General features: G+C 35.6%; 2 protein-coding genes and 1 long non-coding RNA gene across 4 annotated transcripts; 1 reads left to right on the top strand and 2 right to left on the bottom strand.

Annotated features, from left to right (window-relative positions):
* Window positions 1-22,914: 22,914 nt before the first annotated feature.
* Window positions 22,915-24,069, bottom strand: LOC141590285 (uncharacterized). Its single transcript, XM_074410886.1, has one exon. The coding sequence runs from the start codon at window positions 24,067-24,069 to the stop codon at window positions 22,915-22,917; it is 1,155 nt and encodes a 384-aa protein (XP_074266987.1).
* Window positions 24,070-37,758: 13,689 nt separating this feature from the next.
* Window positions 37,759-40,544, bottom strand: LOC141591156 (uncharacterized). Of its 2 annotated transcripts, XR_012520696.1 has the most exons (4): window positions 40,106-40,543; window positions 39,427-39,527; window positions 39,140-39,317; window positions 37,759-37,980 (listed from the first exon to the last, which is right to left on the bottom strand). It is a non-coding gene; the product is annotated as an uncharacterized LOC141591156 (long non-coding RNA). The 2 variants fall into 2 exon arrangements; XR_012520695.1 differs by having other exon boundaries at window positions 39,140-39,527; window positions 40,106-40,544.
* A 939-nt stretch (window positions 40,545-41,483) lies between these two features.
* LOC141591155 (acetylajmalan esterase-like) lies at window positions 41,484-54,928 on the top strand. The gene is made up of 5 exons (XM_074411558.1): window positions 41,484-41,911; window positions 42,403-42,615; window positions 43,337-43,485; window positions 53,852-54,125; window positions 54,631-54,928. Exons 1-5 carry the CDS (start codon window positions 41,638-41,640, stop codon window positions 54,822-54,824), a joined length of 1,104 nt encoding a protein of 367 aa, XP_074267659.1. The 5' UTR covers window positions 41,484-41,637; the 3' UTR covers window positions 54,825-54,928.
* Window positions 54,929-72,089: the final 17,161 nt, after the last annotated feature.

Below are 72,089 nucleotides of genomic sequence, written 5' to 3'. Positions count from 1 at the left end.
CCTTGATATGCCCGAGGATGACCATATTCCCATCATTTTGGGAAGGCCATTTATCGATGTTGGCCTAGGTACCCTAACTTTCAAAGTGGGAAAGCACTCTATTGTTTTTGCCCAGTAGGCTAAGAAAAAGGATCCCGTGGCTGTCTGTCATTTATTTACGAAAAGAAATCGTACTTTGTCTTCCTGAATTGCCTATCCCTATTATTCCGCCCCCCAAGCAAGAAGGAGGAGAAACTTGTTGTTTTAGACATTGCGGAGCTGGTTTGGGAAGGAAGACATGCTCCAAGTGAATAAAGAAATGCCTAAGTTATGGGACCGACGAGGAAGTGGAAGATGAGCGGTCATGGTCGATTTGGATTCCGAAATTCCAAGGAAGTCCTTGATTGGGGAGAAGACGAAGGCGATCAGTGAGTTCTCCGCGAAGCTAAGAAAGGTAACATGAGCACCATTGAGGCTACCTCTAGTAGCCGAAAACCGATGAAGTGGGCCATACCGTGGTCCTTTTTGATCAACTATTAGTTGATCAAGTTCGTTATAAAAAAAAAAAACTTCACTTTATTGCTTTCGAATTATTTATTTTATTGCTTTTGTGTGCGCGAAAACTTCGCTTTTATTTTCGTTTGCTTAGGATTTTTAAGTACTTTAGACATTCTTCTGGGTTTTGCGCAATTTTGGGCGCGTACTATTGTGCGTGTGCAGGTAATTAGAGCTTATTAGCTCAAATCATTGAGCAATTACGAAGAAATAAACATGATCGTTGGTCGATCGATCGAATGCCGGGAGCTCACACGACCACCACAGTCGATCGGTTGGTGATGAGGTTGATCGACCAATCTTATGTTCATTCACGACCTCTCCCCTGCTGTGTTTGGTCGATATGCGGTCCTAAGGGAGTCTTCTACTCCGCTTTATTTCCGTCAAATTGTCTATCTCTTCTATTGCCTCATTTTTGCACAATTTTACGTTTCAAAATTGTTTTCTTCGGTCTTATGCGTGGTTTTTAATTGTCTTTTCGGTCCTTATTGGTAGCATAGATGCTGAAATCTCTGAAACCTCCTAGCTCACGCCGGTTTGGGGAGGTTTCCTTCTTTGCAATTAAAGTCTTGTGAGTTCCCTAGTCTTTACTTTATGTCATTATGTTTTTATTTCCCTTTTCTCGCAAATTCCCATTTCTCTTTGCTTTCACTACATGATTTTGCACAATGGGGACATTGTGCGATTTGGTTTGGGGAAGGGTTTTGCGTCGCACTTCATTCATTTGCTTGCATTCACGTTTAAATTTCCGTCTGCATTGTTTTATTTAATTTCCCATATATATACAAAATTCAAAAAAATTGAAAAATTTCAAAAATTCCATAAAATGCACGTTTATTTTAGCATATAGGTTGAGTCGGAACGGTAGTATTTCTATGATGATTTAGCATTTGCACTGTTTTGCTTTGCTTGATTAACATGTTATTAGTAGAATCGTAAATGCATATCTACGAGTTTTCGTTACATTCTTCTTGAAACTTGAGACTTGACTTTAAAAATTGGCAACCTACATCATATTTTAAGAGCCCATAATTTCATGACCAGTTCATCTAGGAATGTGAGTAGTACTCCTTATGAGACATGTTTCCTTAATTTGCATAATTATGAATTTGATCTACTTAATACTTGTATGCATTCGGTTTGTGGTTAGTTGACACATGTGGCAGAGGTTTCCCTTTCTCATTTTACCCATAAGCTCCACATTGCCAAAAATATCCTTTTTGTCCTATTTACTACATACTACACATAGCCTGCCTTTGTCAAGCTAGTAGCCTAGTTTTTGGGATTGTTACTCGTTTTTGGTAGCATTTGCTCATGTTTGAGATATTGTTGGGAAAATGAAAAGAAGGGAAAGAAAGATTGAAAAAGAAATAGAAAAAAAAAGAAACAAAAGAAAAAGAAAGAAAAATGAAAATGACTCGAAAAAGAAAGAAAAAAAGAGAGAAAAAGTTTAACTCTTTTCAAAGCGATCGATTTCCTTTAGGTCGATCGATATGAAAGAAAAACAAAAGTCAATTCGCATGATTTAATCCTTATCCTTTGGCGATTTTTGCTCCCATGTTTCATTTATATCATATGGGGAGTTTATTGATTTAATAGTTTGGAGATGGTGAGTTTTGTGCTTATTATAGCACTGTTTCGTTTGATTATGAGCAAGAAGTTGGATGTTGTCACTTGGTTCCGTTTTGGTACTAGCTTGATCACCTGTACCTCCACTTTACCATAAAATGTTTTGCCTCTTCTTACCCATACCTCACATTTCCATAATTATACCTCGGCATGTGTCAATGGTCATCTATTTGGTTGGAATGCATATGTATGGTCATAGAGGTCATCTTCATAATTTATTCTTTGGCATGTTTTCATAGGTCGCGATTAGGTGAGAGTCGCTACAAAATTAATTCTTCCTATCTTACATTTTTATCACCTGCGCTTATTGAGTGATTTGAGCGGCCCGTGAGAGTCCGGTTTGATAAAGTCTCTACGATTAATTCGGCCATTTTTGGCGACTTTATAACTCGTTTGCATGATTCGCATTACTAATTGACTGTTGGTTGTGCATTAAACTGGTTTAGGCTTTACATGTTGCAATTCGCTCTGAGTTTGAACTCGTTCCATTAGGTCATTAGATCGAGTCTAGTTCTTGCTTGGGGACAAGCAAGTTTTGGTTTGGGGAGATTTGATGCGTGTCATTTATATGATGTTTTACATCTCTTTTTACACGCATTTCAGAGCTCATTTGTATAATATTTGTTGCTTTTCTCCCTATTTCCGTCTACTTCCGTATTTTGTACTTTATTGCGAAAAGAATTCGACGAAATCGAAAACCCGCCCCGAGTAATCTGCATTGCAAATGACGTAAAGGAATCACTTAAGGAACGAGCTTGGTGCGCGATCCAAGGCCCAAAAGACAAGTCCACGAGAATAAAGATGTCAAGTAGCGATTCATCCGGTCGATCGACTAGTACCATCGGTCGATCGACCACCTATCGGATCCCGAAGCTACTGTTGCGACATTGATCGATCGACCAAAGCATCTTGATCGATCGACCATTTTCGATTTGAGGCGAGATTTAGAAAGCCCGTGAAGTTTAGGTTTTAGAAATAAGTTGTTGCGTTGATTGCTATATAACGTAACACCACATCTAGTTTTGATATCGAATTTTACATCGAAAAATACATTGAGTTTCACATTACAATAGTTTAGTTTATTCTCCGAGTAATTAGGGTTTGGTATATCGACTTGGCATTGGAATTTCTGCACTTTTGTTCTTAATCTTTCCTCTGGAATTTTCGGTATTTTATTACGCCTAATCTTAGTTTATTGCTTCGCTTTCAATATTAGCATAGAATTGATAGTTAACGCCCCAAAGCCAATTATCATATTTTCGTTATTGTTATTTACATTAAGCATGAATACGATGTCGTTGTTAGTTTATTTGTTGTTTTTACATTCATCATGAGTAGCTAAATAGTTAGTGCTAGGATGTAGGCGATTTAAGGCTAGGCGGCATTAGATTGAACACGGACTAAACCCGCGTATCAGTCGATCGACTGACATTGTTGGTCGATCGACTGACCTTGTAAGGTTATCTTTCGTTTTAATTGTTTTTAAACTTGTATTTAACGAATCGAATGCATGCGACCAGTTAGATACCTATTTTGTGACTGACCCATTAGACCGAGAGGTAGGGTAGGTTGCTTGACCGTCAATTAATTCGACTAAACTGTGCTAAGATCGAAAGATAGGTATAGTTTAGACCATTAGTCGCTTTTCAGGACGAAAGTTAGTATTAGTGACATTAGGGATCTTTAGCGAGATCGAGAGATGCTAATTGTTAGGAGTGGACCGAGAGGACCTCTTATTTCCCGCCTTACCTGTGTTTAATTCAGACCAGACTTAGTTTCTTTGCCATATAATGACCCGATCATCCTAGTACCCTTCTTTTATCTTTTAAATTAGTACTTTAGTTTATTTTCCTTTTATTGCCTTTAGCTATAGAACAATTCAAATCAACCCCCATAATTGTTACCTTAGACTTTCATTAGACAATTAAAGTTTACAAGCGCCTCAAATCGACCACTGTTACCACTAGCCTAGGTTAGTCTTAATAGGAATTATAAATTTTATCTTTGGTACTCACAACGACGGGTATCAGTTATCATTCTTATTATATTAATTAATTTATTATTTTTAGTATTATTGTTGGACCATATAGTTATATGGCCTATTGAGTTTTGATAATGACAAAGTATGTTGTGTCTATATATTTGGTACTTGTAATGGTTTGTTGTATGTTACAAGAGCATTGAACAAAGCTTGTTGGTTATATCAAGACAAAGACAAATACAAGTTTTGAAGCTCAAGATGAAGAACTTATATTCAAGATATAAAGATGACCAACTACTGAAGATCTCCATGAAGATTAAATAGTATAGGTCGTCATTTGGTAATGGTATCTTTAATATGTGATTGTGGTGAAGTAAAGTTGTACCTATTTCATCTATAACTTTACTAAACCAAGTCTAAGGTTATAGCTCTTTTCACTATAACTTTGGATGACTTATGAAGAACTTGGTTTTTAAAGCTTAAAATATTTCGAAATGTTTTTATAAACTAAAGTATTTATTTCGATTATATCTTACTAGCTTTTGAACCCGTGCCCGCACGGGCGATCTTCAAAAATTCATTATAAATAATATTTATATTTATATTGTAATTGTAATTGTCATAATTTGTATGTAAAAAAAGTCATTTATGTGCCTTTAATCGAGTATAAACAAATAACTATTTGTATATCCAACATCAGATAATAACTATCCTGCCCTAAAAGCATACACGATGTGCATCACGCTCATTTTGTCTTCTTGTATATCTGCAAAAAAAAAAAACTGTTTGAGGTGACAATTATAGATACGAATCATACGATGTAAAGCCCATTTTGAGCTACCATTCACCACAGGAACAATGTTTAAAACTCTTCTCCAATCGCTCTCCATAAATCTTTCTTAAATGCATTTAACAGATGATTGTCTTCCAATACATCAATGTTCATCTGGCTGCTGCTCAGTTTAAATTTTGTCTCAAATCGTAATGACCCGTCTTTATCCCGACATGTTTATTCCGTGTTACAAATTTAAATATTTTTTATGGATTTACATGCTTTATGTTCTTTTTATGGGTATTTCTACATGATACCCTCGAGTTGTCAAACCCTACGGTACATGTATATGGTTGATTGGTAAGTAGTCGAAGTAGGTTAAGGTAACTTAGACTTGTCAAAATTGACCTGATCTGAACCCGTATTGTGTAAAACAATGGATAAGGAATTCCTTATATGATGCTCCCTTTGTCCCGGTCATTTGTTTGCCTATTCCATGTTGGGGGTGTCTTAGTCAATTGTTTGTCTTTCTATTATAAGAATGTTTTTTGTGGGCAATTTGATACTCCACAGTCCACACTCAATTTGATTCACTTGTCATCTAATAATTGGCCCCCTCTTCTTTTATTGGTCTTTGTGCCCAAACCAAAGGCAAACGAATGACCGGGACAAAGGAGTATGAAACTTCATATTTTACCCAATTGTTATTACGTTAGTTGGAACTATTGTAATGCGAAACATGTTATTTTCCTACCCCGTTGGCATATCAGTGTTTAAATTATAATACGCATTTGAGTAAGGATGTATAAAATGATTTTCCTACCCCGTTGGCATATACCCGTCTTAAACTTAAAAGACTACCCTAAGTTGGTTGCGTAACAAAGAATTATGTCATGTGTTACCAGACATTCATAAATACGGAGCACAACTTAGTTACATATACGGAGTACCAAATAAGGATAATAGGAAGTCAATCTATATGGTAGTGTAGGCACGTTGAGAACTGCGAGTTCTGTGATTGCCTCTTAAACAATCAAATTACGCACTTTTTCATAATAAATTATTTAGCATTAACTAAAATACTCTTCACAAAGAATAAAAAGATAAATAAATAATTGGGATGAAGGGAATATGTCTTTACATATTTAAATCTATAAAACATTATTAAAAGGCTAGCCTAAAAAGGCCACATAGACAATACCACATGGGATGAAAAAAAGCCACGTACGCAATAACAATGTGACTTGGCAAACTAATATGACATGGATTATCAATTTATTATTATATTGCATCAATTTAATTCACTTATTTCCTTTAAAAATCTATCCATATTCCATTAGCTTTAAACTTAATTAACTCAAAAAAAAAACTACAATAAAAAAATACATATTAACTATAAGTTAATAATTTCAAGATATTTCATATGGAGTAGTATTGTATGTATTCGAAATTAAAAAACCGAATACATGAAATTAAGAACGAAGAAGAATAAATGAAGTTGAAAACAAAAAAAATTGTGTATCTATACAATATAGTTAAAAGGCTACTTAAAACATTTAATTTTTAATCCACATGTCGATTTTTATTGGTAAATACTAATTCATCTATATTGATTACTTGATTATTTATTTATACAATATTATAAAAGTCTAGATTATGTATTAAAAAGTTATCTTTAAAACTGTCACATGCTTATAAGTACAAAAATAAAATAAAAAAATATTAATTGCAAACACAAAAAATAAATTAATACAAACTCTTTATTTTCCTCTCATAAATTTGGTTACTAATCTACTTATTTATTTAACCTTTAATTTCTTTTATTTAATAAGATGGTTTTTTCGTTTTCTCTCACCATCATTATAATTTGTAGTTATCATAATTTTTTTTATCTCCCTTTTAATTCACAAAATCATTCTTCTTCCCTCGAATAAATTGTTCAAATTAATTAATAATTAATAACAAAAAGTTTCCTATATAACTATTATAACAATCCTAATTTTCATTTTTATTCAAAAAGTTGGTAGGTAAAGTATAAATACATAAATAATTAAATGAATTCTTTCGCTTTTTATCCTTATTATGTTTTAAATTTGTTAATGGTAAGAATATTATTTAGTTATTGTTTTTGTGTTTGTATTGAAATTGCAAGAAGATGGCATACTCAATTATCAATAACATTGCATGAATTCTATACTATCTAACTAAAAGGGTAACTTAGAACATTCAATTTCATTTCACATGATATTTTCACACCCCATTAATTCTTATTCATTTTTATTGATTATTTAATTATATTGACAATATGACATTCATGGAATAATAATTGAATTTATAAAACTATAATCTATAATTAAAAAGTAAGCCAAACTATCTACCATTATCTGAATGTCATATTTTAAATTTCATAAGATAATTTATAAACCACTCTTATGCAAAGTGGATTTTGTAAAAAAATAAAATAAAAATAATAATAATAAAGCAAATCTTTTACATTCCATTTCTCCTTTGTTCCATATTTATGTCTATATTAAATTTCATAATAATGAGAAAAATCTATAACTCAATAATCTAAATATAAAATATATAAATCTAATTAAAAGACAAGCAAAACTAACTATCAACATTTACATGTCATATTTTAAGTACATAATAAGACAACATCTTAAATCAATCTCCTGTAAAGTGGATCTTTGAAAAAACTATTATAATAATAATAATAATCAAGCAAAACTTAATTCCATTTCTATTTATTCCTTATTTATGTTTATATTAAATTTAATAATAATGAAAAATGATGCTTAAAAGTCGCGAACCTTGATTCATATTTATACCTATATTAATTTTGATAATAATGAAAAAAGGATGCTCAAAAGTCATAAAACGCATCCTCAATTCTTTATATATTTTTGATGGAAGACAAAATTTATAAGCCAAAATGTTTCTTATCTCTATCGTCAGTAGAACTAAATGTATCACTAAACTTTCCTATCATTCTATTAACATCAAGCCAAGTGTATTAATGTTTTAAAATTATTAACTAATTTATTTACTTTTTATGTAAGTTCCATTGGGTTATGAAATGTTCATCACATTTTCAATTTCATCGTTTGTGTTTGTTTTGTTCTCATTTAGGGGCTATCAAGATTTGTGGTGTTGGGCTATTCAAAGGTAATATACTTACATCTCTACGACTTCAGTCTCATTCCCGGCGCTTTTTCTTTCACTATTTAAGAGGAAACTTAAGTTAACAACGATAATATTGCATAAAACAAATTTCACTATTTTGTTGGTTACTTCAGACTAATTATTGAGTTACTTTTTTTTTTATTATAGGGTCGATTCGTTGGAAAAAGAAGACTACATGGAGAAGTAAAATATTAGGATAGCTTAAATAACTATATATGGGAGACTAACTACAAGATTGACGACATCAACGTGAATGACTAATAGTTTTTTTTTTCTTTTTTTTTTTCAAATGTATATTTTATTTTGGTATTTGTTTGTTTTTTTTCATCATTTTATCTTCGAAAAAATAGCAATATTTACCTACTTTGGCTTATTTAATTTATCGACTTTGATCTTTATGTTAACATATATGTGCCCGTAATCTTAGTACGCAATCAATGATGACTTATTCATAAGGCGAGCTTACTATATGTTTTGATATTTTATAAAATTTCAATTACTAAAAACACTAGAAACATCACACTCAAAACAAAACATCCCGTAAATTTCACGGATCACAAAACTAGTTTCAATAACTAAAATAAGATTATGACAAAATTTATGATTGTATCAACTATCGAGTCATCGTGACGCCGTTTGGCGGTGAGACATTGATTTAAAATAAGATATCTCAACATCCAACTTAATCTCGGTCAAAAATACATTTCACCTTAAAAAGTACTTCGTACAATGTTTCTAAAGGCACTATAAAATTTATGCATTCCAAAATTATCACGACATGAAATCAATAAACCATCCACTTTTTGAGTATGGTTGCAACTTCTTACAAATCTCACAATGGACATAACTTTGTAAATTACGCAAATTAACATGATACCCATAATATGTATAGAGGCAACCACCCTAAATTTACATATGTTCTCAATAAATAAAAAAAAGTAAAAAAAAAAAGTACAAATTGATGTCAAGTATACAATACACAAATTAAAATGAATGACTACGAAAAACGACGGATAAGAATAATTCACTCAATTCCCTTGGAAATTAAACGCTTACTGATTTATTTTAAGATAAATATTTTTCATGACGATAATAAAAAGCGTGTATTCGAAAGTGGTGCAATGGATAGTAGTTGTTTGTATATCCTATTGATTGCGGGTTCGAAACAGTGTACATATCTAATCATCAATCTAAAAATGGAAGAGTAATATTACAGTGTACATATCTGATCATCTATCCAAAAAGTCATAAATTATCCCCGTACATCATTCCCTCTTGGTTGGTTTGTCTTTGCATGTTTCAATTGAGATTGTCTTTTGTCCATAGCTTTGATTGTAATCAACGTCTTACTGATGTCCGTAAAAATTATTTATGCTTACAATTTATGAAAACCTAACAGAGAAAAAAATATATTGTGGAAGGTAAAAGTCATATAAATTATAATTATAAAGGTATTAACTGTTTGTACCAAAAATAAAAATATTGGTATTAACTGAGATTAACTGATTTATAAAAAGAAAATTATAATACATACCTTTTCTTATTGATGATTGATGATGTCCATTCACACTACTTTGATACGTCTTGAAATCAATACACCCTGAAATGGGCATGATGTTTAATAACATTAACATATGCTCTCAATCTCCTTTCATATTTCGCTCATATGTTATCTTGATTAATGACTCAATAAATGGCAAATTGATATATTTGAAGGAAGTTAATCAATTACGTGATTATGTTTCCTTATTTTACTCCTTAATTTTTTGATACAATTACTCCGTAACTGGTTATTTCTTATCTTCAATTAGTTGTAGAATCTTTGAATTTGTTATTCTATTTCTCTAATTAATTGCATAAATTTTACTTGATATTTTTTGTTTAATTATTTCGTTAGATTAGTAAACTGACAAGTGGCAAACTTATATAATAGCGACACGTGGCAACGTATAAGGTAACTGGTTTCAACTTTAATATAATATATGATACTTATTATTGGATGAATAATTAGTCATTATTCTATTGATTAGTAATACAACTTATTGGTTGTTATGCTATCTAGAATTTATACTATTGTTCATGATAAACCCTAAAGAGAAACCATCTAGGGTTTCGTGGCGCCTAGGGTTTCGTGTAAGAGGACGGCTACTTTGGTCGTGATCCTCTTCTCGTTTTCCTTTTTGTGCAAGTTAGGGTTTAGCATATCTTATTTGATAATAATTTGTTAAAGATTTCATATCTCTTTTATTATCTAAATATATAAGATATCATTTCCATAAACTTGAAAATATATCTTGTTACAAATAAATATTAAAGGAATATTTCATATCTTCTTTATTATTTACCAAGATATTATTTCTTTAACAACAACAATAACAACAACATCAGAGCCTTAATCCCAAAATGATTTGGGGTCGGCTGACATGAATCATCCTTTCGAACCGTCCATGGGTGAACGCACACCTCAAAATGCGAATAAAAAAAGGAAAAATGAAAAACAAAAAGGAAGAACGAAAATGTAATGGAAAGTCAAGGTAAACTTAGGGGTTTTAAAATCGAATTCCGGATTTCTTTTATAAAAACTTAAAATTTAAATCGAGAGAAAAGATTAAAACGATTTTTAAAAACCGAAATAGAATTAAGGATCCGGAATGAACCAAGTAAAATCTATAAGAAAGTGGTTGGTAAAAAAATGTAATAAAGGAGAGAAGAATAAATAATTTAATTTCTTTAAATTAAATATAAAAAAACACTAAATATGTAAAAAAAAAACATTAAATACTAAAAATCCACATGTATCCTTTCCCTCCATTGTGCCCTCTCCGTCACCATACTCTCCTCAAGTCCCAGAAATCTCATATCGTGCTCTATCACTCTCAACCATGTCTGTCTCGGTCTTCCTCTACCTCTAGGGACCTTTTCTGTTCTCCAAGTCTCCAGCCTCCTAACTGGTGCGTCCATAGCTCTCCTTCTCACATGGCCAAACCATCTTAGTCGGTTTTCCATCATCTTGTCCTCTATTGGCGCCACTTTTACCTTTTCCATAATCATCTCATTCCTTAACCGATCTTTCCTTGTATGTCCGCACATCCACCTTAACATGCGCATCTCTGTCACACTCATCATTTGAATGTGACAATGTTTCATGGCCCAACACTCGGAACCGTAAAGTAAGGCAGGCCAAATTGCCGTGCGATAAAATTTTCCCTTTAATCTTTAGGGCATATCTTTATCGCATAGAAACCTTGAATCACTCTTCCATTTCAACCATCCCGCTTTAATTCTGTGAGCCACATCTCCGTCTAACTCCCCATCTTTTTGAATAATAGATCCTAGATATCTGAAGAAATCAGACCCCTCAACAACATTCCCATCGAAAATAATACTCCCCATCTCTGTCGATCTCAACCCCGCCACCTTAGTGAACTGACACCTCAAATACTCTGTCTTACTCCTGCTCAGCCTAAACCCACGAGTCTCTAAAGTCTACCTCCACAATTCCAACTTTCTCTCCACCCCCTCTTTTGTCTCATCAATCAACACAATATCATCAGCAAAAATCATACACCAAGGGATGTCGTCCTGAATATCCCTTGTCAACTCATCCATAACTATAGCAAAGAGAAAAGGACTAAGTACAGAACCTTGATGCACCGCGATGGTAATGGGAAATTCTTCCGTTCTCCCAACATTAGTGCGAACACTTGCACTAGCCCCATCATACATGTCCTTTATGAGGTCAATATATTTTCGCGACACACCCTTTCTCGCCAAAGCCCACAAAAGTACTTCTCTTGGTACCCTATCATATGCCTTTTACAAGTCAATAAAAACCATATGAAAGTCCTTCTTCTTGTCCCGATGGTGTTCCATCAACTGTCTCATGATAAAAATCGCATCCATAGTCGATCTCCCGGGCATAAATCCAAATTGGTTATCCGAGATGTCTACACATCTCCTAAGCCTTTGCTTGATTACCCGCCCCCATAACTTCATCGTATGACTCATAAGTTTAATTCCCCGATAATTGGAACACTCTTGAACATCACCTTTGTTCTTGTACAAAGGGACAAGAGTGCTTCTCCTCCAAACCGATGGCATCTTGTTGCTCCTCCAAATCTTGTTGAAGATCATGGTTACCCATTCGATCCCTTTCTCTCCGAATCATCTCCAAACTTCTATGGGTATACCATCCGGTCCCTCTGCTTTCTTTGACCCCATCTTCCTTAATGCCTTTCTAACTTCACTCTTTTGTATTCTACGCACAAATTCTCGATTAACCATGCTTGGTGTTACCTCTACATCCCCAAAACCTTGTTCCTGATGTCCATTGAATAAAGTATCAAAGTAAGAACTCCATCTAGCCTTTATTTCGTTATCCTGAACCAGAACCTTGTCGTCCATATCTTTCACACACCTAACTCTCCCAATATCTCTCGTCTTTCGGTCTCTTATGCGAGCCAGTTTATAGATATCCTTCTCTCATTCTCTCGTGTCCAACCTGGCATACACTTCTTGGTTAACCTTTGCCCTCGCATCCCGTACGGCCATTTTAGCGGCTCGTCTAGCCTCCTTGTACTTTTCAAAGTTCTCATCACTCATGCATTTCCCCAAAACCTTATAGCATTCACGTTTAGTCTTTATCGCTTGTCTCACCACATCGTTCCACCAAGATGTGTCCTTACTTGATGGTCAAATCCCTTTAGATTCCCCTAACACCTCCCTTGCCAAATCCTTTACAACATGCTCCAATTTATCCCACGTTGCATCAATATCTTTCTCCTCGCAATCCGAGCAAATATCGCTACTTCCAACCTTATCCAAAAACGCTTATTGGTTTCCCCCTTGTAGCTTCCACCACTTGATCCATGCCTCACCGATTATCTTTCTCTTCCTCAAGTCTCTCTTACCCCGAAAATCAAGCACCACTAGTCTATGTTGTGTTGCGGCACTTTCCCCGGGTATGACCTTGCAATCGGTGTACTCTTTGCTCCACACATTCCTTACCAAAAGGAAGTCAATTTGACTAGCATTTCCTCCACTTCTATAAGTCACCAAATGAGAATGTCTTTTCTCGAACCAAGTGTTCATTACACCTAAGTCATATGCCAAAGCAAAATCTAATATGTCACTTCCTGCTTCATTTCTCTCCCCGAACCCAAAACCCCCATGAATGTTCTTGAAGCCAACTCGACTAGTACCCACATGCTCATTGAGGTCACCACCAATGATTAATTTCTCTCCAATAGGGACTCGTTCTACAACCTCTTCCAAATCTTCCCAGAAGGCTCGTCGAAAAGAAGCATCCAAACCTACTTGAGGTGCGTAAGCACTTATAACACTCACCACCTCATCCCCGACTACAAGCTTAATGCTCATAATCCTATCACTCTTTCTCGATACTTCTACCACATCATCGATGTAATCTTTATCAATGACAATACCCACTCCATTACGACTTTTGTCTTTATCCGTGTACCAAAGCTTATAACCCCAAGGCGCTATCACCCTTGCTTTATCTCCGACCCACTTTGTCTCTTGTAGACACATTATATGCACTCTCCTCCTTTTCATAACCTCCCCTACCTCAGCTAATCTCCATGTCAAAGAGCCAACATTCCAAGTACCAAAACGTAACCTACTACCCTTCCTAAAGTCATGTCCTGATTTCTTTACCCGCTCTTGACCATGCTTCCTAGATCCAAACCTATTTGACACCACACCCATACTTTGAGGTGGCGCGCCGCTTTTAGGCGACGACCTAACAACCCTTGCATATTTTCACTATACCCGGGTCTAGAAGATGTAGCGCACCCTTGCCTATTTGACACCACTCCCAGATGTAAAGATGGCGCGTCACTTCCGGGCGACGACCTAGCAACCCTCATATACTTTTCACTACACCCGGGTCTAAGAAGTGCAGCGCGTCGCTTCTGAGGAGACGCCCCAACGATGTTCAAATTCCGATTCATGTCCATAAAATGTGACTAAGTTTTTATGCTGGCTGCAACAGACCTACCGCAACCCTCCTCCTTTTTCCGGGCTTCGGACCGGCAGTGAATGCCCGAAAACACTCACAGGCGGAGTTTTGATAAGATAAAATCTTAGAGAAGAATCCTTTTCTTGTTATACACGAAAATACACGGCCCTAGGGTTTTGATTTTTCAAACCCTAGTTTTCGTCTTCTATAAATACTACCTTCACTCTTTTGTTTAGGGTTAAGACTTTTCACGCATAAAACATTCTCAAGCATATCACGTAAATAGGGTAAAATTATTTTTGATTGCAAACGCTTTTAAAAACGTGTCTTACTTTATATTTACGATATAAGTTTAAATAGGGCGATTTGGCACATAATTTGGCATATTAATTACATATTATAATGCTGCATATTTTATTGATGAATGTCATATTTCTTTTATATAATTTTGAATTATATAATTTTATCTTAGTATGGCCTTAGTTTTAATCGATATTACCCGTAATGTAAGGGAATATTGATTCCGTTGTAATTTGATGTGATCTCATATCACTTTTATTTTATTTTATTAGATTTTATTTTACAAATGTATAATAGGAAGTACAATGTACATTTTTATTATTTAACTAGTTTTGGGACCCGTGGGAATCACGGTTTTTTTTAAAGTCTTTTGTGTTTGTATTTTTATTTTTGGTTGTTTTATAACCGTAATTTAGTTTGTTTCTTTTTGAGGGTTAGTATTTTTTTGGGGTTTTGCTATGGTTTATCCTTAAACTTTGTTATTGTGTTTTTATATGGGTACTATAGGAGACACGGTTGGTTTTTTCTTATTTTTCTTTTATTGGAGATGGTTTAATGTATATATAAATATGATATGTTCCGGTTTTTTAGTTGTTGTTTTGGTGGGTTGATATCGGTTCGGTGTATACGGTTTCATGACGATTTTTATCTCTTTGTTTTTTGAAACTGAGAAATTAACGAATTGTTTTTAACTAAACAATTCATTATGTTAGACGGTGAGACACTCGTGCATTCATCCACCTAACATTTTAGATCTCCCATCCCGCTTGCATATGGCATTAGATCCCCAATTTTTTATCCCTATTTGTTCGATTTTCGCATCCCGAATTGATGTATCGTAATGTCATTCCATCCCGTTTATGATTCTATCATTCCGTCCCATTTGCTGGTTCCCTAATTCATCCACCATTTCTCAATTATATCCCCAATATGTTAATCGTTAATGTTTGTCTCCTGCCATTCGAAGTCGTATTTCGTATTATCAATCCGTCATTTCTCGGCTGTTGTCATTCTTTCCGTGTTGCATCTGGTTTATTGTGTTCGTCGGCATGTTCAGTCGATCTGCTGGGTTTTGTTCGCATGCATCCCATTGGTCCATTTTCCGATTTGTTGCTGGTGGTTGTCAGCCTCTTTTATTGTCACCGTTTGGGTAATTTCTACTGTCGTTACTGTTTTATTTATTTTGTATATGTTTCTTATTTATCCGTTTGATCCGTATTTCGATTGCTGTTGATTTCTCTTGTGTATTTGATTTTGGGTTTTTTTCCCCCTCATATTGTGTTTATTCTGTTTTTTTGTTAATATCCGTTTCCCGTGGGTACCCTGTATTCGTGTGTTGCGTTCATGGTTTTTTGTTTTTAAACTTTGTTGTCGTATTTTTTGGTATCAGAGTTAGTTTTTATTCCTGTTGTTGGTAAAATTGGTTTGAAATACAAGATAAGCTAGTTTGAAATTGTTCCTGTTTCTACCCTTCATCTTTCTGCGTTGTTGCATTTCTCCTTTGTTGTTTATCAGTCTGAACCTTCTGATCTGTTCCCGTCTTTGGCGTTGGTTTCTGTATTTTTAATTGTCCCTTTGTTGTTGCTGTGAACCTTGTTTGTTGGTTTGTCGATGTCATCTTCATAGTGTTCTGCCTCATCACTTCGATGCTTCTTGTTTGTATCCCATTTTTCTTCCATTGGTAGGGTTGTTGTATGGTCCATATTGTGCCTGTCATTTGTGTTTAAAATTATTTTTTGTATTTCGTGTGGTTGTTAGTTTTGTCATGTGGTTTTTGTTGTGTTCTTCATACTTACCTGGCAGTTTGTTTCCGCTTGTCCTTTTCAGGTGTTTTGAGCTCCAGTTTCTTGGTGTTTTCCATGGTTCCAGTTTTGAGTGTCTGGTTTGAGTGAGTGTCTTGTTATTTGTTGATGGGGAAGACTTGTTTGTCTATAGTTTAATTTGTGGGCATTCTTACCAATGGTGTTCCGTCAGTCAAGTATGTCTTTACCACCTTTAGCTCTCTTGTATCCCCGTAATTTGTTGTTCCGATCATGACCTTGAATGTATATTGTCTCCCAACGCATGATTGTAGTATCTCGTACACCTTTTGCTTTCCCTTCTCCCGTGTGTTTAATTTATTATATTCGTTGCATCATCCAAGTATTTGTCTAGTTATATTTTTTTTGTTTACCTTCTCATAGATTTCTATAACCTTTGTAATTGGTTTTCCGATGACCTTCTCCGGTTCTTTATCGAATATGACTATGTTTGCTTCCGATTCCCCGTCATCTAGTATTGCTAGTAATCTGTACCTGTTTTCATCTATCGGTTAATTATTTTTTTATGTAATATATAGGGTCGTTTTCATGTTTTTACCTTTGGGTTGGGTATGGGATCTCTTCTTGGCATTTTGGGCAGTTGTTGCGGCATCGAGTCCTTTCCTGCATGTTGGGCAGGATATGTATCTCCATTCCACGTCTGTGCGCACACTTGATATCACTCCTTCGCATGTGAAATCCTGTTTTTTTTTTCCCCAATCCATGTGACGTTTACAGGTCGTAAGTTTTATGTGGTGCGTATTGTATGAATAGTTTGTGGAGTTGGGTTACCTGGTTGGTCTCTTCCATTTTGGTGAGCTCCATTAAGGTTTTCCTATTTGCTTGCATGTCGTCTTCCGTTTTATCTTCTGTGTTGTTTTCAATCTGCATCACCGGTCGTGGTTTTCCAATCCTGTGTAATTTTTTTATTACATATTTGTTAACCTGGTTGCTTATTATATTTTTTCCTTGTTCTTTTTGGGTGTGTTGTTACCTTTGCAATAGGTTTTTGCCTTCCGGAGCTTCCCACTCACCTCTCAATGGGCATTTTGTGAGAATAAACGGTATCGTCATAAGCTTGTGATGAGATTTTGTGTTAATTTTGAGGCACTTCGTCCGGACAGGCTTTAGCGTTGTCATCTACAGTTTTAAGTGTCAGCCGCCCAGTAAAGAGAACGAATAAGTGAGAATCCATCTAGGAATGCACTGCTCATGTCTAAATAACTTTTGATTTTTGATGCAAGATGTGCGTCTTTTAATTTGTGCCCAAACCACGTAGCCAAGTTACTGTAAGTGGATGTGGCTTTCAAGCCTTGTTTACCTCCATAAAGTCCAACTTACCTTGCAAAAGAGCAAGGGATCAGAACATGGTTAGTAGATTGAATATGGGCTTGCACACACTTCACATTTTGCTAATTATAGTCGACTATTAATATCATTTACCAACAATGTCCCTCCCATAACCACCCTTTGTCTTTCTCTCTAAAAATCCGACGGTTTTTGCTTAGATTATGATCAAGAAGGTATAAATTATCTCGATCCATGACGATAATCAAGCTAGTAATGAATCGGATGGGGTATGTTTACGTTTTATTCACGCTTCAATTTTTTGATTTGTTGTTTGAATTAGAGTAGAACGGATTAGCGTTTCCCGATCCCCGCTCCCAAAACTCAACTTAGAATATTAGACGGAAATTATAATTTTTTTTTAAAAAAAAAAAAACACGAAATTGACCTTGGACGAAGAACGTTTTCGACCCAACCTAGGTCTGGACGAAAAAAAAATTTTGCCCAAATTTGTCTAGGTAGAGAATTAGCTAATACATGCCACAAAAAAAGTTGGTAACCAGATTTTGAACATTCCCGCTTAATCGCAAACATACAAACCAAATACCCATCTTCGAGATCCACATTAACCTTACCCATTTTCTTCTTAAGAGGCTCTCTAGACTCTAAGTACCAAAAAGTTCATGTACTCCCTCGGCCCCTCCGTCCCGGTCATTTGTTGTCATTTTCCATTTTGAGGTGTCTCAGTCATTTGTTGTTCTTTCTATTTTAGGAATGTATTTGATGAACAATTTTCTCATTCACACTCAATTTGGTCCACATGTTATTTAATAATTGACTCTCTCCTCTTTTCTTGGTATTTGTGTCAAAACAAAAGGACAACAAATAAACGGGACGGAGGAAGTAATAACTTACTTTTTCCATACTTCACTCGCTATATGGTGCAAAGATTAAAATGTTGAGTGTAAGGGAGCATAATTTTGCAGAAATACCAAAACTTGCAATATTTCATTTCATATACTCGTAATTCGTATCATTTGTTAAAAGCTAACATTCATTATAGCTTACAATACTTAGGGTATGATTATCGTCAGACCCTCCCGGGTCTTAAGATTCTGCCACATCAGCTTTCCACTAACTTTTATCATTTCTTTATTGTTCAGACTCACCTCAAAATTTATACATTATCGGTTAGACTCATCTCAGATTTTACCTTTTTCACTCCACTCCTTTTTTTACAAAAAGAAATGACAAATGGGATTTTTCATTGGATAATTTCTTCTAAAAGTGGGGTCAAGGCTCATCCAAAATCTTAAGTTGAGTTGAAAGACTAAACTTAAGACTTGGGTAAATCTTATCTCAAGACTTATCAAAGTCTTGTCTCAAGACCACCAATAAACTTACCATTATAGCATATAAACGCTCTAGTTGTCCATCTTATGACATTATTGGTCTAGAATATAAGCTTTCTTCATCCTCGTCATCTTCCGACTTAGAGGTACTCATCTTACTTCGTCCATTGGATCTCCAATACAAAGGTCACAAATTTCTTCTTTGATAGGCTTCATTGTATGCAAATAACTTTTAGCTTCAACAATATAGCCACCCAAAAAAAGACAAATTCAAAAATATGTTAAATTGGTGGTACGTTTATAATGTAATGAAGCCTCCAACAGCCAAACATAGCCGAACGAACACCACGACTAAATTACCAATCAATCAACCATGATCAACATGCATGTTGCATGACAATGCATTCCAGATACATGATTAAAAGGTTACTCTTACCACTTTAAGATATACTCCGTAAGTTCCCCAGCATACTGAAATCTTAGTAATTCAAACCGGTTTTAAAAAACAAAAAAAATATACTTATAAAATACCAACACAAAAAGTAAATAAAATTACCAGTAATAAGACCATCCGCAATCGTGAAAATTTCACCAATTTTCACTCTACACTTTTTCACCTATTCTCTCTCCAATTCACCATCCACCTCACCTTTCCACTCACCACCAAATTTCACCAAAAAAAATCAAAAAAACAACCACATCAACAAATACTCAACTTTCCTTCTCTTTCATACTTTAAAATACCCCACACTATCCACCTCAACATTCCACTATCTTACACTATATTTATTTTTACTTCATTTTCATTATTTGCAATCATATAAAATTTTCGATTTTATAATTTATAATTTTTATTGTTATTATTGAAAATTCAATTATCTTTTTTTAACGGTTTTTTTGCATATAAATTAAGGTAAATTTGAAACTCAAACTTAATTTCATTTTTTTTTACAATATTTAATCTCGAGTCATTATTTAACACGGATATTTTCTTATTTTAAATAAAGATAGAAAATAGTACATTGCAGTAAGAAAATTAAAACAAAGTGAAACCTAATACAAGGTTAACATAAAAATAAACATCTACACTTCAACAACAGACTACGGAAATTCTTTGTTGCAACTACCAACTGAATAGGGGGACGATGGCAACGTCCTCTGCCTGGCTCTCTCCATTTGATCTGCAATTTCTTCATCCATTAAATAGTCGTTGTATATGTTGTCCAATAACATAAGTTTGGAACGCTCTCCTTCTGGGAGGATGAATAAATTTTGTCCCCCACAATAGATATCTATCAGCGCACTACATGTTAAGACATTTTCAAGCCTAGAGAAAAAATCTACTACCTCTTGTTTCAATGATAACCAACTGCCCTTTTTGAAATAAAAATGAGCTCGAGTGACATTTTGCATGTGAGCATAGCCAGGGTTAAGCAATTCATTTGGTGTTTCTTCATGAATAATCTTAACAAGCATAACACAATTTGGGGTTTGGTTAAGTTTATTCCATATAATACCTTCCCTCAGAACAATTTTTAAGCGAACAAATAGTTTTTGAGTTTCTTCTATAATAATATCAATTGCATTTTGTAAAGCCAACATTTTCTGAATATTGTTTGACATATTGTTTGAAGTAGAGAGTAATAAGATTGTATGTAAGAGATATTAAAATATGAGAGATGTGTAGTGCTAGAGTATTGTTCTATTTATAGATAATTTTCATTTTTTTATGCCGCCGTTGGATGGATATCTTGGTTCTTTGATCTTGGTCGTTGGATAAGATTGTCTGTAAGAGATAAGGATAAGGTTAGGATTGTGTGTAAAAGATAAGGATAAGTTTCAGATTTTGTGTAAGAGATACAGATAAGGTTAGGATTATTGTGTGTAAAAGATAAGGATAAGTTTCAGATTTTGTGTAAGAGATAAGGATAAAGTTAAGATTGTGTGTAAGAGATGAAGATAAAATTATAAGATTGGATAAGAAAAAAGATAAGATTTTGTCTGATACATTGATAACATACATAAGTTACATTCACTAATAATAATAATAAACAACAATAAAAAAAATACACAATTAAACTTAACAATTAAAACACATAAGAATAAAAACATAACTAAATTAAAACATTGAACAATTAAAAACAAACACATACACACAAGTAAATAAACTAAATAATATGATCAAATCACATTAACTACAAGCATAAAACTTAATTAACCAAATTGTTGTCATATATGTTCAACTAAGTCTTTTTTAAGAGCTTGATGTCTTCGTGGGTCTTGCATAACATTCCTATTTGCCACAAATTGATGTATATCTGCGATATATCCTATTTCAAAGGTGGGAGCATCAACACTAAGTTCTTCGTCATCGATATGATTATCAATTTACTCTTGTATGTTGTTATAACATATGTATGACTCTCGCTCATCTTCAACAATCATATTATGCAATATGATGCAAGTTGTCATTACTTTATGAAGAAATTCTTTTCTCCAATAACGCGCTGGATTACGTGTCACTGCAAATCGAGCTTGTAATACGCCAAAAGCCCGTTCAACATCTTTTCTAACACTTTCTTGTTTAGTCGCAAATAACCTATCTTTGGGTGTTTGTGGATGTCTTATCGATTAAATGAACGTAGCCCATTTTGGGTAAATACCATCCGTTAAATAATAACCGCAATCATATTGATTGCCATTTACCATATAATTAACGTTTGGCACATACCCATTTAATAAGGCATCAAAAACTGAAGAACGGTTTAAAACATTTAAGTCATTTGCCGAACCTGGAGTACCAAAATAGGAATGCCATATCCATAGATCTTGTGAGGCAACCGCTTCCAAAATTACCGTCGGACTTGAGTTACGCCCTTTAAATTGCCCTTTCCAAGCTTTTGGGCAATTCTTCCATTTCCAATGCATACAGTTTATGCTCCCCAACATTCCCGGAAAACCTCTAGATGCTCCGATTTGTAGTAACCTTTGAGTGTCTTCTACGGTTGGAATCCTTAAGTATTCATTTCGAAAGTGAGAAATAACTGCATTAGTAAAATATTCGAAACACTCTCGTGCGGTTGATTCACCAACTCTTAAATACTCGTCAATGCTGTCGGCAGAGTCTCCATATGCAAGCATTCTAATTGCCATCGTGCATTTCTGCAACGAGGTAAAACTACCCCTACCAGTTGCATCGGGTCCATCTACAAAGTAATCACTAGCGGCTTGGACACCATTTACCACTCGCAGAAAAAAATGTCTACGCATTCGAAATCTGCGTCGAAACATCTCATTTGTACACACGGGTTAGCGTGAAATAGTCGTTGTATAGTCGTTGGTGACCATCTTCCCGATTCCTCTCAATATACCTTCTTTTTCGTCGAGGTCGTCTTCGAGGAATTTGAGATGGTTGATTTAGTGATTGTAGAACTTGATTAAATAAAATGTCTCTCCTTTGTCTAAATTCTTCCGAACGTTTTTCAAAACGTTCGTCCGAGGAATAATTAAACAAGGAGGAATTAAAATCATCCATATTATTAAAATTATTTGGATCCATAATATTAAAATTATTTGGATCCATAGTATTAAAATTATTTGGATCCATAGTATTAAATTTATTTGGATCCATATTATTAAAATTATAAGGATCCATATTACTAAAATTATTTGGATCCATATTTAAATTCTAACTGTATGGAGATTAGAAAGATAAAGAGAGAAATAGAAATATGAGAATATATGTAGAGAAATTAATATGAGAGATGAGTAATAAGTGTTGGAGTATTGTTATATTTATAGATAATATTTTTTATTTTAAGTCGTTGGATTAATATCCGAGTTATTTAATGTTGATCGTTGGATAAGATTATAGGTAAGATATAAAAGATAAGGATAAGATCCTGTGTAAGAGATACGGATAAGGTTCGGATTTTGTGTAAGAGATAAGAATAAAAATAAGATTGGATAAATAACAAACAATTAAAACGTACAACAATTAAAACATACAATAAATAAAACATAATTTAATTAAAGCATTGAACAATTAAAACTAAACACCGACTCAAAAGTAAATAAACTATTAAACATAATTAATGACGCTTAAATGATTGTAGCAACTCTTGCTTATAATCTTCAAGTTCGGGAGGCAAATTGGTTTGCCTAAGTAATTGTTGAAGCGTATTAAAATCGTTTTCCTTTTTCATTCTTGCTTCTCTTCGTTGATCAAACTCCATCCTTTCTCGATGTAAGATAATCTTCGCTTCGTCAACCTTCAGTTTACGTTGTTGAATGTCATGCTCCCGGGCGGTTGTTTCATTCCACATTTCTTTCATCTTATTAACTTCGGCTTGATTATTAGAATCAACTCCAGAAGTACTACCATCAACCTTCTTCTTCCCTCTATTTCTCTTCGCAACTTTGACACCTTCAGGTCGTTTAGTACCCATAGTTTCTCCATGATCAAGAGAGATGGGTGTAGAGTACTCTTCACCCTCAAGGCGTACTCTTTTCCCGCTACTATTACTTCCATCGTTACCATCATCTCCAGTTGGAGTATTCTCATAACTCACATTAGCGTATGGAGAAATTGCTATTTTCCATTTTTCATACTGTTTCAGTATGTTCCAGGCATGCTCCAAAGCGAATTTACCTGGTTTGTATAATTCTCTAGCCTCAGCGATAACATCGTCTTCATTCATTCCACTTCTCTTCCTCCGGGTGGCTAATTCCATGCATCCACTCCATTTCATGACTTGGGTTGAGATTCTTCGAAATCGGCCATCAAGCATAGCACGAGTTCGTTTCTGCAAGTCACCGGGTCTGGCTTCTTGGGTAACCTTTTTCCAAAGTGCTTCCTTTGCTTGGTCCGTGCCAATTATGGGGTCTTCTGAAACCCTCATGAATGACGTAATTAGGGCTTCATCTTCTGCTTTTGGCCACTGAATAGATCTACTTGTTTTCGAAGTGGGTGTTGTTATATTCCCCGTATCAACTTCCACTTCAATATCATTTAAATTGTGGATAGTTGGGGGAGTTTGCAATGGATCTCTTGCTTGATGAACGGGTTGCGAATATGAGGAAAATGAAGTAGCAATAAGCCTAATTGGTTGAGAATAAGTATAATTAGGACTAGAACTATGATAATTATATGACAATAAATGAGGTGGTTGCATTTGAGAAGGATCTTGAGAAGGATGATAATTATTAGTATAATTAATATTAGAAGGATTCATATTAGGATTCATATATGTAGGATTCATATTATTATTTAAATTTGAATTCATATTATTATGATTATTATTATTATAAGGATTCATATTGAAAGTAAATAATAGATATATATGTAATTTGGAGAGATTAAGTAGAGAGAAAATAGGAGAAGAAGTGTGAGGAAATATATTGATATTAGGCTCATTTTATAGAAGGCAAAAAATTATCACTACTACAAATCCAGGCAACTACAACGCCCCTTTAACAACGATTATTCACGAAAATCACAATAGACGTTGTAGAATGTATGGCGCGAATTTTACTAAAATCAATTACAACGGGTATGGTTATAAAAACCGTTGTTATTCGTTTTAACAACGGGTCACACATGCACAACCGTTGTTAATAATTTGGCGCAAAATTGGCGCAAAGTTAGTGAAAAGTAATCACAACGGTTATTTTTGAAACCCGTTGTTAAAACTTATTTAACAACGGGTGTTTTTTACAACCGTTGTTAAAACATATTTCACAACGGTTGTTGTTTAATAACCGTTGTCAATACCTTCCATACTATAAACCACACAAACACAAGTCTGCTGCAGCCACAAAACACAAACCTTAATACACAAACACAAACCCAAAGAAGACCAAACACAAACACAAAACACACACTTTCTCATCGTCTCTTTCTCTCTTTCTCATCGTCGCTTTATCTTCTCGCCGTCACTGTTGATTTCATCGTCTCTTTACGTACGTTCTGTAATTATCAGGTTTGTTTCATCGTCATTATTTTATTTTTCTAATTATTTCATTTCCATGTATGTGTTTTTATCGACCATTAGATTCCGTTCAGCATCTGCTAATTATATCATTTCCATGTATGTGTTTCTAATTATTTCATTTCCATCTTATTTGGCGTCCTTGATGCGGATCGAGCATAGTAAGAGTCTTAAGGATGATATCATTCATTTTGTTGGAGTTTGGAGTTTGTTTTGAAAGATTAAGGAGAGGGTTAATTTATTTGGAGTTTGTTTTAGCAGTTAGGGTTTGGAGAATATATTGAGATAATGGAAATGCATGTTAGTTGAGATAATGCAATGTATTTATACTAAGCAATGTGTGGGTTGAGTTGTTTTTTAATTAATATATATGTTAGGAAGTTGTGCCATAATCAGCATCATCATATCTCTCAATGCTGCTTCAAATCTTATTGGACAGTGATGGCAGTAATAATCTGGATCTTGATGATGACTGATCTATGGAGTTGAAAAAATGGAAGCAAATCAAACAAGCATAACTCAACACTTTCAAAATGATCATTTCATTTAATTTTAAACCAAATACATTACAGCAATTATCAGAAATCAAAAGATGTATAATAATCCGGAACAACCCCGGTTAAGCGTAAAAAGCGCTTCTCAACCTCGCCACCAATCACGCCACTCGGTATACCGCTAACTTCCGGGTCATTGGCTTCATATTTTGCAATAACATATTGAATATATGCAAGGACACGACTTGCATGTGGAGATAAGGTTGGAAGAGTACAACTCAACATATCTCTGGGTCACCCAAGTTGCGAGTAACAATGCGACGAGGGTATGAAGATGATGATGATGATGAGGCTTTGTTGACAAGCCGGACTGCTTTACGCCTCTTAATCCAATAATTCCGTTGATGTTCAAGGGATGCTTTGATTAATGGGTGTTGATCGGCGGGAAGCCCGGCGAGAACCTTCCCATCATCTTCAATCGTTTGTGTAAGCCATTCTTCGTTGTTGATAAAATTAGGGTTCATTGCCATGTTGTTTCAATTAATGAATGTTAGTAAAGGATGCTTTAATATTTATAGCTAGTCACATTTATAAGTTTTTTTAAAACCGTTGGTAATTAATTTAAGGGATATGCATCGGAATTCTAACGGGCCGTAATTATACATGCATCTAGTAATATTTAATTTAATTTTTTTTTTTTTTTAAGAACAAACAACAACGGTTATTTACAAACAACCCGTTGTCGTTAGATATAACAACGGTTTTGTATATTCAAACTCGTTGTTATAACTTTCCCCCCAAAATTGAGTCACACTTTCCACAACGGGTTTTTATACTTAAAACCGTTGTTAATATTTTTCACAACGGTTTCCTTAAGAAAACCAACCGTTGTTAAAACCTTTTACAACGGACGCTTTAACAACGTCCGCTTTTTTATATAACAACGGTTTTTGACCGTTGTTATAGCTTGTATCTGTAGTAGTGTATAAATTATGGTTATTTTATTTTATAATAAAAAATTTAAATTAAATTAATTATATATGAAATTAGCCGTTATATATAGCCGTTGTATCAACAAAATAGAGCTGTTGGAGAGCTAACATGTGGCGCGTCCTTACTGGACCATGTGAGGCCCACTACTCCACTAATTTCAACAAAAGCAACGTTGAAAATAGAAAATAAAAAAAAGGTGGAAAGTCAGAAGTAGGTCCACTTTTTTTAATTTTCACGCCTCTTCGGACAGGTGAAAATTTTTACCCTTGCTTATCTACTTTTTGATTTGTTTAAGAATTGTTTAATATCACCAATTTGGTGAAAGCATGTGAGTATGCCGTTGTGGCTGCTCTAAGTATGCCGTTGTGGCTGCTCTAAGGGGACGGAGTCGATCAGATGCACTGATGGAGAAGTGGACAATTATGAATTCACTTCATGATATTATGCTCCAAGTTCAGATATTCACAAATCATAATTAGTACTGAGTCAGCTGAAATAGTAGTCGAATTAAACACAAAAAAGAAGAAAAATTACCTATGATTGCATAACTCATCGAGTTTCACCTTGCAATTCAGAACACATCATTATAATCAAAATTTTAAGAGATTACCCATCTCAATCCTCCCAAAAAGGTAGGCAAACATCAAGATATTTAAGGCAAAAGTTGTGAATCATAATTAAAAACCAAAAAGATCCTCGAGTTAGACGCAATAATTTACACTCAAAATAATAAAATAAAAAAAAAACAAAAAAAAAACTTCACCTTATCAAAAGGATGGTAGTGGTGATGGTTGATGGGGCAACCATTCTTATGATTCCGCGTAGACCTTGTTGGTTTCGAAGTAATAGACTTGGTTTTTGATTTAGACTTCAATACGGATATGACTATCAATGAATTTTAATATAGAACAGATGAAATTTGGGGGATAATGTTGTAATTTGATGGTCAATAATGGTGATTTCGGTTTCGGACAGAGGTATACGAAGAGGGTGAAGATTAAGGGTCGATTTTTGTACTGTTTTATGAAATATAATAACTGTGATTCTGATGAATTTCACAACCGAAACATTATAATTAGTATACAGTCAATAGGGGCTTTCAATGGAATAAACCGATTGAACTGAGGAGGAAGATGAAGGGACAGAGGTACAATGTTTGGCTATCTTTGTTAAGGCGGTTGATTTTTTTATTTTACTGGCTTTTCTTAAGAGGTAGGAAACATAGGCTGGCATTTGACGTTGAAAACACGTGGGAAGTCGATCTCCAGCTGGCTTTTTTCGGTCCTACGTGGATTTGTCCGCGTGGCGTTTATTAGCCATTTTAGAGGAGGCTTTTAATTATATTTATAGATTATTTGTAATTCCGGAGTTCCCTATAGACAGTGCCATTCGGAAAGGAGTTCCGATCGAGACGGTGTCTATCCTTGGGAGGCGTGTCACGTGAAGATTCAAGGGACCAAAGGAGTTGGTTTCCGAATTTGTAATAGAATATAAGATTTTCTATTTTAGGAAAGACCATACTAGGACATTCATTTTTCTTTATTTGCTTGCTTTATATGTTTGCATGCATTACCAAATCGCCATAACTTCACATGCATATTTTATCGTCTTATCGACTATTGTCAATTATAATTATCGAGTATTCAACGACTTAATTTACTTAAAGATGATAGATAATAAATCGACAAGACCTCACACATATTTAAAATTGAGATTAGCCTTACCAAATAGTAGGACTCATGAATCCCTTTAAAATTTGGGGTAGATTCGGTTCCCCGGGGTACTTTCATTTATCATTGGATAAGTGGGGTAATAAAACGTTATTACACGCGAAATTTGGTTGGACTCAACGGGATATAAAGACTAGTCTTATGTTCCGGGGCTAGAGATCGAATTTATGAAATACATCGACCAAGAGTTCTATAGTAGAAGCAATTAAAGAGTTAATTCACCAAATTTATGCAAGTATGGGTTGTATCGGTTTTCCGTGCCTATGTTTGTGTAAAGATGGATCTCGGAATCATTTATATAATTTAGATGCGAGGTCATTATATAAATGCATAATTTTAAAACCCTTGTTAAATATGTTTACAAGTAAAATGATAAATGTTAATTGTTTCCTTCATTTCCTTTTTGTAGTCAATTCGATTAATTTGCAATGACAACTCCGATTTCATCCGCTTCCACAAGTGGAACCGCTCCACCACTTACTAATGCTTCTTGGCTCCGATCCTTTATGGATCGATGTAAACTTGAAAAGAATGGGACTAACTTTGCTGATTGGGATGCGCAACTCCGCTTGGACGTGGAAGGTGACGACAAGCTTCGTTACCTTACCGAAGCCGCTCCCGCTATACCTGCCACTAGGTCCACCGCCGCGGTTAGGGAGGCCTATGAGGCTTACCTAAAAGAATCGGACGCAATCAAGAATGTCTTGATCTCTCTATGGAAGCCGATCTACAAAGGAGTGCTATTAAGATAAGCACCGCTTATGAGATCTAGACCAAACTTGTGACCATGTTTTCACAAGCTCCTAGGATAATCCAATATGAGGCGGCCTCCGCATTCTTTGAGCTCAACATCAAAGAGGGTCAAAAGGTTAGCCCTCATGTGCTCAAATTGATTGAGCATGTTGAGACGCTCAATTTGCAAGGGGTTAAAAATCCCGAACAACTCGTTATTGACCGAGTTCTCCATTCCTTGAATCGCATCAAAGCATATGTACAGTTTAGGGTAAACTACAATACACAAAATATGAAAACCTCTCTCCATGAATTGCACAACTTATTTGTACAAGCCGAGAGAGATATGGGTCTCAATATGAGTACGACCAAGGATGTGCTCAATATTAATAATAAGAGCAAAGGGAAATTCAAGAAAAGCGCTAGAAAGGGTAAGAAACCCACTCCCAACAAGGGCAAAGGGAAAGCTATTGGGAATAACTCTCCCAAGCCCAAAAAGGGTGCTTCTTCCGAAGATAAGTGCCACTATTGTTGTGGTACGGGCCATTAGAAACGTAATTGCCCGAAATATCTAGGAGATGTCAAAGCTGGATGTGTGACTCCAGTAGGTAATAAATTCTCTAATCTATTGTGTTATTGATATAAATCCCAACTTTGATATTAAGATACAAGTTGTGCTTCTCACCCCCTTTAATGTATTATAGGGCATGTGAGCAAAGACAAAGGCAAGGCAAGCAAGCTTGAGGAAGATCTTCAACAAAGGAATGCTAGGGTAGCCGCCCATGGTTGAAGACCTATGGAAGCTTGGATTTTATTTTGTATTGTCTTCTTAGTATTATTGTATTTTGACTTGTTGTTTTAGAACTCGTTTTGATTTCCATGTTGGACATGGAAGTTTGTTTTATTTTCATTTTGCAAACAATGGTTGTATGAATTTTAATGACTTGGCTTTCAACCCAAGTCATTCGGTTTATGAAATTTTTCCATGTTCTAAAAACTTGTCATTATACACCTTTTACATCAACAACATAAATTGATTTGACTTAAATTGATCATAAAAGAATTACAATGATTGGATCATTGTAATTAGTTCATATATAAGGCATGAATTTGATTCCCTCTTGTGCTTTTATGACTAAATATCACATCTTATTTGACATAAGGAGGAATGATTGTAAAGTCAAATAGTGTTATTTGAACTCAAGGTAGGGAATTTAATAAACCAATTGAAAATACCACTTATAGTAAAGACTTGTAGCCACTTATAAGACTTCATATGAGTTATGGGAGGTCTTAAGACCCTAAAACTGTATAAGACATGGATATGAATCCAATCTTTTATTTTATAAAGGCTAATCTATCTTACTACTAGATTACAATGTCTTTACAAAAGGGTCATCTATTAAGGTTATAGTGTGCGATATTTTCTTCCCTCACAAAGTTTAAGTATCAGATGGTTTGTTGCTTATAGAGCTATCTTTCAAGAAAAATAGATGTATTTTTCAAAAAGATAGGGTGGGAGAAAATTAGCAACAAACTCGAGACTAGTGACCAAAAGAAAGCTTCTTAGGTCAAACTCGAGACTAGTGAGGAGACCAAAAGAAAGTGTTCTTCAATAATGATTATGAAGTGATTGTATCAAATAATTTCAATTCGATTTTACAAAAGAGCCTAATGAACCAATGTGAAGTCTATGCATAAGAGTTGCATGGATAGACACTAAAGTTGTCAAGAAAGCTGAGTTAAAATGTAACTAAGCTAAGATCCATATCATCATTGCTACACCTCATAATGTTTATAAGCAAGTTAAGACCAATTTCTAAATAGATATTTAGAAAAGAATGTATGTGTGACATAAGCACGAGGTTTTAATTAACGCTTAAAAATTACAATGATCATTTCAATTATGTGATAAGAAAATGGTTTTACTCAAGTTGTCGAGAGGCCATAAGTATACATGGATTTAAGTGGGAGTCGATATTTTCATGTTTAGACATGGAGATCAGTGGGAGAAATTGTCTTTCATGTTAGTGTCATTATGGATGACATGCTAACACTGCCATCAATGAAGGAGTGTTTTTGTTTTCAATTCTCGATGAAAGAAAACATGATGCATTCTAAAATTTCAAATCTATTATGATATATGGAAATTTAAATTGGCACTTCGATTAGTATCTTATGTTGATAAGATTCTTTATTGGTTTAATATCAACATAGGTTGAGGAGGTTATTCATTTTGATGAAAGTGGAATTACTATGAGAGAGTCATAGTCATTCACCGAACCACATGAGTTGTTGATCACATGAGATCGATTGCTAATGTTTCCGCCATTAGAACGACCATGTAAGCCAATATATGCACATGCCATGATGAAACATATGCTTGGAGCATAATGAGTCAATGACAAGTTATTTCATATAAAAGTCATTTGAAAGCCTTCAAAGAACATCCATTAAAAAATTCCTGAAAAGGAATGAGGATCCGTTCTTGTGTTTGGATAACATACTAAGTTATGTATTGAAGGGTTACACAGACTCTAGTTTCCAAACCTATAAGGATTTATCGAAATCCTAGGCTAATTTTATTGACTCAGGAGTAAGTGACTAGAAAATTATTTTAGAATCAACCATTGCAAATTCTACAAATGGAATCTGAGTACATTGTGATAAGGTGGTTCATAAAGGGACTATCAAGTGTTTTATCACAAGTTATATGATGACAGTGGGAACATCTTTCAAGTTAAAAAGTCCAAGTCTATGAAGAAATCTAGACATGTACTTAGAAAGGTTCATGACATTAGAAATGACATTGAATAGAAGGAAATAGAAATTCATAAAATTGGATCAAATGGATACATGGTATATCCACTAACCAAGCTTTTATTGCACCTTGATAAGTGTAAAATATACACTTTAGATTATAAGATATGAAGTAGCAATATGGTATTGACTATTCATATGTGATAATCACATTTATTGTTTGAGTTTTATTTTAAACTCTTTATGCTTATTTTATTACTTTGTTTTATCCAAATAGGTTGTTGAGACAATTTTGAACCCTACTAAAGTGAACTGGATTAACATAGTAATTGCCCCTAGTTACTTATATGAGGTGACGTCTCTAAGTGACTAGAGTGTGAGTCGATTGATGACAAGTTCAAGTGCCATAGGGTGATAAGAGATGACTAGTCGATCACACAGACAGACTGTAAGAGACATTTTGTCGGGCAGTGACCGCTTATAGTGTTCTGGTAATTCATATAGCCTGGCCGTAGCGAGAGCTACTATAGTATTCTTTTGAGTAAATTCTTTGACTAAAGACTATTCGCCCAAGTTGGCACAGTTTCTGAGTGACTTTATATTATGTTCTACGATTTTCGTAAATGAGGTCAAATGGGCATCTTTTGGGTCATGATAAACTGTGGCTAAACAAAGAGAATAGTGCGATAGGAATTGTCCACCCCCTTGTCAGGGTTATTTATATAATCTCAGGGCCACTCGAGGAGTAGTGAACTGAAAATGCGTGGCCACGCTCGGAAGGTATCTACAGTAGATAATTCCGGTCAGACAGTTATACTCCAGATCGAGGAAACCACTCTTGATATGATCACTTGCAAGGACGACCTGCAAGACACCTTGTATTGAGTGAGAGATTGTAATAGGATAAGAGAATTGGTGACGCACACTTGTCTCGGACAAGTGGGAGATTGTTGGCGTATGTGTCCTCGACAATAGTGCGATCACATTATTAAAACTCATAATAAGAATACACGAAAGGATGGATATTTATACGTCAACTGATCAATTAATCGGTAATGATTGGCTGACTAGAGTTTGACATTACTGTCGTTTGACGGTGGTGATCAGTTGATCCTTTAAGGTCACACCTAAAGGACGATTCCCTTAATAGATAAATTAATTAATTGTATGCTGATACAGATTAATTAATTCCTTAAAATTGAACAATTTACATATGTGAGTAAGAATATGAATCTTATTGTAATTCGATTAACTGAGATTCGTTTTAGTAATTAAAATCTTATATTACTAATACTTTGTTTATGAAACAATTAAATTAAGAATGATCCGTTAATTATAATTACAATCTGTTGTAGATTATATTAACATAAACCATTTTATTTACTTGTGATTGTGAATTACTAGTCAATTTTTATATATAATTAAATTAATATATGTAATGAAATTTAATTGTTAAATATGCATTAATATTATTAACAACATGTTACATGTTACATGTCACATGTTACACATTATATGACAAAGTGACAATTGATAAAAATAAAATAAAGTCCATATTATCTAATGGACCGGTTTTTAGAGGAAATTAGAGGGTGAATTATTTAATTGTTTTTATTTTGGAAAATACAATGATTACAATTATAGAATAGCCTACACCCTAATGCATTTTTGATAAGAACAAATCTAAAAGAGAATGGACATGCATTGGCTCCCTAGCCACCACCCCACCCACCGGTTTTCCCCTCTACTCTTGCATAAGAATTGTTCTTATTTTTCTCTCTAATTCATTCTTACATTTTACACATATCTCACTTTTCTCTAAAACAAGTTTTAGAAAATAATTGTTCAATATCTAATTTATTTAGATTACTATAGTAGTAATAAGAAATAATATTAGATTATATTTTAAGGTTAACTACTAAGATAATCTAGTTAATTAATTAGTAGTTTTAAGGGGTTGTCTTGGTGCAATTGAAAGGAGGTTCTCACACTATTGGGACTAAGGGGATCATCCATTTACTTTGAGCTCAAGAACAAGTTAAGAAAGGTGTTCTTAATTGTGCCCTTAAAACCGTTTTCATCATTGTAAGAAACCTTGTTCTTACCTTTCTATTTTATTATGTTATGCATGCATAAGATTAACATCTATTTTAATGAGTAATTTAGATCTAAAATTAAAGGAGTTTAATTAGAGGGTTTTTGAATCCTTTCACTTGGCATGAATGATGTAATACTCCAGTGAACCTAAGACGTTATTCGGGTGGGGTAACCCCTTGAAGAGATCTATTGATAGGCTTAAAATCTGACTAGTGCTTAAAGGGATTGAATGTACTACTCATATCAACAAAGTGCACTTTCTTTTCTAGTTATCCATACAAAAGAGCTCCATAGTTAAGCGTGCTTGGCTGAGAGTAGTCTTAGGATGGGTGACCTCCTAGGAAGGTTCCCGGGATGCCCATGAGAGAGGACAAAATGCGCTAGAAAGACCCGTGTTGATATGTGGGCCATGTACACAGCCCGACGAGCTACTGTGAGTGACCGCTCCCGACCTTAGGTTTGGGCCAAGGTGTTACAAGTGGTATCAGAGCAACCCTGCGACCGTCTGGTGAGTCTGTGGTCTGGAGTACCCAAGCCACCAACCTAGCGGGGGAGGATCTGGGTTTGGCTCGGCTGCGGTTAGATGCTGCCAGGCGCAACGAGGACATTGCGTTCTTCAAGTGGGGGTGTGTAATACTCCACTGAACCGAAGATGTTATTCGGGTGGGGTAACCCCTTGAAGAGGTCCATTGATAGGCTTAAAATCTGACTAATGCTTAAAGGGATTGAAAGTACTACTCATATCAATAGAGTGCACTTTCTTTTCTGGTTATCCATGCGAAAGAGCTACACAGTTAAGCGTGCTTGGCTGAGAGTAGTCTTAGCATGGGTGACCTCCTGGGAAGGTTCCCGGGATGCGCATGGGTGAGGACAAAATGCGCTGGAAAGACCCGTGTTGATCTATGGGCCATGTACATAGCCTGGCGAGCTACTGTGAGTGACCGCTCCCGACTCTAGGTTTGGGCCAGGGTGTTACAAATGAAGTAGCATACCTAGGTAAATACCTAGATTGTACTATTATTGATCGCAGAGTCACTAAAAACAACTTTGCTGATATCATTGATAAGATGAGTAAACAATTGTCCAAATGCAAAGCAAACGCTGTTTCACAAGTGGCTCTGTTTCATAAGCTGGAAGACTTGTCTTTGTAAAGACTAACCTTATTTCAAAAGCTAATTTCCAAATGCAAAATTTTCTTATTTCTTCTTCTGATCATAAACAAATAATTGATAAAATTTGTAGAGATTTTTTTTGGAATAAAAACCAAAAATATAAAGGCTCCAATCTAGTTGGTTGAGATAAAGTATGCCGCCCTCTATTTTTAGGAGGCTTAGGTATTTGTAAAGCAGAACTTTTAAATAAAGCATTTCAAATGAAACTTTTAAGGAAAATTCAAACTAAAAAGAATAACATTTGGGTTACGCTGATAAAGAAAAAGTATTTAAAGAATGAGTCTCTCTTTGAGCATTCGCCTCCACAAAGGAGTTCCTGGCAGTGGCGTAAGCTTATGTCTGTTCGAGAGATTTTTATAAAAGGTCTTAAATGGCAAGTTGGTAACGGAAAAAGTATCAAATTTTGGATAGATAATTGAGCTTTTCCAAAACCTCTTTCCTCCCATATCACTAATACAAACCTCGTACAAGAAAACTTGTTGGTTAGTGATTTTATCACACCTGATAAGTAATGGAATTCTGCATATTTGATATCTATTCTTGATATGGGTATGTTCAACAGATTATAGATATTCCTATCCCTCAGAATGATGTTCCTGATAAAATGGGATGGGGTTTATCTCTTGATGGATCCTTTTCTATTAAGTCAGCTACTTGGTTAGTTAAAGGGTCTTTTAATCACAATCTCAATGAATGTAAATTTTCTTGGATTTGAAAGTGTGACCTCCCTCCTAAAATTAAGTTATTTTTATGGAAAATTTGTGTGGATGGACCTCCTACGAGGGAGCAACTTCAGCGATCTCATGTCTCTGTACCTATCCATTGTACCCTTTAATTTGTAATCATCACACAAAAGACGCATAACACCTTTTCATGAATTGTCCTGTGTTACATATTATTTCTCAAGCAATCGGTGTTGGTGATGTTGTTAATTTCTATCACTGTCACATTAATAATCAATACTCAAGTTTTGTGGAAACATTTTTTTTTTTTAGGACTCTGTTCCCTTAAGTCTTTTCTAAAGACCACTTTTATTTGGTGGAATTTGTGATTTAGTAGAAATAAATTTATATTTGAAAACATTATAGTAGATGTAAATAAAGTTACACAAGCTATTTTGAGTTTACTTTTCTTATAGGTTACTCTTAAGTATAAAGATTTAGATAATAAAGACATTAATTAATTCATTGCATGGACACCATGATCTTAGTAATTGTAATAATAATAATTTTTGGCATAAGCCACTAAATAATTTTACTAAGATCAATTTTGACAATTCTAAACGAGATGATAAAAATGCAGCTATAGGCTTCAACATTAGAGATCATGAAGGTAAAGTATTGTTATTAGGTGCCGAACCTCGCGATCAAGTTAATGTTCTTTTCGCTGAAACTCTTGCCCTTAGAGAAAGCATTTTGCAGCAAAACTTTGAGTTTTAACCTTTTAGCTATTGAAGGAGATAATCTTTGTGTTATTCTATTCGTGGAATAACGTGGAAGGTACCTTTGGAAATTTCTTTTTTAATCGCAGATATTAGGGTCGAACTTTTTTTTTTACAATTAAAAGTGAAGTTTACTCATTGTTTTCGTGAGGCCAATAAAATAGCTGACTTTATGCCCAATTTGGGGCATTCATGTTCCTCTTCTTCGAGGTGGGTTGAAAGTCATTAGCTTTCACTCTCCTCCCTCATCCGAAAGGATGAGATATGTTGGTCCTACTCGAGAGAATCAACCTAGTTTATCGGTTTTATTTAAATAAGGATCCGAGCTAAGATGAAATCGCAAGACAAAACAAGAGTAACAAGTTTATCGGTTTTCAACAATCGGCCTTAGTTCGCTTCCAAATGGTCCTATCCTTTCTAGTTAATAAATCAAGACAAACCTAGGACTAAAAGTGAGTCTTGTGGTCGGCCAAGATAGTCCAAGGGGGTTGTTTTATCATTTTCAAATGAAGATCAAATGTCGCTTTCAAGGAAGGTCCAAATGTCGCTTTCACTCTTACATTTGTGTAAGGCTTGTGTAAGGGCTTTGGGGGCTGCTCTCAAAGGATTATTTCAGCTGGAATATTGACCAAGGAAGGCTCCAATTTTGTGTTCTCTAGGTAGCTCTTATGTCCCTATTGTTGTAAGACTCATGTAAGACCTAGAGAAGAACATTTGGATTGTTCTTGTTGTTGAGGTACACAGCTGCCTAGGGCTGGTTGTCCTCTTTTTCCTTTTGTTTTTTGCTCATCTTTTGCTAATTCTTAGATGTAAATTGGATGGTTAGGATTAGAAGGACTTGGGCTATATATAAAGCCAAGTTCCCAAGTGTAATATTCAGAATTGATGAAGTTAAAAGAAAGAAAGAAACCAAGTGTTTTCTTCAAAAAAATCTCTTCTTTGCTTTGTGCTTGAAGAGCTCCATTGCTTTGTGCTTGGGGTTGGTAATTCATTTGCTTGTGTGCTTTGAATTATCGAGGCTAGTCCTATTGCTTTGTGTTCGGGTCTAGTCATATCACCAAACCGTCCTCTAAGGACACGCCTAAACAACCAGTTTGTTTCATGCAAACTTAGGCTCGTTACTTTAGTAGAAAAAGTGTCATTGACATCGGTTATTTTGCCCCATTTACATCGGTTTTGTGGCGATGTTTTTGGGGGCGACGTATATAGTATTTTTAACCTTAACATCGGTTGTAAAACCGATGTTAATAAACTCTTATTACATCGGTTCCTATGTAAAACCGATGTTAATAGCATCATATTTACATCGGTTTTGGTCCAAAACCGATGTAAATATCACCTTATTTACATCAGTTCTAGACAAAACCGATGTAAATATTAACATCGTTTATTTTCTGAAACTGATGTAAAAAGTTCGATTAATTCATTTGGGCAAAATTGTTTCATTAATTTACCTGCCATAATTAAATGCTCCATAATATACAGCAGCTGACCACAAATAACCTAGGAAACTACGGGTTCCAACAATTCAAACAAAAAGCATCTTTTATACAAAAAAATATCATATTACAATTCCGTCTACCCTACAATCTCCTACGACACAAAACGTGAAATGTTTTCAATTACAATTTAGTTTCTAACGACATCTAAACCAATTTTATTATTACATTAGATGTTTTTTAAACAATAAAGCGACCAAAGCTCTCGGACCTCGTTAATTTGTGCTGTTGTCATTTCTTTTTCTGTACCTGAAAACACACAACAAAAAAAAATAGAGGATAATGGTTAAAAAAAATGCAAATGGTATAAGAAATTAAAAATTGCTTGACATAATAGATCGAGATATCTTTTCTACGTCGTCCTATGATGATGCGTGGTATACGGTAATATCATACATCCACTTCATAACATAATAACCACACTCATGACTCTCTAGGCGTTTAGGCAGAATGCATAATAATCATACATGATACATCCAGTGATAATTGAAGCGGATTAATAACACAGCATAAAACTAGTCATGCTGGATACATTTACACATAAATGTCAAATTATAAGTCCTTAAAAACTTTATTAAACTTGATTTCAAGTAGCTTGAGGCCAAGAGGCGCTGCCTATTTAAAATGAAACTGAAAAGGAAGGTACTCTAAGTTACATACTCGAACACGTAAAGTAAAGAGCAAATGCACAAAAGTGATACAGTTCACAGGCTATCAGACAGCTCCCTATAAACATCCAATGGAATATCAATATTCTATTATATTTCAATGACATGAACAGTCAAAGAACAATATTGTACTGAACTGACGAAATGACATCAGTCACAAAAAGAGAAAATCCACAAGGTAACAAGGACTACATGAATGGGCAATCAGCTATGACTTATGAAAAAGCAAATGCATCTAATCTTATTAAAAGAAGTCCAGAAATGTTAAAAGTGACCTACAAATCACGTCTGCAGTATCACTGGCATAAATTTGATTGCTCGACCAACAGTCCAAGAACATGTAGTTGATTTCATTCGTTCGGCTAACTCCAAAGTGTACCATATACGGAGTATGGAGTATGTGATATCCCACATTATTGAGAAGTTCCCATTATTAATTTATCTTCACTTTAATAGCTAAACTAGTTGACAAACTGTATTTTAAATGCATATTTTTTTTACCTTTGTCACTGATTCCTAACAATACGGTGACTAAGGTAAAGAAAGTAAAAGCCAACTGAATGCATGCTACATGACTAGGATCATTTTTTTGCTAAGCTTATTCAGAAACAACGCATGTACCCAGCTAAAGACTACTCTCTCACCTTCAGCTAGTTGTTTACCTTTTTGTTCTGGGTACTATCTTAATGAAATATAAATAACTAGTTCAATGAGAGGGGGTATGTGTTGAAGAGAAATACCTTCACAGCATGCAAACTTGCAAAGATACCACCAGGCTGCCCATAGTTGCAGGAAAGCTGTCGGAATAAAGAACAATATCGAACCCCCCCCCCATAGCTGGAGTACCTTCAAAGTTCCGAAATATATGCTTGAAAGGATGTTCAAGATGTTACGACAAATCATAACTCCGAAATAACTCTACAAGCATATGCATGGTATAAACTGACAGTCAGCGACGAGTAAGAATTCAACAATCCCGCGGTTATTAGTTAGGTTCAAGTGGACACTACTAGCCATAATCAAATACCTCAAGGACATTTTTCCTTCTGAAGCGCAATCGCCCATCACAGATCTCATGCTTGAAGGCAATTAAAGGATCAATTGAGCTATCCCAAAATTTGCAGGACCCTGCAAAAAAAATATTTCACATGTAACAGGAACTTGTAAGCTTTAAGTGGAAAGATGCTTGAAACAAGAAGAAGCATTTATAAAAATAATGACAAAAGATTATTTGTGCAATAACCTACCATCAACTAAGCCCTAATCCTATTTTAAGCATCATGTGATCATAATCCTCCATTTTTATTTAATCTTTAGAGATGCTTAAGAGTATAATCAGAGTACTTGTTAGTTTGATATGCCAATGCTACGTTATATGCATTATTTGTGTGTACAATTGTACATAAACAGTATATTGCAACACTATCACATACCACCGCGCTTACTTAAACTACTATGTCAGACAGCCTATGAGAGCGTATCACAAAACGAATGTTCCGTGTTCGTATCGAATTAGGCAACCATAACTCAGAAACCGTCACACCACTGCATTTCTAAGCTAAACAATAACAAATTCATTGCTCACAATCTCATATACAATCAAAGTGATCAAACAACACAAATCAAAATTCAACGAAAACCTAAAATAATCAACATCAAAAATAACTCAATCTTATAAAATCAAATTAAATAACAAATTAAATCACCTCAGAAAGATAAGGAGAATCAACGCCATTAGAAGTAAGAGAATCAATCGAAAGATTAGAATGAGCAAGCCTATAAGATCGCCGGCGATCATCATGACCGTAAATCGCGAGCTCATCTTCATAACCATCATCATCGCCGTCATTGTGTACATCGAGTGCCATCATATTTAGGTTTTCTTCAAATTCGCAATTGAACATAATTAATTTTTTTTGCTTGTAGAGATGAAATTGCAGCGTTGAACCTGTGGTCTTGGCCGGCCTGGTGTGAAGAAGAGGGCGCCGACAGGTTGTGCGTGAGGTTTCCGTGAAGGGCGACTACAGGTTGTGAGAGTTTTGCATAGGGTTTCTGTGAAAATTAGAGAAGGCAACTTAAGGGTTAATTTTGCTTATTACGTGTTCTTATGTAAACCATATGTAATTTTGTAACATCGGTTCATTAATTAAATGATGCAATATAAAAATTTTCTACTCCCTCCTATTCTATATATTCTTCCCTATTTCCTAAAACGGATTATTCAGGTTTTCTTCCCCTTTTTTATTTTGGAAACTTTTACTCTTATTTTATTCATTTCTCTCTCCTATCACCAAACCCCACCCAACTCTTTTACTCATATTTTATTACTTTCCTTAATATTTTGGCCCCACCATTTCTTATTTAACTCATAATTATTCATCCTTCTCTCCTACTATCAAACCCCACCCAACTTTTTACTCTTATTTTATTATTCTCCTTAATTCTCGTGCCCCCAAACAAAGGGAAGAATACATAGAATTGGAGGGAGTATTTAAATAGACATTGGTTTCATCATAATCGATGCAACATAAAATAAATTAACATCGGTTTTCAAATAATTGATGCTAACAACTGATGTAACTGATAAAAATAAAATGATTAAGATCATTTTTTTTTTTTAAAATCGATGTTAATAACTTTATTATTAGTGATTACATCGTTTTTATTAATAACTGATGTAATTAGGGCGATGTCAATGACACTTTTTCTACTAGTAGGTTTCACTCCAGATATGTTGGTCCTACTCGAGGGAATCAACCTAGTTTTCTTTCCTAATAAAAAAAATATATACTCCCTCCGTCTCGTGTCAATTGTTGTCCTTTGGTTTTGGCACAAAGATCAAGGAAAGAGGAGGGAGTGAATAATTAGATGACAAATGGAACAAATTGAGTGTGAATGATCAAATTGCTCATCAAATGCAATCCTAAAATAGAAAGGACAACAATTGAGTGAGATACTCCAAAATAGAAAAGGATAACAAATGACCGGAACGGAGGATGTAGTAGAGTTATAAAGGTAAGGCATAAACCATGGACGCGGTGACGAGTAAAAACTTGTGTAATTTTAAGGATTTCATCTCAATCCATAAGTCAAAACAAAACAGCCCTCAATTCTCCCATAATCTTAGAAAACAAATAAAGTACATACAGCTCTGACCATAATCATTCCCTTAATTCCCCTATATAAACCCCCTCTACCCTTACTAATAAAGTCATTATTTTTATCACTAATAATCAAAATGAGGCATTTCCTCCTACACTTGTTCATAATTCTTTGTACCATATTAACTCCAAAGGGAATAAAAGCTTTCGTTAGAAGCAACATTGGAGAAATGCCGACAATAGAGTATGAGGCAATCTACCAATTCGGAGACTCTCTTTCGGACACCGGGAACATAATACGGGAAAGGAATGGACATGGGCTTAGCTATGCAAGGCTTCCCTATGGCCGAACTTTTTTTCATCGCGCTACCGGACGTTGCTCAGACGGCCTTCTAATGGTGGATTACTTTGGTATTCTCCTTGCCTTGCATAAACTCTACATCATATATTTCCTCTATTTTGTTTTTTTTTTCTTCTTCTTCTTCTTCTTCTACAGTTGTGTTGTCATTATTCATTACATAAAATTGTATTTATGGGTACATAACTAATGAAAGTGACTATATATAAGAGTAACACCATTCCTAAGTTCTTCTCGTATTCATTACTTTTTTTTATAGCAGCGTTTATTTTAGAAGAATATGGGCATATTAGTTGGCTTACAAAGTTACACTGTACATGATATTGACATTTTACCTTGTGAGAAAATTGTGAGACGGTTCTATTGAGTAAAATAATAACCCACTTATTAGCAGCAATAAATGAATTATGAATAGTGTTTTTTTTTTTATCAAAGTAGAGACGTTTCACGGTATAAGCATCAAAATTCACACATGGTCCGTCACGTTTGATACTCTAACTAAAGTTTTTCCAATTGTCATGTTTGATACTCGTATGATATATAGCAATGTTCTTCCACTTGCCCCTTTTGAACCCTATACTAGCAAGAGGAAGCAACTTCCGTTATGGAGCTAATTTCGCGGTGGCTGGTGCGACTGCTCTGGACCCCACAACTTTGGCTGCCGTCAACGTCACCTCGCCGGTCACCTTGAGTTCCTTGTCTACTCAAATACACTGGTTCAAGTCACATCTCACCTCAGTCTGTCATAGTCCTTCAGGTACATCAAAACGTCAATTGAAGCATTATTACAAGTACTACGCTTTTGTCGTGCAATCAATTCTGCATGCCAAACTAGCTCAAATCTTGTTAATTTTGTTATTTAATTACTACTATCACGTTAATGGATTAATTTCTCATATAAAACCCTCTAATAAAATTTACTCATATTTTTAGGTTTAATGTCTCAAAATGTAAGAATGCCTTATATAACAAGACAAAGAATTAGTCACTCCGTCCCGATCATTTGTTTACCTATTTTATTTTGGATGTCTTACTCAATTGTTTACCTTTTATTTTCGGGATGTCTTTGATGGGCAATTTGATCATCCACTTTCAATTTGGTCCATTTGTCATTCAATAACTTGCCCCCCCTGCACTTTTCTTGGTTTTTGTGTCAAAACCAAAGCCCAAAGGTAAACGAATGACCTAACTTTACGTTCATTAAAAACTGGGAATGCATTACTTATTCTTACGCCTCAAAAGGTAAGGTTCAGGGGCTCCAAAAGGTGGTCTTCATTAATTGTTGTCAAAGTAACTTTTACAGAGTATATTACTCCGTATATAAGAATGAAGAGAATATTATAAGCAAGAAACACGATCTGCGGAAGCATAACGTACGTTGTGCTAAACAAACCTGGACTCATATTTAATTGCATTGGAACAATAAAATTCCTTGATTCTATAATAACTTCAATCCCAAGAATTGTGATTGCTTGCAGATTGCAAAAGAAGAGTAGAAAAGTCACTAGTGCTCATGGGAGAAATAGGTGGTAATGACTACAATTTTGCCTTTTTTCAAAATAGAACTATGCGAGAAGTCTATGCTTTAGTTCCTCAAGTTGTACAAGCTATTAAAGATTCAGTCCAGGTAAGTAATTTCAATAGCATAACAATTCAAATGTAACGAATATCATTGACAGGGACGACTAGCAATCCGGGCCCGACTTTTTGATTTTGATCTAAGTAGCTGTTTCATCTCGAGTAAACCTTTTATAGCTAATTTTACGTTATAAGGATTACAAATTTAAACTTTTTTCGAATATTGAATTATGAATTAAATTTTACACAATTTACACAAAGAAGTCATTTTATAATGCCTTTAATGCGATGTGATTAAAAAATTAAGCAAATAATATTAATAACAAGAAATTTCTTGTAAGACAGTATTAGAGTAACTTGCAATCTATCATTTTACAAAGGAAAATAAAAGATTAATAGCTCACTACAATATTAACATCTTTCCCTATGTACCAAAAAAAAAAAAAAAATATTAACATCTTTCCCTTAATTAAAAGAATTGCTTACAAAATCACAATAATAATAAATGGATGCTTGTTAAGAGTATGAAACTGGGAAAAAATTGGAATTTTAAAAAAATGAAGCTACAAAGGGAGACAATTTAATAAAGTACACTATATTAGAAAAAAATAGAATCTTAAGAAATGAAGCTACAAGGAGTTGAACACCTGACACCTAGGATTAACAAATATTTCCAATAAAGCCTTATCACCTCAACCAAACACATTACATGCTTCCTGTTGATAGGGCTTATCGCACACCTAATCAAAAATATTAATTTTAGGCTAGGCTAACAATAAATGAATGTAGTTAAAGAAGTAGGAGTCGGACAGGGAGACGGAAGCTGCCATATTAGTTATCATGGAATGAATTCTATCAAGGTTGGTTCAATTGTTTGAGTTTGGTTGGTAAATTAAAAGCGATTAACAAAATGATTAAAAACACTAACAAGATGGAATCTAGGGGATAGATTTGAAATGTAAATTAGCATAAGGTCATTGTCAAATAATGGGTACATGAAATCGATAATTGTCTTGGTCAATGGCACATGCCTCTCGGTTTATTGTCAACCTTAAAACAGGTCTTAGAGGCTTTCGATCTTACTAGGTCGTCCCACTATTGATGCTTACTCTTATTCCCATGCATCCCGACTTTTGATTTTAGGACGGAATTAAACAAGTATAATCAAATGACTTTTTTTTTTTTTTTTTGCTAAAATGTAATTATAATCAAATGACTTTGGCCACAAATCAAAGATTATCATTTGAAACAAGCAAAGAATAGGGACAATAACAGTGACAATACAAACCCGATTCTAACAAGATGAAGAATGCTAATTTAACATGTTAATCCCATCACCCTAAAATAATTAAACTACTCACACACTATAAAATGTAAACTAACGACTAAAAAATATGTAAACAATTGCATAATTAAGAGACGATAAACTAGGAATTGAAGTAACAAGAATAGATCAAAGTAGAGAAAATGAGAAATACCCAAATGAAACTTGAATGTAAGAACTAGAAAATAGAAGAAAAAAAATGCTTGAATAAAACCCAATTCGAAATGTAAACAAATGAACTAGAAGTTTATGTAAATTATTGGAAATGAAAAGCTAATGTTTATAAACCCTAAGAACAATGGGAAATTGACGGAATGTGAGATGCCTTAGTCGAAATCAAGGGCTGCAATTTATAGAAACACGCAAGAACATCAACCGTCGGAGTCGCCGCCTATTAAATATATAAGTCATAATATGAACCCTAAGATCTTGAATTATATGATTATCACAAATGTAATTTTATTTTAATAATATTAGAATAAACCTCCGGACAACATGATGATAATAAGTTTTGTTGAATAATAAACCCTTAGTTGAGAAATGAGGTTTCTCTCCCTTTGCCTATAAACCTTTAATGTATGTGTTTGTAATGTTTTTGTGATGATCTTTGTGATGGACAAAGATCACTATTTATAGGTAGAGAGAGGACCAAATTTCATAACATACAACATAATATTAACCTTCCATCAAGGTTTAATTGAGAGTGAAACTTACTCTTTGATGTGTAACCCTTTATGTTTATTAGCAAATTAATATGAAACATATGTTTTGAATTGAACATGTTCATTATTTACAGAAGAAACATCTCTTACTAATGACCATAAAATGAGTAAGACTAATAACATCTTATGTCATGAATTACATAGATGTTTTCTTACAGTCGCCCACTTGGTCATTAGGAAGATACTTTAGTATTTTCATATTAAAATCATAAGGCGCGCATGATATGCTAAAGTTTCTTAATTGGTTATCATAAATGTCTTGGATAATCTAGCGATCAATGGGAGTCATGGCGTGTACATGTTATTTTGCAACATGCTTACTTCCATGTACTACTACATTAATAACTTTCATATCTAGACCATAAGTAAGAGTATCATAATGGTCACATAATGTCTTGTATAAAAGACTTATTCAGTTTTATTTATCTAATACTTGAGGTGTACACATTAGAAAACAGAAAAGGCAGTTGTAAACGTTATATATAGAGCTCAATAATTGTCGTGCATAAATAGAAATCAAATGGCATAATATGAAAAAATTAGGAACTATTTGTAAGACCCATACTCTCAGTGTGTTTCTGAAACGTTGGTGCAGGTAGTCCTTTCGTAAATATGTCTGCCACTTGTAAATTTGTACTTATTGATTCGACGATAATTTTCTTTAGTTTAACATCTTGCTTTAGTAATAGGTATTTAAGGTCCATGTGTTTTGAACCTTTGGTTATCCTATCATGCTTTGAGAAAAATGTTGCAGCTTCATTGTCACAGTAGATAAGTAGTGGCTTAGAGATAAAACTTAAAGCACCAAACCGTGAGACAAAATTACGCAACCAAGTTCCTTGAATTGAAACCTCATAACATGCCACATATTCAACCATCATGGTGGATCCGAAAAGCAACTCGGATTTTTGACTTCTCCATGATATTGCACCTCCACATAAGAGATACACATAGCCAAGAGTGCAAATCCTAGTGTCGGGACATCCAAAGAAGATCTGAATCGAATAACCAGTCACCTGTGGATGACTTGATTTTCTATAGGTGAGCATGTAGTTTCTTGTTCCCTTTAAATATCGCAGATACTTTCTTTGCGGCTTTCCAATGAGCAATTCTGGGTTGCTTTGAAATCTACCCAACATGCCAACAAGTGTGGCGATATCGTGTCTAGTACGGACTGTGCATACATCAAACTCCCCACAAGAGATGCATAAGGATACTTTGCCATTTCTTCTCGTTCCATAGGAGTCTTTGGGCACTGCTCAAGAACAAGTTTGTCTCCTTTATGCAGTGGCACAGGACTAGAGGAACAAGTCGTCATGCCAAATCTCTCAAGTACTTTGTCAATATATGCTTTCTGAGACAATCCTAAAATTCCTTGTGATCTATCACGGAATATTTCTATTCCTATCACAAAAGAAGCCTCACCCATATCTTTCATTTCAAAGTTTGTAGAGAAATAATCCTTAGTTTTACGTAATAAACCAAGGTCGCTACTGGCTAATAAAATGTCATCAACATACAAAACCAAAAATATGAACTTACTCCCACTGAATTTGAGATAAATGCAAGGGTCAACAACGTTTTCAGTGAAACCGAAAGCAGTTATGGTTTCATGAAACTTTAAATACCATTGCCTCGAAGCTTGTTTCAATCCATATATTGATTTCTTATGTTTGCAGACCATGTCTTCCTGACCTTCAATTATGAAGCCTTCAGGTTGACGCATGTAGACTTCTTCTTCTAAGTCTCCATTTAAAAAGGCGGTTTTTACATCCATTTGATGTAATTCTAAGTCATAATGAGCTACTAATGCTATGATAATTCTTAGAGAATCTTTTCTTGAAACAGGAGCAAAAGTCTCATTATAGTCAATGCCTTCTTTCTGATTAAAACCTTTGAAAACAAGTCGAGCTTTACGTTCAATTTTTCCGTTGGAGTCACGTTTGGTCTTAAAGACCCATTTACATCTGACGGCTTTATGGCCCGGAGGCAATTGAACGATTTCCCATACTTAATTTCTCTCCATAGATTTTAATTCATCTTTCATGGCATAAATCCATTTATAAGAATTAACATCCTTAATAGCTTGTGAATAAGAAATCGGGTCTTGAGTCCCTTGAGATTCTATTAGATAAAGCTCATAATCATCAGGAATAGCCGATCTCCGTTGTCGTTGAGATCTTCTTAACGGCGGTTCTTGTGGTGCTTTATCATCATTATGATTGTTGAAAGTCTCATTATGAAGTTGATGATCAATTATTTGGTTTTCCTCATCATTGTGAATGGGTTCAATAATAGGAGGATTTCCAATATCATTTGAAATTAAGGGTATAAGGATTGGTACCCGTATTTCTTGAATGATCACTTCTTGTTGTTTAGTACTCCCACTGATTTCACCATTCTCATAGAATCTGGCGTTACCGGTTTCAACAATTCTCGTACTATGGTTAGGACAATAAAACCTATATCCTTTGGATTTTTCAGGATAACCAATAAAGTGACCACTGATTGTCTTTAAATCCAATTTCTTTTCATGTGGATTGTAAATTCTAGCTTCAGCTGGGCAACCCCATATTTGGAGATGTCTTAAACTAGGTTTTCATCCTTTCCAAAGTTCAAATGGCGTCTTTGGAACGGACTTACTTGGAACTCTATTTAAGATATAAACCGTTGTTCGTAACGCATCCATCCATAATGATATAGGCAAGTTAGCATGACTCATCATGGATCTAACCATTTTCATATATGTACGATTTCGCCTTTCAGCTACACCGTTCTGCCATGGTGAACCAGGCGTTGTGTATTGAGCAACAATTCCAAGTTTTTGGAGAAGTTTAGCAAAAGGTCCAGGATGTTGTCCTGTTTCGTCATACCTTCCATAAAATTCACCACCTCTATCAGATCTAATGATTTTCACTTTCTTTTCTAATTGTCTTTCAACCTCGGTAATGTATGCTTGTACAGCATCTACAGATTGAGATTTTTCATGCAATAGATAAAGATAACAATAACGTGAATAATCATCGATAAAAGTAATGAAATATTTTTCTCCTCCGAAAGTTGGAACATCAAATGGTCCACAAATATCTTTATGTATAATTTCAAGAAGTTGAGTACTTCTTGTGGCTCCTTTCTTTGTATTTTTCCTTTAATACAATCAACACAAGCTGTAATGTCAGTAAAATTAATGTCCGGTAGAACGTCATCTTTTACTAAACGTTTTATTCTTTCGCTAGATATATGACCTAGTTTTTTATGCCACACGAAGTAAATGTCATTTATGGATGACTTGCGTTTTGTTTCTTTATTATGCAAGGTGAGACAAATTTCAGCTTCAATATGTTTAAGATGAAGTTTATAAAATCCATCTATTAATATTCCACCTATTAATATTCCACAACCAATAAGGTTAGAATTTTCAAACAAACTGAAATTTTTATTGCCTATTTCAAATGAATATCCAAACTTATCAAGTGCGCTTACAGAAATTAAATTACGAGAAATAGACGGAACATAAAGAGTTTGACATAAGTCTAACTGGTAACCGATATCTAAAATTAGACGAAAAGTTCCAACAGCTTTAACTGGAGCTTTATCTTTATTTCCCATAAAAATAAAATTCTCACTTGAATTTGTGGTTTGGATCGTAATGAATCCCTGCATAGAATTCGAAATATGAACATTAGCACCGGTGTCAATCCACCAAGTAGAAGAAGATACATTAGTAAGATTTGATTCGAAATAACTTACGAAACCCATTGGGTTACCTTTCTTTTCAAACCATGCTTTACGTTTAGCACAATCCGCCTGGAAATGTCCAGGTTTCTTGCAGAATTTGCAAACATCATCTTTCTTTTTCTTCTTTAATGGTTGATTAACATCATCATATTTAGGTGCTGCTCTCTTACGGGATGAATTATTCTTTTTCCCAACTCCTTGAACGAAATGAGCAACTTTAATCCCTTGCGAGCCTTGCCTAGACTCCTCTTGAACCAATTTATTAGTTAATTCATTTAGGCTCCACTTTTCCGTAATAGTGTTGTAATGAATTTTGAAAGGTTCATAATGAGAAGGTAAGCTAGTTAAGATAAATTGAACTAGAAAAGCATCATCCATAGTCAATCCCAAATTCTTAAGTTTGGCCGCAAGATTTATCATTTCAATGACATGAGCACTCATTGTGCGAGAACCATCAAACTTCATGGTTACAAGATCTGCCATAAGTTTCCCAGCAAGGGATTTGTCTGCAGTCTTAAACTGATCTTCAATGGCTTGTAAGTATTCTTTTGCCCTCTCAGTTTTAGGTAGGGATGTCTTGATGTTCGTGTCAATTACCATTCGCATAAACATCATGCTAAGTCTGTTAGAACGATCCCAATCAAGGTGGAGTTTATTTTCCTCAACAAGATACTCTTATCGCTTAATGGTGCAGGGCTTATCTGTAATAAGAGCCTTGTCCAGTTCGAGTACTCCTAAGGAAAATTCAACTTGCTCTTTCCATTCTGAGTAGTTAGTTCCATTAAGTTTGATTATAGACGTAGCATATGAATTAAAAGTTGACGATACATTAACTGCAAACGGGATACAATAATTTAGTCATAAAACAACACATACAATTAAATTATATAATTTTAGGTTCTCCTGTGGGTAGTCACCTAATATTGCATATAGACTTGATACTGTTTAATGGTTATCATAACAAACATAATTATAATAGAATAATTTTTTTCTTAATTATTACTCAAATATATATAAATACTATTTGTCTGTGGACAAATAATATGTATTCTTGCATTTGACCAATATTTATTATTCACTTAAGATGAGAAAAGAAAAATGTAGGTTAATATGTTACATTTACCATTTCTTCGTATAAAATATATAGTTATCTCGTATAACATACTAATACATTAAAAGTACATTATTTTAATGTCATAAAAAATTATTGTCAAAGTAAACATATTATTTATCAATGTTAATGTTAAAAATTACAAAAACATAAAATAATATTTATAACGACATAAACAACGATAATAATAAAATGGATTAAACATTAGTAATAGTCGACATTATTAAAATGTTACTAAAAACATTTTAATCTAGATAATATCATTTTAATTATTATTAATGTAATCATGATAATAAAGTCGTTTTCAAACTTAAAATTGCGGAATTTAAATAATTATATGTTAACAAAAATAGAGTTAATAATGGATCTATTATTCATACTATATCAATTTATATAAATCCTTTTAATGGATAATCATGCATTCTAAACAACGCTCTAATACCAAATATTAAATATATAAGTCATAACATGAACCCTAAGATCTTGAATTACATGATTATCAAAAATGTAATTTTATTTTAATAATATTAGAACAAACCTCCGGACAACATGATGATAATACGTTTTGTTGAATAATAAACCCTTAGTTGAGAAATGAGGTTTCTCTCCCTTTGCCTATAAACCTTTAATGTATGTGTTTGTAATGTTTTTGTGATGATCTTTGTGATGGACAAAGATCACTATTTATAGGTAGAGAGAGGACCAAATTTCATAACATACAACATAATATTAACCTTCCATCAAGGTTTAATTGAGAGTGAAACTTATTCTTTGATGTGTAACCCTTTATGTTTATTAGCAAATTAATATGAAACATATGTTTTGAATTATAACATGTTCATTATTTACAAAAGAAACATCTCTTACTAATGACCATAAAATGAGTAAGACTAATAACATCTTATGTCATGAATTACATAGATGTTTTCTTACACCGCCAACCACCCGAGGTCAGCCACATCGATCGGGGTAGTGGCTTGGTGGCACGAGACCTGGTACTTTGCTTCTACACACACGAGAACACCACTCCATGGGCTCGGGGTTAGAGACCCCGATATGGGTCGTGAACAAGGCACAAATTCAGCACATTTCTGTCTTTATAACGGGTTAACTTGACCCCAAGTGGTAGGGGTCGTAAGCCTGGGGTCACGAGCGGTATTTGACGACGCGTAGTAAAACCGTCATAGCTTATTCATTTGAGCTCGGAACGACTTGAAACCACTTTCTCTTGAATTGGGACTTGTATATGAACTTGACACATCATCTTTACCTCTAATACTCGTAGCTTAGCTTCATTTTACTCGTGATTCTTCGTACTATAGAAAAATGACGGGAAAACCACTTCCAATCCCACGAATGACATAAAAGCACGAGAATACCCTACAAGGCGATATTACCTCATAAAATCGCTCCCAATAGCAGATATTAAATATAAAACCGAGCTAAATAAGGGAGGTTGTGGAGTGTTGGTAGGGTAGGTGGTGGCGGAGAGGGGGCTGTTAATGAGGTTGGTGGTGGTCGAGTGTTAGAGAGGAAGAAGGGTAGGTGGTTGACGTCGGCGTAGTGGCAACGAGAATGGCAATAGTGGGGTGGTCGTGGCTGAGGTGGGTCCGATGACGAGGAGGTGCAGTGGTGGGTGGTCGTGTGTCGTGGTGGTGTCGTATGTTGGTGAGTGAGGAATCTAGGAGAGTGTTTTTTATTTTGGTTTTTATTTTGTTAGGATGAGAGGAATGAAATTTGAGATGATAGAGAGAGAGAGAGAGAGAGAGAGAGAGAGAGAGAGAGAGAGAGAGAGAGAGAGAGAGAGAGAGAGAGATAAAGAGCTGTGAGAATGAGAGAATGAGAGTGATCTGATCATTTTACGATTTATTATTATAACTTTTAAATAACTTATTTTAATTTGCTTGAATTTGTAAAGTAAAATTAAACGACATTTGAGGATAGTTTAAATTTATCTAATTATATTTATAACTTGTGTAGAATAAAATATTTCTAATCTCTTTTTAAGGAAAATTTTTACTTAATCACAATGAAATATGAGCACTGAACTCTACTCCTAAGTCGTAATGTACATATACAAATTTGAAAACTGTATTATGGGTATAAACTATAACCATATCATGGACTTAGTTTTATGACCCGATATACATTATAACTACATCATGGACTTATTTTTATGAACCTCTTTGGTAAAATGTGGAATGCTTTTCACAAAATTAGAGTGCAAAAGCATAATATAACCATATTTTGTTGACATGTTTAACTAACATATTTACATGCCATGATTTGTTAAAAGTTTTTATAATAAATTGTTTTCGATTAACAAATCGTTATCCTTTTTTGTAAAATTACAAGCAAAGACGTGAGCAAATTATTGCTAAAGATAACGTTTGAATTTAGTTTTCACAAGGACAAAAAGATCATTTTTTTTAGTTTATTCTAATCTACTAATAAAGGTTGCTTTTTGTACAATAGGAAATTATGCCCCAATCTATTATTTCAATATTCCATCGACCAACTTACAAAATATCATATTTGTTATTCAAATAATGCAAAAACCCTCAACATGTTATGACCAATTTGTCGTTTATCATATAAGTCCTAACTCTATGTATGCTTTTTCTTTGATAACATGTTCAACTTATTTTTTTACAGGAGATAAATGAGATTTCGAAGGTAGAGGTTATTTTTTTTTTGAGTGGACCAACTTTTGGAGGAGAGAGGTTACTTTTGGGGAACTTGGACATTTTAGGTGTGTATTAGAGTCTAGGAGGAGAGTATCAATGATGGGTTTAGGGGTTGTTTAAGAGGGAATACAGATGACTGTGGTGCATTTAATGGTTAATTTTATTATATGTTTAGTGAGGTGGAAGTAGGGAGGGTGGGTTTGGAGTTGGAGGTATTTCGGGAGAGTAATGATTAGAAAAGAGGTAGCTTGTTGACAATATAACATTTGAATAAAAAGAACCGATTAAAATACTAAATGAGGCAAAACATTTATAAAACATTAGAAATTAAACATATTGAAAAAAGGAAGCAAAAACCATCGAAATATCATATATATATATATATATATATATATATATATATATATATATATATATATATATATATATATAAACATAATTTTGATTTATATTATAAAAAAAAGTTGGATAATTATCGCCAATTGATTTAGTACATGTGCCTCGTACATGTCACCATCCTAGCTAGTTAATAATTGATTGCCGGAAATGCAGAAGTGCCTTAAATAAGCGAACTCTATTATTTTGTAGCGTTAAGGGTTCTAAAACAATTATGATAGGTCGAAAAATAGAATTTAGATCAACCTCATTGGTCATATATATCCAGCATATATTGAAAGAATCAAAAATCAATTTCGTCCCAACATATATTCCAATTATAATATGGCTTGCTTAATTATAGGAAGTAACTATGGTGGAAGTAAATATATAATGTGTATTAATTTCATGATATTTGCGTGCTTTTGTCTAACAATATCACCTTCGGGTAAGTGTAGGAAATAATTAAGCTCGGGGCAATGAACATTGTGGTTCCAGGAAACTTTCCTATTGGTTGTGTGCCAATTTACTTAGATCAATTTAAAACAAATGATACCTCAAAGTACGATGAGCTTAATTGCCTCAAAGAATATAACGAATTCTCGAGACTACACAATGCACGTTTGATTGAGGCCATCCAAGACTTACAAGACCAGTACCCAAGAGTCACTATCGCCTACGCAGATTACTACTCTGCCCTGAAATGGGTCGTAACTAGTGCTCCCGCTTTAGGTATCTTCTGATCACAGTTTCCATATTTGTCATTACTATCTTGTCTATTTATCTACTCACATTTGTGTTGAAATTCAATGCTTCGTGATCATTGCTTCACTGGGACTCAAAATAAAATTACATATTTCGTCTATGTTCTAATTAAGTTAGTTATAAAAGTAATGGTCTTACTAATACATTTACTTAGACAATATATGCAACGAAAGAAAGGTCAAACTCATATGCTATAAAACATCCTACAAAACTAAAAGGCGCGTGATACGATTTAAGTTTGATATACCATTAAAATTTAAAGTTAGCTTTTTCTTTGATTACTTGGCTCCACCTTTTTCAGTATTATGTGGTGAGATGCAAAAAAGATTATATTGATTTTATTTACCGCTATAATAGGAATTGTTTTTCTAAAAGTAACAATGTTGTGAGCTGTTAAATAATGGCTATACTATGATCCCATTTGACATCGGGACTTCCTCTAATCTCCTTGAAACATGGACGTTGAATGTAGGGTTCGGAAAAGATGGATGGAAGAAAGCATGTTGTGCACAGGACGTTGCATGTTGTACGAACCCATCGAAGCGAGTGAATTGGGATGGAATCCATATGACTCAGGCCGGAAATAAATACGTGGCTGAATGGCTATTAAGGCATTTTGTGCCAATACTTCAACAACGACCCAGACAACAACATGTTCATGGCTAGGATTTATATTATAACTAGATTATTTCTTATTTAGCATATTGTTGTTCAGTAAAAATTATTATTGAATTTATTCTATATAGTAAATGAATCACAACAAAAGTAGATTTGCGGGTAATTTCCAAATCAAATTTTCTATTAATTTCACAAGTAGTCTTGGGTCGAGGAAAACAGTACAAACCTTAAAGTAATAAGGGTCGATCCAACACTGTGTTCAAAACCATCACAAAACCTCGTTTCCTCCCAAATCAACATAGTTTGGAAAATCTCAAAAGATATTTTTAGGACATAGCGTTTTAGTTAAAAACTTCTCTATGAAAAAAGATACAAAAATTTAATTCTTCCTTAATCCATGAAAGCAAGGCAGAATACGATATTCAGGGCTTGAACCACTCCGAATAGAAGCAGTTACATCTGCGCCACTGTGAATATGTGGTGTTGCGCTGCTCCCTTTTCCGAGTTCCAGACAGGACAACATCATCAAACAACTCGTTTCTTCTCTCATTTTTATTATGACAAGAGATCGTACATGGTTACCTGTTTATTAATACATTAATACTTTTATCTGCATTAGTTGCCCGAGGATATTATTGTGCGAGCGTCCGTATCTTTTTCCCTCATCGGTTCTTTATCTGCCATTGTCGGAGGTGTTTCGATATCTACTAATGTCACATTAAATAATGCAACATTAGAATAATTTAATAACCATAGTCCCACTTATCATCCTCTGATTGCTTACATTTGAACATATTGCCTAAAAGCGGATATAGTTTTTGAGAAAGTGCTTACCAATTAAGAAATGAATCCCCCAAATTTGAAACATTGAATTGATTCCAAAACTTTACAAATTAATAAGCATAGTCCAACTTATTTTCCATGTATGATTTTTTTTTATGGTTGGCGAGCCTCATTAGTAGCCTAATACATTAAACTAACCTCCCGATAATCGACATATTCTAAACTGATACTGATGACATGTCCTTGACTCGGTCCTCTTAAGTCGTCTTGCGTCACCATGTCTCTAGGCTGTAATGTTCGATTGACCTGGGGACTTGTGGACAAGGGAAGTTCATCCACGCAATGTTTCTTTAAAAAAACATTTTACATTTTGAAAGAGTCGCCACTAAATTTTTAAATGGAATTTAGAAAACCAATTTTAGAGATTCCAGATTCGTGTGAGATTACGTGTTAAGAAGTTTAAATAATTTCATTAGAAAAACACCCAACCCCGCCCGTTGCAATAACGGCCTCTACTAATGGAAAAAGATCGCTATTTTGGTTATGAGCACATGTGAGAAATGCAACCATTGTGTTAATTCTTAACATGTGAATTGAGTTTCTAAGTCAATTTAGTGCAAACAAACTTGTCAAGTTAATTTAGCATGTGAGTTCATTCGAAAATAGAGAACGCAAACAAAGAGAGAGATAGAAAGGGCTTACGCTTAGCATAAGATAGAATACCAAACGTTAGAGATTAGTGCATAAAAACAAGCAGAAAACAACCTACGACACATGACGTGAATCGCGGCCTTAGGCCTCGAAAAACGTGCCCAAAAGGGCTTTGAAAACCGTGACAAAAGAGGGATGGCTCATGGCCCAAATGTGGCCTTGGGCCATTCCTCATACTGTGTGCACATCGCTTATTTTTATAGAATTAGACGTTATTGAAGTCTAACTAAATAAAATCAAGGTTTTATTGAAATCATTTAACTCGGAAACAAAATGAATTAAAACTAACTAGTTCTAAGTTAGGCAAATTATTTTATAAAGCAAGTTGAAACAAACAAGAGAATAGCAAATTAAATACAATCTATTAATTAAATCGAATTCAAAATGCTAGTAAATTAATAACGACCTCTATCTATGAAAATAGGATCGTAAAAAATTGAAGCTAAAAAGACTAAGAAAAAGGAAAAAAAGGAGACGAGAAAGTCGTGCCATTTACACGGTTTTCGAGGTATGACTTGAGTCGAAAATTGTCCATTTTAGTCATCGAGTGTAAATGGAAAGATGATAAGCAAGCACTTCCATACTAGCGAGAAATTAGTGAAAGAAGAGATGGATTCAATTAGAAATTAGAGAAATTGTAAATTTCATTTACATGTTAACTAGTTTATTTTGTGCCCTAAAATGTCTAGTGAATTTGAGATTTAACAAGTTAAAATAAATCGTCGATTTAAACATGTTATTTAGCAAGTCTTGCCTCGAGAATCGTATCATGATTATAGTTAATAAAAAACGAATAAAGGAGTAAAAGGGCCGAGTAAAACGTGATAAACAATATGCATAAAAGACCGTTTCACGAATCGAAATAAACTCATTTTAATAATCTGCCCTCTTCCAACACGAGGACATGTAAATGAGCGAGACATTTTGGTCACTTCAGATGAATTAAGCCTTTTAAACTCGAATTAATGCTGGTGTTGGAATGTTACTTTAACTCATGCTAAAACTATTCTAGTTTCATTTAGTTAGTGTAAGACATTCTTATACAAGCAAAAAATAGCATAAAAAAAAACGTAAACAAATGAATAAAAGGGAGAAGGAGGGAGATATTATATGCATCCTTAGCCTACATGTATCATTGACAAAGTCTTGTGTCGTAATCGATAGTAGATCTTGTCTCGTAATTATCAAACGTCAATAAAAGAACTATTAAATTGTGTTACAAGTGAATTAAACTCAAAATACAATACAATACAATGTTACAACCCAAGACTACTCGACAAAATTGCTTTTCAAACACGTTTTCAAACTCACTAAACACCGTTTTTCAAACTTGAATTGTGACTTCGTTTCTCACCGAAAATTTGATTTGAAATATGTTCCATGAAGGGCGAAACTAGGGCGTGAGATCACTCCCGCAAGTGACCCCACTCGGCCGAGAACGCATCTCGAGAACCATCAACACGATCACAACCACAACCATGAATCGTGGAAGAGTGTAGATTTGAGATATGTAAACAAACAGGAGTTGTTTTAGGTGTAAGGGCATGAAAAATGAGACAAACAAAAGGGGGCTGCTCATGCTAGAAAAACCGCGAGAAAAGGGAAGGGAAAGAGTCTTTGAAAACATTGTTTTTCGGGGGGATTCGAGCTAGGTTTTGGACGGTTTTTGAGTGTGGTTTTCTTCTGGGTTGGGGAGGGGGGGGGGGGGGGGGGTTACATTAGTGTATAGATGTGTGTCCTTAAGGGTCTCTTTTCCACTTTTTCTAACCTCTTGAAATGGGCATACCATAAAATCAAATCTATAACTTTCATGCGTAAAACAAACATACAACCATACTCACTTTCATATTAAAGATGAGTTTGGTGCGAAAATCGAAACGACCCACCCCCCCTAGGCCCGTCGGGCATGCACGGCTACTTGGCCCACCATATTATTTATTATGGTGCTTGCTTGGGCGGCACTCTATGTTTCTTAGATGTGTTTGCCTCCTTATTTTTCTATATAAGGAGACCTGGTTTAACCGTAACTTTGCATCTTCTTCAAATTTCTTCTTTCTTAAAATATCATCTTTCAAATTTTCAAATCATGAAGTCGTCGATCGGAAATATGAAGGGTTGGGCTACCATTTTCAGAGGGCGAGAGACCCAAAACCTTCTTGGTGCTGGAATTCATCAAATAACCCCGCAAGGAGCATTCGCAAATTAGACCCCAAAAAATCGGTCTTTCTAGGACGAATGTTTGAAGATGTGGGACCCGTAGCTCATCACGTCTTCGCGTTTCATGAAGGGGAGATCTTCCGGAGTGCCTTCTTCTTCCCGAAGAAATTCTCCTGTCTTATGAGGGTAGAAAACTACTCCCGAACCCGTAATTCTCGATTTCATGTCTAGCTAGGAGAGGGAAATATCGCGACTATCTAGGCTTATCTCGTAATGAAGCTCGTGACATTGTCAATGGAGGGCGAGTAAACTTACTCGCATTGATGGCCAAATTCAAAACTTTCTTATGACCCGACAATCCCAAAAGTAAAACCTCATGGTTATTTATCGTCGGAGAAAGATTCAAGCCTTTGGGCTTATCATGCTGCATCTTTACCGGGTTGAGGGAAGTATCGAAGGTCCGATCAGTCGGGCCCGACTTATTCAAGTCGTAGAACAAATGGAAGGTCGCCTTTAACCCTTCATGCTTGGATTATTTTAGTGAGGCACGAGACTATCGAATGATAAGCCCATGGATGCTTGGAAATCCAACCCAATCGCATGGCACTTCACTAATTCATTAACCAATTCCATATTCGAGGCACATAGTTCATATCTACCCGTCTTCATCTAAGTTTTTTATCTTTTTTTTGTAGCTTTTTTGCGGTTTGGCTTCCTAGGTTTTCTCCTTTATTTTTTTAATATATGACAAACTTTTTCTTTTTCTTCTTTCTTTTTTTGTATTTCTTTTTTCTTTTTTTTTTTTTTGCGGCTTTTTCTTCTTCTTTTTCTCATCCTTTCCGTTGACTTAATTCCATCATCTAATGTGGCTCTTCGAGAGACTTTCTAATCTAATTTACAGGTTATCCACCCAACCTCCAAAACAACATCCAAAAAATATCATGTGTAATAAATCACATAGATTGAGAAGAATAACTTCATTGGTTAGCAAGATAAAGAAACTCGACCTCTAGTGTGTGACTTTGGCTAGACATCGACTTATCGGCGTGAAATGCGACTATTATTGAGCCAGTCCCATGTTCGTTTGGATCTTGTCCTGGCTTTCTCGTGGGCTCATTCACGGGCCTCCCAAAAGACACGACAGGACAAGGTATCAAATTATTCACATCATTAACAAAATCTGAGCCTAGACAATTCCATTTATATTTATCCGGGTAATCAGTATTTACATTTAAGCTCACTTTATGTATATTACTATTAAATTGAGACATTTAAATCAATACTAATTCATTCCTTCACGTATTACATAAATGCGTCTAAACAAACTAATCTACCATGTTTCACGTTCAATCACAAGCAATTTGTTTTGCCCATCAAATATTACGCAATTTTCAACGTGGGCCAATCTTCGATGTTACTCATTCTAAGTGCTAAGCCTGGCTCCAAACCTGGAATGGTAGAACTATTTGGCATATGCTTGACCTACAATCCAACATTACTATCACACCGCCACTAATTCTAACACAACTTAACCGAATCAAAGTGGGTCTCTCCTTATATTTGAAATGGGTTACATCAGAACCATCTTTTATTAGACTCTCTACATTCGAAATTAGGAAAAAGTTAACTAGCCTTCCTTAGCAAAGGACGATGTCGTGGATTGGAAATATCGCCAAGACAAGTTGCGGAACCAAACTTATTTCAAAAAATTGTTCCCGAGTCTGGACCTGAGACTGACAAGAATCCTAAGACTGACACTAAGTGTGGACATGGGCCACGGGGGCACTTGGGACAAGCGTTTGCATTTGTGGAGTCGGCACCAATTTTTATGGGAAATTGGAATCGTTCGAATACCTCGCGTCATGTCAAGACACAAAGTAGTGACATGAACACTAAGAACTCGTTACCCTTAGCATTCTATGTCTAGAATGACTCTCGTGGATGCCAATGAACACGGATGTTCACGGCTCTTCTAGGCAGTAAGGGGTGAGGGGGAAGGAAAGAGGCGGCGTATTAGGAAGTCCTTTTAATGAACACCTAATCCCGCCCGCCTCGATAGTGGCCTCTACTAATGATTAGGAAAATCGTTTGTACTCGATATGCTGTCGATTATATGCATGCAATGCAACATCCACAGATTAATCCTAGCATGTGAATTAATACTAAGTCGGTGAACATAAATTTAGCAAACAATTATGTCGAAGTAGGGTTTAGAATTAATTATATGAAAACAATTAAATAAATCATACAATACAATAAATAAATAAATACAATAATTAAAAATTACAATAATTACAATGAATTAATTGATTTACATCAAAAATATATTTAAGACGGATAATTTGAGAAAAATAAGAGAAAATAAATAGGGTAGAAAATACAGACAGATTATGAGTGATATTACGATTAATAGTCAATTAATACGTAAACTAATGAATTAGGTCAAAGCAAGAATGGAAGTTTAGAGACAGAACTCAACCCTTATTCAAGTCGTAGAACAAATGGAGGGTCGCAACAATGCTATCGTGCGTCTCTTGGAAGAGGCGCAGTGGTCACCGTCTTACGTTTTTTCTTTTTTCTTTTTTCGACCGGTTTTCTCCTTTTTTTTTCTGTTTTTCTTTTTCTTCTTTCTGTTTTTCTTTCTTTTTTCTTTTTTTTTTTTCGGCTTCTTCTTCTTTTTCTCATCCTTTCCGTTGAAGTCGAAGCTGCACCCAACCTCCCGCATCCAAAAAATTAATATTTGTTGGTGTGTTTAATGGTTGATTATTGATACTTGACTCGGATGAAAGTGATTTAACGCATCATTTACTTAGGAAATCGTCATAAACGGGATAAAAACAAATTAAAATGAATTAAAATTTGGCAATTAAAATCAAAGTGGGTCTCTCCCTTATATTTAAAATGGGTTACCGAACCATTAAAACGGATTAAGACTAATTAGAAATCAATTACAAATTAATTAGGGTTACTTATAGAGACGGAAACGAATTAGACAAATGTGATAAACTAATGGAAGCATATACAAAAGTCGAATTCCAGAAACTTGACATGAACAAATCGAATCTCCAAAATCCGGGTTTGATTTAATGACGAAAACCCGCTAATATTGATTATAAGGGATTTAAGTCGGAATTAAAGTGTAATATTTATTATGAATATTTATCAAAGTTATTATATACGAATAAAAGAGAAGAAAATAAGGAAAAGGGGATGGATTAACAGAAAGGCGAGGAAGAAGAAGAAGTTTAGAGAAGCTCAAATTTGCGTCTCTTGGAAGGCGGCCCTCTGAGGTGAAGAAGGTGCGTTGGTGTGTTTAATGGTTCTTATTGATACTTGACTCGGATGAAAGCGTTTTACTTAGGAAATTCTCGGATAAAAACAAATTAAAACGGATTAAGACTAATTAGAAATCAATTACAAATTAATTAGGGTTACTTATAGTTAATTAGACAAATGTGAAAATGACAAAACCCGCTTATTGATTATAAGGGATTTAAGTCAAAATATTTATTGGTTTAACAAAAGGGTTTTAGAAATCGGTTTTAAGTATACTTTTGACGTAAATCTTACATTAGTTAGTACAAAAATAAAATACAATAATAAAAGATGGGATTTACACCCTCAGAATTACATGTTTGACGAAACGAGATTAACTAAGTTAACGTTTAGTGATTGCTCGACTCGAATGTATGAAGAAAGTGCCCTCGTAAGAGGATTTAGATTAAATTGATTGATTAATTGAGGTGTAGTTGGTCAAATTATTCAGTCATGCAGCGTGACTGGTACTCAGAAGGATCCGAGCTTACATGGTCGATTGATCAAGCATGTAGACGTCAATAAGCTTAGAGCACGGTCTTAGAATGCAAAGGGAGAAAAGAAGGGCGGACACTCGCGTGAGAAATATGAGGAACGAAGGTCCCTATTTATACTAATCACACGGAGAAATTATGGAATGACTAAAACTTTGGAAACAAATCTCGAAAAGATCTGAAAATACGCAGAAAAGAGCTGGGGAAGAGGCGCAGAAGCTACTGCGACTCTTGGAAGAGGCGCAGCAGGTACTGTGTCGTTTCCCCAGAGGTTTCCTCCTGCGGAAGAAAGATTTCCGCGTTTCTTTTATGGAATTGCGGTAGATCTCGGCTTCCTTATTCCTTAAAATAAGATTTTCGGGATATATTTTGCCAAAAGATATAAAATTAAATTATGGAATAAATATCCGGAATATTCTAGGACATTCCGACTCGGCATTTTAAATGGTTTATTAGAAAATGAAGCGGTTTTTGACCCGGACTCCAAATGAACTCTAATTACTGTCAAAACGACCGTAATAGCGCGTAGATGACGACCAAGGGGTAGACACAAGTATTTGAGCTATCACTTAACGATAAACTTACGAACCGTCATAAATCGTTCCGCATACCAAACATGCGGCCCAATCATCACTGGGTGTTTTGCGGGAGGTGCAGAAATGAGGTATCTACAGAGCCCCCACTTTGACTGAGGCTTGGACAAGGTGAAAGTCAAAGTATAGCCATCAGGTCAATCGAAGATTACAACCTGACGACGCGAGGCGGCTCAAGGGGTCTGAGCCAAGGACCTATCGCCGGGATCATTTTAGAGTCTGTCGACGATCGGGGAGGGTCGTTTAAAGTCCATTAGACTACATAAGGAAGCTCGCCAGCCATAAGAAGAAATCATACCTAAGACTTCTTTCCCGAGATGCTTCCGGAGGTGCGTAGGAGCTAAGGTTAAGCGTAGGAGCTAAGGTTAGGACCTAAAAGATATATAAGGATTATGCTAAGGTGTGGGACCCTAAAAGGAAAACATCGGCGAGAAAAGGAAAACATCAGCGAGAAAAGGAAAACAACGGCGAGAAGGCGGCCTAAAGGTAACCGTGGTTTGGACGTATGAACCCGGAGAAAGGCGGTCCTAAGGGAGTATGATCCTATAGGTGGAGAATAGGGTAGTTTGGGAACATGGGTAGGTTGGGAACCTATAGAAGGTTGGTATGAGAACATCCGGAGAACGATACCTTTGCTGAACTCCAAGAGGGAACAAAATATAATATTGAGTGTAGCAGGACGTCGGTAGAAGCTGCTGGGGAGATCTGCTTGCGTCGGTCTCAAGTGAACCTTATCTGTCGAGAAGTACAATCAGCTGTCATGAACTCTCGCTGGGAAAATAATAGGGCACTGATGGAGGCGTGTCGAAACGCCGTTGGAAATCCGCTCGTTGCTGCAAGCGAAGTCCTGATTAAAAGATCCTTGCTAGGAGATAAAATACCGTGACAGCTCACAATCTACTTGAAGATAAAATACTGCAACGGTTCACAGTCTGCTCGAAGATAAAATACTGGTCCGGACAAAAATAAATGCCCAATAGACCAAATATATGATATATGGTGTTGGAGAAGAGGCGCACCAAAGATGGGCCCACAAATAACGAACTTATAACGAACTTTTGGAAGAGGCACAGCAAGAGCTGCGACTCTCGGAAGAGGCGCAACAGGTGCTGCGTCCTTTTCCAAACTCGTCCCTGTCTGAGTAAAAACTCGACAGAAGTCGTGTTTTATTCATAATAACAAAACACAATTCTTTTTAAAACTCTCTTAAATTCCAACCAAAATCCATCAAAATTTGATCAAATCACTCCATTAATCATGACTAATCGAGGTATGTGTCTCATTCTTGCTTTAATACTTGTATTTGCTTGATTTTGATTGGAAAAATTAGGGTTTTCAACCTAATTATTTCGAAAATTTGGGGCTTTTTCCCCAAATGGATTTGCCTTGTAAAATTGACATTAGAAATGGATAATTGGTAATTTTAGGAACATAACAATGTATTCTTTTTGAATTTTCATCAAGTATTGAGCATTTGAGTGAAATTGAGACGGTTTCTCAACTGTTTCGAAAATCGCTTCGAAAATGGCCTTAGGATTGCCCATTTTTGATGAAATTTGGTTTTTGGAATCCTTGTGTAATGGGTGAACTTCCTACCATTTATGGTTTTTGATTTGTGACGGCTTTTTCAGGTCACTTTCTAGGGCATAATCGCTATTATAGCGAAATGCTGTCGAATTTTTGACTCAAACCCACGACTAGGCTTGGACTTAGACTTGACTTGACCCAATTTACCCCATGAACGGTCGGGTTTTGAAAGAAATGGCCAAAGATGGCGAGAAAAAGGCCATTTTTGAGGCTCAAAAGGCTTGAAACAAACCTCACCGAGGCTCGTCGTCATCTGACACAGCCTAATTTACTTTAATTTTGCAGGTGACATTGCTTCTACGTCGGGGAGGGCTCCCATGGACGTGGACGTCGACTTCAACCCTTCTCTCATTCTTGAGGAGGTGGTCGAGGAGGTTTTCGAGGAGGTCGTCGAGGAGGTCCCGAGGCGGGCCAACGTTGGACGAGGTGGTCGCCAGCTAGCGGGGGCACCTGAGTGGGCTAAGAAATGGGATGGTCGACATCTTATTTGGGCAGCAGAGAGCCGCCTGTCTTATAGGACAGCGAGGAGTTTGGTAAATTTCGCACTTGCCATTTCCTTATCACCTTTCGTTATTCGTTTGTCGTTTCATTTCTCTTTTGCTTTGTGCTAAAGATAGCTTTGCGTCGAATGGATACAGGAGGCCGGGAACATGAGGTCCTTTTCCGGCTATACGACGATGATGGAGGCCTACGGAGCTTTGACGGAGGAGGAGAAGGCCATCATCGAGCTGGGAGCCTTCGGAGCTTTGGTGGGAGCATGGAGGGCGATCAAGGAAAGGAAGCTTCAGGCTAACCTTTGCCTGATCTGAGCTTTCCTTGATCGGTACTGGGACACGACCTCGACCTTTTGTGACACCCTTACTTATCGCGGAAAAGTAAACACGTAATTCTAGAATAAAACTGCATGGATATGTTTGTAATAGGTTCAATTGGGTAAAAACCTGTAATTTTAAAACCCGAACCTGTTATAAAGATATCCAAATTGGAAGGTGTCAAACATACAAGGTCTAACTAGAAGTGTCATAACATAATCATCGCTAAAGTCGCGAATAGCAAATTATACAACCAAATGCAAAGAGGGAGACATATGTCCCTAAAATGTATGTGACATAAAAAGTGTTTAAGGGTCACAATAAAATAAAGCCAATCTAGGTTCCAAGGTTACTTTGCTCGCTAGCTCATCCATGTACCCCATATATGCATCACCTACCTGTCAATCGCATTTTATACAAATACGAAAGCCACAGTCAGTGGGGAGTAACTCCGAGTCCTCCCAGCCACGAAATGTCATAATTAATATAACATGAAAACATAAGAATATGAATACGAATCACACAATGCCTTAGCATATAGATGCTAGACAATCGTGCTTAACATGTGAACAACAATATAACCACACATAGTCCTAGCATGTGAATACTAGACCGACTCGTACTACACTATCATGTGAATCACATAACATCCAGGAATCCAAACTCTATCAACCATAGCCGGCTTGCATCTCACCTTCTATGATTCATAGAATCACCATACAAGAAAGGACAATATATCAAAGACAGGCATAAATTCTTAGTCTCGTCAATAGTCACTCTGTAACTCGAGTCTATACCACGAGGTAGGGAAGGTAATCGAACCGGTATCTTGGCTCAGAGGTTCTATCAAAACATGGCCAAGACACAACACAACCCTAGCCTAAAATCTGCGCAGACCTAGACATGCGGATACACACCACCGCACCCAAGACTCATGATAAACCCACATGAGTACCCTAAGGAGTCCACCAAAGGGTTGGCTAGTACTTAAGCTAACCACTTACTCTCAAAATAAGTAACGAGGTCATGCCTCAACTTGGATATAAACCCACCAAGTCAGGAACACAAAGGCTATTAAGCAGTGAACATATACTCGTCAAAGACTATAATGGCCTATCTATGATGAAGGCCGAAATACTCACCTAGGACCTAGTCCCAGCTAGTCCCAGCTTGAATACTTTAGCCCACACCACACAAGACAAGTAGGACACCCAATTAACCATAAAAGGGGCAAAGAGTCCAACTTACCAACATAAATGCTAACATTCTATCATGTGAAAGGCTATATAAATGTCTATTCAGATGACAATCCAACCATATCCTCAATGTCATCAATAACCAAATTATAGCTAACCATCAATATCATAGTCCATGAGAATAAACTACAATGGCTAAAGGCAAACAAGACTCAAGCATAAGGCACCCAAAGCATCCAACAACCAACATGTGAAATGATAATTACAAATATCAAGACATAACATAAAACTTCCAATAACAACCAATCTCACCTAAAAGACAAACCTTCGACCCGAGTCCCGCGACGGGTCATCGGTCAAATCGAGGCTGACTGGTTTAAACCTAGCTTGACCAAACTCATTCGGTCAATCTGCCCACTTTCAGTCTTTGCCTACTTTGGCCCAAATCATAAAATTTATCACAATATAATTCTCATGCTATTTCTAATTTCTATCATGTGAAAAACGAAAGTAACACATTATCAATCACCTAAACACTTAACAAACAACAGGCACAACATTAACTACTAATGTGACATTAATTCGTCGAGTAACTCGGAATAGTTACCTTACGCTAGCAAAGAGACAAGTAATAACTTGAGAAAGCTTCTAAAACCCAAAATTACTCTTCATCTTCAACCACATATGAGCCACCTAAAATAATTATGTCAAAGGACGATATTAACGAATTATCTTTATATAAAATATGAGACGGAAATTAATTTAATTATATTTTAAATAAACCAAACTAGCGTCAAAACAATTTATAGACACGGCTCAAAAGTTATTATGACAACCTCAAACTCGGCCTAACCACCAACTACACATGGCCTCAAACTCGTGACTTAGCTAGGTCACTGCCTAGGCCACAACTAGTCCGACACGACCACCACCCGACTACCCATAGCCACCCTTCACCCTACTTCATAACCTGACCCAAAAATCAGTCCAAAACAGAACCCAAAAGATGCCTAAGTTCGACCCCAACTTCAGTCCTCAAATGCAAAGTGAAAACCCACGATGACGGCTCTCGTCCCGCCCAAAAACAGTACCAATCGTCCCCTTAAGACTCCATTCTCGCGCCTAAAAACAGTCCTAGCTGAGCCAACTAAGTCCGCATTTAAAACGGTTTTAGAGCGGAAATCCACAAGTATAAAGCAACTCAAAAACAGACCCAAAGACTACAAAAATCGCCCTAACACGAGTCCAAATTAGTCCAAAACAATCCCTACATGTCAGTATACACCGTCTCAACTATAAAACACACCAATTATCACCCAAAATAATCCATACATGTCAAAGATACACCGTCTTAAATATACCACTTACTAACTAACATCCCAAATGATCCCTAGAGGTCAGTATACACCGTCTCAAATATACCACTTACTAGCTAGCATCCCAAATGATCCCTAGAGGTCAGTATACACCGTCTCAATCATCTCCACATATCAGTATACACCGTCTCAACTATACAACTGACTAACCAAAGATTTCAAATAAACATATTTTACAAGTAAAATCGAGTAATCCATAATTGTTACCTTTTTCCGATTGAACTAATCATTTATGGCTAACAAAACTTCTACAAGACCGTCTATTTTAGTACATACAACCGTCTTATAATAAATAAAGCTGAAAATATAAATGGGTTTGTAAAAATACATGACGAAAATGAATTTTACTTACAACGGATTGACGAGAACGACGAAAGGAGCGCTATGGAACAAAAATCATTGATAACGGATGACAAACGGAGTGGCAGGATCAATTTAAAATAAAAAAAATGGAAACAGAACGTAAAAGAAGAAAAAAGAAGAAAGAAGAAGGATGATGCGTGAGAAATGAGGGAGCAGCGACTTGCACGCTGCTATTTATTATACGTACGTTTCTTCGTCGTTAAGAAACTTCGATCGTTATTAAAACCGTTTGAGTTAAATTTAACCGATTTAAGTAAAAGTTTCATAATAAAAAACGGAATCAATAATAAATAAATTTAACGAGTGAAAATAAAATAAACTCAGCTAGTTAACGTAAATAATAAGAAATCGGCTTGAAACGGAATTATTAGCGATTTTTACGAAACTAACGGATATTAATAAAAATTGCTAATTTAGTGAAATAAGCTCAAAATAGCTAATTGGATGGTTTTGTTCCCAAAATCCATCTCGGGTTCACTTAAAACAACTTTCATAAGGACTCGTAAAGAAACGGAAATTATTAAATAAATAAACTCGAACTAATTTCAATAAACTCGAACTAACTTTAAATAAACTTATTAATGATTATTAAAATTAACGTATCGAATTATGATGAAATTAATTAATTAGCTAAGCACATATATATAAATTGTTAAATGATGTAATTAAATTCAAAATAACAATTAAAAAAAATTTTATCCAACTTAATAAAATACGGGGTGTTACACCTTTCACATGCCTTTTGGAGAGGTCGGGGTCACACTGGAGCATTGTTGTCAGAATCACGATTCGATCCAACGATTCTACGATTTTACGATCCAATAATGCTTGACCGATCCTGGATCCTACGATTCCATCACAGTTGTAGAATCTTACGATCTTGTTAATTTGAAAATTTCTAGAGATGGGATCATAATACGATCCTACGATTTTACAATCCTATGATCCAATTCCATAATTAAAAAAATTAATATATATTTTTATATAATGACAACGCAAACTCAAATTTCGTGTAAGTTATAGAAACATGTTCATACAGTGACACTAAAATCATTATTTACCAATATTTAAAAAAAAATATTAATAAATAAGTGTTTTAATTTTCAATTATATGTTTTTACCAAATAAAAAATTATATTTAGTGAGTTTGTAGAATCTTGCGATTCTACGATTCAATTCTACCGATTCGATCCTACCCTCCACATCGAAGCAAAGTAGAATCCCGATCCTGACAACATTGCTCTGGAGGACTACGACATGATCTCTGGGCTGCCGTGTGGAGAGGAGGCTGTGGTGTGGCCGTTGACGGCCATGAGAGTGGACTCGGTAAAGGCGAGGAGGCTGATTGGGCTGGAACCTGGCAGAGGTTGCTGCCAGCGTTCCCGGGTTAGTGCCGAGCACTTATGTCAGGGACTACTTTGCGGGTAGGACCGCGGCGACGGTGATGATGGATGGGAGGAAGGTGGCTCCTCCTGCTTGTACTGCGGAGCAGAGGGCTCGTCTATGGCTCTGGTGGTTCTTGTCTTCGCTTTACCTCGGAGACAAGGGGGAGATGCTGTCGACGAAGCTTCTTCCGTTCCTTTCTGACTTGAGTGACCTGGATCGGTGGGACTGGGTCACTCCTGGCTTTGCGGTCCTCACTCGCCACATGAGGGCCATGGTTCGTCCTGAGCTGATGGAGAAGGGGACTTCTCCTGTTACTGTCGGTCATGGACTGTTGTTGGAGGTATGAACCTTTATTGCGTATCATGAAAGATCATTACTTCTTCTTTGCTATCGAATTATGAAAGACCATTATCGATTGTCTTGTTTTGTAGGTGTGGGTGTACACCTACTTTCCGAGCATCGCGCCCAAGAGGACGGAGCCAGAGCCGAGAGCATACCCAGTTGTGAGGGACTGGGTGGTGTGTCGTAGGAAGAGCCAGCGTTCTTCTTACGACGTTTGTCGACGGGGCGTGAATGCCCTGAAGTTGAGTGACGTAAGTATCTTCAATCACTTTTCCTTTATTTATTTATTGCTTTTAGAGGTGATCATAAGAATGACCCCTTTCCCGCTTACAGCCGATCATAGGAATGACCCTTCGTTTGCTTGTTTTAGTGGGTGCTCCGGCCTTTGTGGCTGAGGTCCTTTGACCCAGGAGCTCGAGTCGGTTGCTGTTGAGGACGTCCATGGGACCAGTGTGGTACCTGGGTGAGCGTTTGACTCGTCAGTGCTCTCGTGACGCTTTCACGGTCCCCATCGATCCTCCATGGACCATGTTTAGGGAGCCCTCTGATGCCGAGAGAGAGGCTGACTTGGCAGACGTTGTCGGTGACGCTCTTCTCCTTCCTGGTGAGGAGTACTCTTTGTTTGTTCGCCAGAGGCTGGCGTACTGGCCGATCGTGGTAAGTATTTTTCCTTCCTTTCTTTTGACTTGTTTTGACAAACTGACGAATGATCGTCGAATAAAGAATTCATTTGAACTTTGCAGGAGATCAAGGTGGCAGGCGTCGATCCCCCAGCGTACCCAGAGACCCTTGAGTACACTGACGCGGCGGGGATGACGGCGATCTCCGAGATCCGCGACTTCGGCGAGGAGGTGGCAGATGCTAGCCTAGAGGTGTGGCAGCACCTAGTGAGGAGGGTAAGCCCCCAGCTTCGGTTTTCTTTCGCTGTTTTTATTGCATAAGAATGCATTCGTCTACTATTGAAAACCTTTTGTTTACTGAACTGCAGGTGGCGCCGTCTCAGCATGTGGCATTGTGGAGGGTGGCCAACCGGCTGCGGGCCACGGCCATCGAGGCGCTTGTGGATGGCCGAGGACGACAGTTATGAACCCTTATTCTTTTTACTTTGAATTTTGTTGCAATTTCTCGCGTTTGTTTGAAATGGTTGAATGAAATGATGCATTTCTTTATCACTTGCAGAGGGAGCGTGACCTGGAGCATGAGCTGGCGCAGTCCCAGGAGGAGACAACTCGCCTGTTGAGGGAGTTTGAGGTCAGGGACGCTGAGATCGCTGCCCTCGAGGCGACGGTAGCCGAGCTGAGTGGGGACCATGAGTAGCTGCTTTTCCCTTTTTGTTGTTGTCTTGTATATACTTGTATATTTTGGACCTTTGTTTTGTTCTTTCGGACCTGTTTTGGATGAGAGCCCCCAGTTTGATGTATATATTGCATTTTTGATTGTGTATATGATGGCCTGAGTGCCTTTGCTGCTGGATTGTATGTTGTTCCTGCAGGTTAGTTTAGAAAACAGGTTTGGTAGATAACGGTTTATGCCATCATGCTGCCGAAATTAACACAGAATTTACACGTAAAACACATAATATACACGTGACTTAAATTAGCGCAAAATAAGAAAACCAAAAAAGTGCCCGTAAATGAGTGAAAATGACCGAAAATGCGAACAATTGCCCAAAAATGAGCGAAAATGACAAAAGGTGCCCAAAAATGAGCAAAAAATGCCCGGACGGTAGGGAGGGCTACCCCCTAAAAAAACGTAAAAAGAAATGTATAAGTTTGAAATAAAAATGTGAAATGAGGAGTGAAATGATTCCCCTAAAAAATAAGATAAAATAAAATGGGTAAGTGTGCTCGTTTGGCGAGAATGTCGATGTTGTCTCGAAAAGTGTGCTCGGAAAATTAGGAAACATAAAATTTGGTAATTTGACGGAATTACCAAAATAATAACCTATAGGAATAGGAAATTATAGTCAAAATAAATTAGGAAAGATCCAAAGCTGAAAATCACGGAAATCAGCCTGGGGAAGAGGCGCAATAGGTGCTGCGCCACTTCCCCAGCTGGTCAGTCCTGACGGAAATTAGGAAACAACTTTTAGTATAAATAGAGACGTTGGGGAAGCTTTTATTCTCATAATTCCTTCATCTTTCTTCCGTCTATCTCATAAAAACTCTCCTATCTTCAAAAAATTTCTAATTTATGGA

Source organism: Silene latifolia, chromosome 7 (assembly GCF_048544455.1).
Source record: "Silene latifolia isolate original U9 population chromosome 7, ASM4854445v1, whole genome shotgun sequence".
NCBI lineage: Eukaryota > Viridiplantae > Streptophyta > Magnoliopsida > Caryophyllales > Caryophyllaceae > Silene > Silene latifolia.
This window is presented reverse-complemented; position numbering and strand designations above follow the sequence as displayed.

What these genes read in the sequence shown, in the direction of transcription:
- LOC141590285 (XM_074410886.1), bottom strand. Translation starts at nt 24,069, where the DNA reads ATGAATCCTAATATGAATCCTTCTAATATTAATTATACTAATAATTAT.
- LOC141591155 (XM_074411558.1), top strand. Translation starts at nt 41,638, where the DNA reads ATGAGGCATTTCCTCCTACACTTGTTCATAATTCTTTGTACCATATTA. An exon ending in TCTAATGGTGGATTACTTTG is followed by an intron (nt 41,912 to 42,402) that starts GTATTCTCCTTG and finishes TATGATATATAG; the next exon opens with CAATGTTCTTCCACTTGCCC. An exon ending in AACTAGTGCTCCCGCTTTAG is followed by an intron (nt 54,126 to 54,630) that starts GTATCTTCTGAT and finishes CGTTGAATGTAG; the next exon opens with GGTTCGGAAAAGATGGATGG.